At 41.0% G+C, this 72089-nt stretch overlaps 4 protein-coding genes across 4 annotated transcripts; 1 reads left to right on the forward strand and 3 right to left on the reverse strand.

The window, feature by feature from the left end:
* Positions 1 to 3843: 3843 nt before the first annotated feature.
* LOC133784190 (putative anthocyanidin reductase) lies at positions 3844 to 7445 on the reverse strand. The gene is made up of 6 exons (XM_062223649.1): positions 7161 to 7445; positions 5463 to 5633; positions 5124 to 5341; positions 4861 to 5020; positions 4181 to 4391; positions 3844 to 4102 (listed from the first exon to the last, which is right to left on the reverse strand). Exons 1-6 carry the CDS (start codon positions 7315 to 7317, stop codon positions 3925 to 3927), a joined length of 1095 nt encoding a protein of 364 aa, XP_062079633.1. The 5' UTR covers positions 7318 to 7445; the 3' UTR covers positions 3844 to 3924.
* Positions 7446 to 14217: 6772 nt separating this feature from the next.
* Positions 14218 to 15336, reverse strand: LOC133785444 (uncharacterized). Its single transcript, XM_062224676.1, has 2 exons — positions 14641 to 15336; positions 14218 to 14523 (listed from the first exon to the last, which is right to left on the reverse strand). Exons 1-2 carry the CDS (start codon positions 15334 to 15336, stop codon positions 14218 to 14220), a joined length of 1002 nt encoding a protein of 333 aa, XP_062080660.1.
* A 1152-nt stretch (positions 15337 to 16488) lies between these two features.
* Positions 16489 to 18652, reverse strand: LOC133785445 (uncharacterized). The gene is made up of 3 exons (XM_062224677.1): positions 17491 to 18652; positions 17068 to 17198; positions 16489 to 17007 (listed from the first exon to the last, which is right to left on the reverse strand). Exons 1-3 carry the CDS (start codon positions 18650 to 18652, stop codon positions 16489 to 16491), a joined length of 1812 nt encoding a protein of 603 aa, XP_062080661.1.
* Positions 18653 to 42218: 23566 nt separating this feature from the next.
* Positions 42219 to 45806, forward strand: LOC133784191 (uncharacterized). Its single transcript, XM_062223650.1, has 2 exons — positions 42219 to 42423; positions 44866 to 45806. The coding sequence occupies exon 2, from the start codon at positions 45101 to 45103 to the stop codon at positions 45770 to 45772; it is 672 nt and encodes a 223-aa protein (XP_062079634.1). The 5' UTR covers positions 42219 to 42423; positions 44866 to 45100; the 3' UTR covers positions 45773 to 45806.
* The last annotated feature ends 26283 nt before the right edge of the window (positions 45807 to 72089 follow it).

Consider the following 72089-nt stretch of genomic DNA (forward strand, 5'->3'; position numbering starts at 1 on the left):
TCTCGTGCTGAGTAACCCTAGCATAACCAAATAATAATAAAGCTCCACACACATATCACATATATGCCAAATATGCCCGAAATGGCCAAAATATGAAAATCCCCCAATTAATCAGAAATGGGTTCACATGCATATTATCACTTAATAACATAATAAATCAATGATGGCCCTCCCGGCCTCCTAATCAAGGTCCTAAACCTTATTAGGAAATTTGGGGCATTACACCTGTCCTCGCCCATTCGTGGGTCAATGTCATCATGTGGGACGACGCTGCTATCCTTTGCTTCTTGGGGTTCTTCCGTCCCACAAGTGTCTTCCACTTCCTGGGACTCCTCATCTCCGTCACTTATGGCCATAGCTTGGTGCCCAGGTTATGATTTTCCCTTCATAGAAATGTTATAGCATTCCTTGGCAGCGAGTTGATCGCCTCTAATGGTGCCTATCCCCGCAGCTGAGGGGAACTTGACTACTAGGTGGCAAATAGAGGTTATGGCTTCAAATGCCATCAATGCAGGTCGGCCTAGAATTGCATTATATGCAGTTGGACAGTCGATCACAATGAACTCGAGTAACTTGAAGGCAGTTCGGGAGCCTTCTCCCAATATTATCAGTAACTCGATCGTTCTGATGGCTGTTGATCCTTCGCTAGAAAATCCGTACAGAAACATTGAGTTCGCCTTCCGTTCTGTTACAGACAACCCTATTTTTTCCAAGGTGGATCTAAAAAGTAGATTCACAGAACTCTCGTTATCTACTAGTGTCCTCTGTACTCTCCGGTTGGCGAGCTGAACGGTTATCACCGAAGGATCGTTATGTGGGAACTGGATATGGCTAGAATCTTCTTCTGTAAAAATAATTGGTTGTTTTTCCAATCGTTGTTGTTTGGATAACCGTTGTTCCGGGACGAACTCCACTCCGTTATAGGATTTTAGTTCGTTAATGTACCTCTTCTGGGCACCTCTGCTCATGCCTGCCAGATGAGGTCCTCCCGAAATGGTGGCTATATCTCCCCCTATTATCAGATGAGGGTCGTTCTAATTCGCTTTAACTCGAGCTTGATTCATTGGGGCATCAAGAGCTGACAAAGGGTTTTGCCCAATAGGCTGACTAGGGACCATTCGGTTTCGGGCATATTGGGCCAAAGGTCCTGCCCTGATAAGGGTCTCGATCTCATCCTTCAACTGTCTACAATCATCAGTGTTATGACCGATATCATTGTGAAAGCACCAAACCGTTGATGCGGTTTTTCAGTGGTGCTGGCTTCTTCCATGGAAGGCGAGTAGAATTGGCTAGGAAGATGCGCTCTCTAGTATCCGTGAGGTTGGTATAGGTTACGTAAACAAGTTTGAATTTTTCCCCAGACTTATTTTTCTTTGTTTCACTCTGGTCGCCCTCACCATTTCCCTTCCTCTTGTTATTTCCCCCTTGGTTATTCTAGATAACGGTTTGAGCCGTAGCTGCAACATCCGTTACCATTCCAACGGGCTGGGCATGGATCTGGCTAGTTCCTGCGACAGAAGCTTGCGCCTCTTCCAGGTTAACCCATCTTTGAGCTCTTGCCAAGAACTCGTCCATATTATTAACTCCTTTTCTTTCTAATTCTTGCCACAGGTCGCCTACAACAAGGATTCCCATTCTCATTGCCATGAGCTTGGAGCTGTCGTCGGCATCTCTAGCTCGAGTAGCGACATTGACAAACCTACTTAGATATGCTTTCAATGGTTCACGATGCTGCTGCTTTACATTGGCTAATGAATCAACCTTGACTCGAGCTGTCTGGGAAGCCTTGAATGCTCTCTTAAATCAGCAGAAAACTTCTTCCACGAGCTAATAGAATGCCTCTTGTATTGTTTAAACCACTGTCTGGCTGGCCCAATCAGAGTTGAGGGGAATAAGATGCGCCTTAGATCGAGCCCGACGTTATGGGCCATCATTATGGTGTTAAACATCCCAAGGTGATCAGACGGATCCCCATCTTTGTCAAACTTTGACAAGTGTGGCATTCTGAAGCCCACCGGATATGTGGCCGCCGCAATATTTGGAGCGAAAAGCTCAAGTTCATCCTCTGAATCGCAATCATCTTTATCTTTTCCAGCTAGGAGCTTCTTCATTTACTCTTCCATCTGAGCTAGCCTCTCGAGGGTTTGGTCCCTGGTCCCTAGGTTATTTTGGGGCTGTTCAACAGCTCCAATCCTATCGTACGTGTTTGACGGGTTGTTGTCCCTCCAAGCTCGAGCTTGGTCTTGTGGGGTATTCCCATTATCACGTACTTCGGAATGACCTCCCTCTTGACGAGTATAACTAACACCCTTATCTTGAACTGAATTTCTTCTCTGTGAATTCAGGTGATCACGTAGATCAGGTTGTGGATCGTATCGAGGGCTTTGTGCCGAACTTAGATGATTTCTTAGATTGCCCCCGGACCTACCACTTCGATGACTTTCAGTCCAATAACTTCCATTTGCGAAGCTTACAGCTTGCGGTTGAGGCCGAGGATCTGGATTTTCGACACGTGTCCGCGGGACATAGGTATGGGCAGCGAGTGAGCACCATGATGAGATTTGACTGGGATTTTGATGAAAGCACTAATTTCCCTCTCAATGAAAGCACCAAACTGTTGACGCGGTTTTTCGCCAACAGTGTATTTAAGAAATAATAAGGTTGATTAGTGCTTAGTAATAATCCGTAACGAAAGATGAAATGAACTCACAAGAACACAAATCTTTTACGTGGTTCAGTGGTTAAAATCCACCTAGTCCACGAGCCTATATTATTGTTGTTTCTCTCTCTATTTTGGCAGAATTTCAGTATCACAGAATAACCGTCCTCTTCCCTGTCCAATATTTTCAGTATTTATGGAGAAATTCCATGGACAGGTTTGGGTAACCGCATGAGTCAATCACGGATTTACATATTTATTACATTTAATATAAACTATTCCCATTTATACCAGGATATGATTTGATCATAAAGTATATATTCTCCTAATATCTAGGACATTAAATACGACAAGCTGGTCATAAATAATTGTATAAAAATACCCGAGTCTTTAGGGATCCGCGGGTACGCAATATATCAGAGATACCACGAGCAGGATGATATTTCTCTAAGCTCGTACTTCGACAACTGTTTGAATATTACGAGCTCGTGCTTCACAACCTTGATGTCTGTAGGTCGGGTTAAACCCAGGACGCCTAACACCATGCGTGCCCATGTAAAACCGGAGTTGCTTACGTGGATAATAAACATATATCATTTCCTTGGTTATTTCTCCGTATATTAATTTTCCAGCTGTATTCGAACTGAGTGGATGACTCGAGCCAAAATTAGGGTACAACAGGTACTAATTTACAATTTTTTTTATTACATTATTTACTTTTGATGCTAATTCTTAAAAAAGGAAAAAAAACTTTTTAAGATTTTTCATTAATACATTCTACTAAATCAACAGTGGCAATAGAAACATAAATAGGAGGGAGTAGCTTACGCCCGTCCCGGCCCATTATAACGAGATAAGGTTGCGATACGTGGTAGCTTCAATTAATTTTTTATTTTTTTTGCTTTTATAAGTGACTCTAAAATTCTAAAATTTTATAATCTTTTTATCTACTCTGAAATAGTGAAATTACCGTCAGTTTGCAAGACGATCCCGTATTTTGACCAAAATAATTCGAGAAAAATCCGATCCAATCCGTCCGCATTCACTCACCACACCCAATTTTCTTTTTGACAACGAAACATTTCTACTTAAAACGACAATCCTACCCTTGACTTCACTCATATAAACCTGTCAAAGTGTGTAACAGCTTTCAATTTGATCTGAGACTTTATGGGATTGACTAACTTAACTTTGGTGATTGTTTTGAATTTTATTTACGGTTTTCACTTGACCACATGATCATATAAAAAAAAAGTTTCTTACATTTAGGTAGACATATTGTCTATTAATAAATTTCTAATTGGAGTTAAAAAGCCATAATTTAAACACGCAGTAACAGTCTGACTAATGATATCTTCGATACCATGCTTGTACTCAAAACCCAACTCTCTTAGCTTCTTTGAAGAAATTTCTGAAGGAACTTGCTCAACATCTCTCACAGATCTGCACACACCAAAACCAGTTGTAACTATATATAACAACAAAGAAGAAGAAAAGAAAGACTTGAGAAAGCGGAAGTACCTCTCCAAGTTTGAGCATGGATACCGTTGAGCCAGATGATTAAGCAACTTACACAATGGCCAACTTTGGGCACAACATATATACCTACCATCTGCTTTAGCATGCTCCATTAGGAATAGGTGAACTCTACATATATCTTCAATATGAACTAATGCAATTGACCCCATCCTTGCATTTACAGCTGATAAAATCCTAAACAGCTCAGAGTCACCTACAAAAAAATATCCCACATCTTAGATTTTATTTAGCAACTCTTTTTACTCTTCTTATATATAATATGAATAATCCTAACATATAATAGCTACCTACCACTATAGGTGCAGACTCCATAAAGAGAAATAATTAGTCGATAAAAAACATTGTTTAGTAAATATTAGTATTAAAAATAGTACTAATTCATTCGATATTTTTTTTAAATAACATTTGACTTAATTTGGTTAAATTTTAATAAAAAAATTAAATTGCTATAAAAAAATTAAATTCTATAACAATTCAGGCCCAAAATTATTATTATTTTACAATACTAAAATTTCAACAAAATTATATAATTTAGCATAAAACCTATTTTTAAGTAACGCTTAAACTTGCTAAAGAAATTAGTAAAACTTGAGGCTTTGAGTAACAATTAATATCCTGGATTTGCGTATCATCTTTACAAAAAACGATGACAGAAAATTCACCTGTTAGTGGTGACAAGACAACTTGAATGCTTGAAGGAACACTGGAAGTTAGGAATGGACCGGCAACGGTAGGTGTTATTACAGAGACAAGATCAACACCATTCTCACTTGCAAATCTAAATGCTGCTTCCTCTGTGAGAAGCTTTGGAAGTACATAAACCTGACTTATATATATAGAGAGAGAAACAAAATGAGTGACAATGAATTTATTTATAAAGAAAAAGAGAAGAAGAAATTAAAGAAAGGAAGTAAAACATTAGTACCCATCCACTTGCTTTTTTATTCCAAACATGGTCAATGGGAGTTTGACAAGATTCATCTACAACCCCTCTCCATTTCCCATCTCTGTCTTTAGCACTGAGAGTGCTAATGGAAGATGTGAAAACAACCCTTTTCACAGATTTGGATTTCAAGCAGGATCTCAGAATATTCAAGGTTCCACTGATAGCAGGGTCAATGATGTTTGACTGAACATAACTCTCTTATGAGGTCAAGAAAAGATGACACTATATATGTTAGAAAATTAGAATTTGTAGCAAAATAATAATCAAGCATATGTGTTTAATTATTTAGTATTGTTTCAGTAGCTAATTAGTAATTACCAATGTTTTCTTCTGTTACATTAACACTGAATTCCATTGAAGCTGCAACATGAAATACACCATCACATCCCTTCACAGCCTCATCAAAGCTCCCTTCTTCTTTCAAATCAGCTCGGAACAATTTCAACCGATCAGCCCCGCTCCACGTTGATAATAGGTGCAAGCACTTGGCTGAAATATTTTAGGATACAATTTAGCCAATTCTTTACAAAGAAAGAGATCAAGAGGAACACTTATTGGCCATTTTAGGTCAATTTTCTTCACAGAAAAGTAGCATGAAGAGAATTTAATTTTTTGGGTGCTTAATACAGTTGTTATTAGTGAACTGAAAAGATTTTACAGATTCTCTACATTCAATTCAACAATGTTGTTCCTAGGCAATGGTTTTTTAGCTGCCTAACCAGACCTGTGCTACTAAAACCAAACAATATATGGTCACATTTAAGCTATCATGTTATGATAATAGCAAATCTCATTGAAAATGACTATAGACAGAGCATGAATTATGACTCCTGTTTTGGAACCTCAATTCTAGGACTCTACAGCAGCTATTGGAAACCTATAAAAGTCAGCCCAAATTTGCTAGCCAGTCTCCAAATCTTTAAGTGGTTGTTGAAGAGTCTTCCTTCATTTATTTATCAAGGGCTAAATGCACCAAATATCCTTTTTCTTAATTTATTAGGAGATCTATAACCTTAGGGTACTTTAAGAAAAATTTATGAAAGTTGAGTCTTCACTCTTTGTATATAATTCTTTTGTGCATTAAGTCAAATGCCTAGGTCTTCACTCTAGGACCAGCAACATGTTTCACTTAGTGGGACACAAACTGGATGTACACTACAGTAAAACCACAAAGAATTAGCCATGCACATTTTCTCCATGGGACGGGCCCCGCCCCTAATGGGGCGGGGAATCTCCATCTTAATGGGAAACGGGGTGAAGACGAAGATAATTTTTAATCCCCGAATATTAAATAGGGCGGGGACGGAGATAGCCCTCCCCACCCCGACGGGCCCGTTTAAATTTTTATATATTTTTGTAATATTTTATATGTATTTTATATCATTCTTTATGTGTTTGTGTAGTATAGTAGTAACTTTTTTAATATTTCAAATTTTATTTAGGATAATGTTTAATATTTTAAATAATAAATATTATTTTAATTTACATATAATTTATTATTTTTATTTTAAAATTTTAATTTTTAAATAAATGGGTTCCCGTAGGAATTCTCCACCCCAATAGGGGATTCCTCACCCCGTCCTCGACGAGACGAGGAATAAGCAAAGATGGAACGAGGATGAGGATTAGAAATATAAATAGGGATGGAACGGGGAGCACTCCCCGCCCCGTGTGCATCACTACAAAGAATATGTGTACTGTTAACATCAATACGTATACACATGAATATAACTCCCATATGTGCTTGTAATTGAATATTTTGCTTTTATTTGTATTGTAATTGAGCTATCACCTAAGCTATGATGTTAGGCAATAGTGTTAGGAACCTAGTCTTTTCAGAAATTCTTTATTGATACACAATATACTATGTTGGTCAAATAAATTTAGGTAGGTGGAGCAAATTATTGGTATAAACTTTTGAAATAAAAAACTAGAATAAGATGGCTACATAAACACAAGACCAAAAAAAAAAAAAGAAAGGTAAATGAAAAAGAAGAGGGAGAGAGAGTTTCAAACCAGGATCACGAACTGTGGCATGAACTATGAAGCCTCTGTCGAGAAGAGTCTTTACTAACCAAGAAGCAACATAACCAGTTGCCCCAGTAACACAGTAAGTCTCTGAAGCTTCTCTTCTTTTGGGCTGCATCACTTTTATGTTGTTTGAATCCTCCATTTCCTTCTCTATCTACTCTACCAGTTACCCCTGATCTATACTTTTAAACAAAAAGATTCAGAATGTGAGTTGTGTTACTACTGCTTTTCTTATTATAATGTACTAAAATTTGGGAAATATTTTATGCGAATATATGTATAGTAGAGCAGTACAAAGTTTGAGAAACAGCCAGAAGAAAGAGGAGACAACGTGGTTGTAACCTGGTTAATTAGTAAAACACGTGGTCTGCTTGATGTGACACAACTAATGTTTTATATTATACAATCCACCATGGACGATGGGGAATTTATTTTTGCATAGTGCACATCGCCTAACTCTACCTTCATTTCATTCTATGGTGCAGATGAAAGATCAGAAATATTTTAACATTTCTTAAATCAAACAATTGATAACTATTTTGTCAGGAAAAAAATCACCTTTCCCAAATTCTTGTCCTCTTCCCTTTCCCTCCAAACACATTTGATAACTCAATTAAAATTACAACTACATATTTAACTTAACGGATATTTGAATTAGTTAGCTCTGTTTTTTTTATTTATATATATTTTTTAATTATGAAAAAATCACTACCGTCCATTTCTTTCTCTCATCTGAGTCAACTTTCTCTTTTTCTTTTCTTCCTTTTAGATTGACTAACAATATTCTTTGTTTCATGTGCGCCCTTCAACAATTAGTTTAAGGTGATTGAAATCTTTCTTTTCAATTATTATTGCATGAGAGTTTCTCATAGAAAGATAGATAAAAATTCCATTACAAATTAGATTACCGAAGAAACCAACTACAATTATAAAGGCAGCTTTTAATACCATCTTTTACAAATAATAACATATATTATCCATTAAAAGTAGGAGAAAATCCTAGTGAGAGCAAATCGACAGAGAAGACATTTCTCAAGAGTACTTGTTGAAAGATCAAGTTCACAATACTGTAGTGAACTTAGTTGCTATAGAGATTAAAGTACCGCAGTAACAACAATAATCAGAGACCAAAAAAAATGAAATACAGACCCATCTTCAGATTCTGTATATAGAAATCCACAACTTAGACATACTATAAGCAAACCAAGATATTAAAGAGGAAACAGTCTTATGAGTTTTAAACTTACCGATCTGAATGAAAAAATACGAATAAAAATTGAAGAAGATGAAGCATTGCCAATGAGATGGAGAAAAACAGTGAGTATCGAGATGAGAGAAATAGAGGGACGGAGGTGGTGATTTTTTTTATAATTAAAAAATAGGGTTTTTACCGACGAAAATACTCAATGTTTTCATATTGTTTCACTTATACACCCAATCTTTATTTTTCGCGGTAAATATACCTAAACCCACATGAACTGTGTCTCTGTCACTACTTAACCCCTAACAGCGTTAAAAACGCTTACGTGGCCAATTGCGTGTACAAAACTAGACACATATACTTTAAAATATTAACTGCAAATCAAAAAAAAGTTTTCCAACGGCTTGAACAGGGAATGCATTCTTTATACCCACATTTCATGTAGAAAAGGCAAACCCACATTTAGAGTTTTTTCTGAAACTAATTTCTTGAGACTACGAAGATCACAGAGGAGGACGACGAAAACTGAGGACGAAGAACCCCCTGCTTTTTACTATTTCGGATTGAGGACGACGACGAAGCAGGAGGAGGAACTGGAACAAAATGCCCATGCTTCAGACTGAGGACGAAGAACCCCCTGGATATGCTAAGCCCCTGACTGTGTTGTGCATGTACTTTTGTGGGATATTCTTTGTTTTGTTTGGGTAATGTGCTTTGTCGTATATCACATGAGTTTGTCCATTTTCCCACTAACTTTCTTTGTATTTTTTTATTATCTGATATGCTAGATCTGTGTGGGGGCCATTTTACTGTGGCAATGCACCATGGAGGAAATTTCTTCACTCCATTTGGCAACAAAAGGTATCATGGAGGTAAAGTTTCCTTTTTTGACTGGAATCACATTGATTACTTCAGTAGATATGAGTTGGATTGGATGGTGCAATGCTTAGGGTATAAATTGCCTGTGGGTTTTTTGTGGAAGCCTAAGGAGAAGCATTTGAATTTTGCTAAAATGGTAATTGGTGATAAACAAGTTATTGAAATGGTTGAAGATATGATGAGGAGAAATTATAGACAAGTGGATATTTTTGTGGCCCAACTACAAAGAACTTTGGAGTTGGAATGGAGTAAGGAGAAAGATGCAATTCCTTATATCCCAGAACTTTCTAAGAAGACGGTGTGCACTATAGAAGAGTTTCCTGATGATACAACTATCCCAGCAGATGTAGTGGTCAACCCATTATCAGATGATGAAGATCCTTGGTTTGATCACAATGAAATTAGATATGAGGATGGTCCTGAAGTTGTAGACATTGACTCTGTGAACTCTGAAGATGAGGACCCTTTTTTTGTTGTCAATATGCCAGAGGAATGGACACAATCTAGTTGTGTCATTGAAGACTTGCCTGATGATGCAGATGTATTTGTCGATGAGGTTGTCAATCCAAAACTCAATTGTGTTGCAGAAGAGGCCCAAGTTGGAGAAGAGGTCGAATATGAGTATGAGTATAATGATTTTGGCCCAAGTCAACATGATGAAGCTGATGTTGGTGAGAATATTCAGAGTGAAGGTGATGTTGGTGAAAGGGGTCTAGAGAGTCAGCATGATGAAGTTGTTGTTAATGAGAATGGGAAAAATGAAGGTGAAGGTAATGAAGAGTCTGAATTTGTTATGGAGGAGGAGGAGTACATGCAGAATGAGGGTGAGGTTGAAGAGATGTTTGCTAATGCTAATCCTGCAACATGGTGGCATTCAGTTACAGACGGTTGTAGCCAAGCTGATCCAAATGATGATGAAGGTGCTTATGTTAGTGAGGAAGACCTACAAAGTTTGTCTAGTTCAGATGAGGATGGTAATGCCAGGAGGAGAAAAAGATCCAACAACCAATTCAATCATGCAACAAACATGGATAACTTCATATTTAAATTAGGCATGCTTTTTGCTACCGTGGACCAATTTAGAACTGCATTGAAGGAGCATTTTATTAAGATTAACAGGGAGTATGTTTGGCTGGCCAATGACCAAAGGAGGGTAAGGGCAAAATGCAAGAGTGAAGGCTGCAATTGGGTCATTTATGCAAGAGTCCAACTGTCAGACAAGTGCTCATTCAGGGTAAATACATTGGTGGATAGGCACACATGTGGATTGGTTTTCAACAACAAACATGCAACCTCAAATTGGCTTGCAAAGCATTATCTTGAACAGTTCAGAATAAACCCAAACTTAACTTACACAGGTTTCATGCAGCTAACAACACGTACTCAGTTTTCAAGAACAACAAGGTCAACTTTCTACAGAGCAAAGAATTGTGCAAAAGTGATGTTAGAAGGGACTATAAGGGAACAATATGCCATACTGGAAGATTATTACAAGCAACTGTTAGAGACAAATCCTGGGAGCACATCAATATTGAAAACCAGAATGCAGGATGGAAAGAGGTTATTTGAAAGGGTGTATATATGTCTTAAAGCTTGTAAAGATGGATTCCTCAATGGTTGTAGGCCCCTTATCTGCTTGGATAGTTGTTTTTTAAAAGGATATTGCAAAGGAATGTTATTAGCTACAATTGGCATTGATGCAGCAAATGCCATGTTTCCAGTGACTTATGTTGTAGTGGAGAAGGAGTACACAGGCAGCTGGACATGGTTTTTAAATTTATTGAAGGAGGATTTGAAGATTGATGAACCAGAGAGAATAACAATGATTTCAGATAGGCAAAAGGGCTTAGAAAAGGCATTAAGTACTGTATTTCAAGGTTCGGAAGTGAGATTCTGTGTGAGACATATGCATGCCAATTTCAAGAAGCAATTCCCTGGACTCTTACTTAAGCAAATGATGTGGGCCGCTGCAAGGGCAACAACTAAAGTTGAATGGAAAAATAGGATGAATGAAATTAAGCAAGAGAATTTCAAGGCGTATGAATGGCTGATGAAAAAAACCCAGAAGAATGGACCAAGTCTCATTTCAGGGAGCATGTGAAATGTGACATTCTTATTAATAAACTTTGTGAAAGTTTCAACAATGCCATTCTTGATGCCAGAGATAAATCTATTATCACTCTGCTAGAAAATATTAGGCATTGGATGATGATTTTGTTCTGCAATAGAAGAATGAGTGTCTCTAAGTGGGTGCATCCTGTTTCCAAAAGAATTATGGACATCATTGAGAAAAACAAGAATGTTGCTAAGCACTGTTTCCCTATGCTTACTGGAGGTGGTAAATTCCAGGTAAATTTATTGCAAAGCATCAATGCTCAGTCATTAGTTGTGAACTTGGAAACGAAAACATGCACATGTAGGCTATTCCAATTGTCTGGCATACTGTGTGGGCATGCTTTAGCTGCTATCTGGTTTTCAAACCTAGATCCCGTGGGATTCATAGATGACTACTACAAGAGGCAAGCATATGAAGCAACTTATGAGACACCAATCGAACCAATGCCTAGCCCAGATAAGTGGCCTGACACTGGTCTGAATCCGATACATCCTCCAACAGAGACAATTTTACCTGGAAGGCCTAAAAAGTCTAGAAACAAAGAGGCAGATGAACCACCACCTACTACTGCAACAAAGGCTAGGAGAGTTGGCCAAGTTAATCACTGCAGCAATTGCAAGCAAACATGCCATTCAAGAGTAACATGCAAGAATGCAACTATGGAGGTAATCTTGGTACACGGTATGCCAGACTTGTATTCATTTGCAGTTAAAATGAATGTGATTTGCTTAAGTATGATGAGTTATGTTTTTGGTTTAATTACAGCCTGCAAGGCAAAAAAAGAGAGGAAGACCCACCATCTCAGAATCCTGCTACTGAAACTATTAAAAGGAAGGAGCGAGCTAAGAGACAGAAGCAAATGAATGGTGGTTCCACATCTCAGACCAACTAAGAAGCTGCTCTTTAATCTTAAACCCTTTTGATGTAGAAAACTTGTTTTCTTTTTGGTGTAGTCGCCATACAATATAGGCATTACCATACTTTTGACATGTACATATTCAGTCTGAATTTATCAATATTTTGGGACATCTTGGCCATTAGGAATACTTTTGACATGTAGACATTATGCTACTTAACAATATGTCATATGTTTGCTCTGTAAAGTTGAAAATATTAATCAATGACAAAATATCTGGTTTGGTGCATCATTCTATTATGCTTGAAAGCAACACTAAATAAATATATTTCTCTTACACTATTTCAATGAAGCCATGATTTTTTTTCAGGGAAGGGTCGAACACTAAATAAAATACATCATTTTTATTATGCTTGAAAGCAACACTAAATACAATAAACAGGGAAGTCGAACATTACATAATTTTTTTCAGCCAATACACAATTACAAAAAAAAAAAAAAAACATCATCTTCCTCACATTTCCCTTTACCAACCAGGAACTTGCATGAACTCTTCCATACAAACTTCCATTCATATAGCCACAATTTTGACATTGAAAAGGCTCCACACTAGGTTCAAAGCAAGACTCATATCTATCGTCATATTCATAATATCTGCCCAGATCACCATCAAACTCACGTACTCTTCTTAGCAAACCAGGTATCACCATCTTTGACCTTTCACACATAGGGGGGTCAATCCATTGGAAATAGTTACAACCCCCATTCCACTGTTCACAAATAGTTTTCTTGAATTAATTTATTTCCAAGCTAATAATATATAAAGGAAAAAGAAGACAAAAAATATAAACTGGCTCACTTTCATCCTATAGCAAGATTTGAACCGTCTCCCTAGATTATCATCGGTCCATGATGTCCTCTCCACTGTTTCTGCCCCACAATCACAATGCTTACGACAAGCTTGAAATACACCTTGTGCCCTAGATCTCGACGACCTCATTTTGGCTCCACCTTGGTTTATTGATTCGCCCCAAGACACACTTGGGTCTTCCCCTTTCATCTCTTCTCTCTTCTTCTTCTTCTTCTTCTACAATGGAGATCTCTCGTACATATGGTATTTAAGGATTTAAAGCTTTTTTTTTCAATCAATAATTAAAAACTTACTTGGGCTAAATGATGTGTCTGGTTTTGTACACGCAATTGGCCACGTAAGCGTTTTTAACGCTTTAGGGGTTAAGTAGTGACGGAGACACAGTTCATGTGGGTTTGGGTATATTCACCGCAAAAAATAAAGATTGGGTGTATAAGTGGAACAACATGAAAACATTGGGTATTTTCGCCGGTAAAAACCCTAAAAAATATACATAAATAAAAAAACAGATTTAGTTAATTCAAACATCCGTTAAATGTGTATCTGTAATTTTAATTGAGTTGTCAAAATGTGATTTGAGGGACAGAAAATGGGATAGTAATTTAGAAAATAAAAATAATAACAAATCTAACATTTTTTATAACTCAAAATTAAAAGTAATATTTTTGTTAAAAAAAATAAAATTAATATTACCATCAAGTTATGGGATTGTTTCCAAGTAAAAGAATATAATTAAATTTGGAAAATAAGTCTTTTTTTTTTTATCAAGAAAGATAGACTTTATTAATCACAAACCAAATACACCAAAATTCAGCCCAAAGGACCAAACACAGATACAAACAAACAAAAGGCAATCACCTTTCAGTAACTAAGCTCAATGCCTCTTAAGTTCTTATGGGAAAAACAACTAAGCCTAAACATGATGTCTTTTTTTATCAAATCTATTACAGCTTTGACACTAAGAGAATAGTGATGAATATAACATATGTTTCTGTTATGCCAAAGATAATAAACTGTGGCTGAGAAAACAGCTGCCACTAACGAGGCATGAACTCCCCCCCTCATGTCTTCAATCCAACCAGCCCAGGCAGAGAAACAAAGAGGCCAAGTGCATCTAACCTATTCCTGAATCAGCCGAACCACCTGCTGGGAAAACAAGCACTCAAAAAACAAGTGGTTGTGGCTTTCATCAACCAGCTCACAAACTGGGCACAAAACAGAGTCAAGAACCATAAAAACTCGAAGAAGATGATCTCTGGTTAAGAGCTTAGAGTTAACAGCTTGCCATGTGATGAATTTATGCTTGGGAACACTCATTCGGCTCCAAACAAATTGATGATATTTGGCAAGAGCTTGGTATATAAGCCTAGCATACAACAGTCCAATTTTAAACTTCCCATGACTACTAGCATTAACAATATCCTCCTGAACAAACAAGTTTCGTAATTGGCAGAGTTTTTTCTAGTACCAACTTGTGTCTGTCTTGAGCTGGTAGTGCCAGAAATTGTTACCTTTTAAGTACACAGCATGAATCCACTTAACCCATAAAGTCTCCTGTTGATGGTTTATTGCCCAAATAAATTTCCCAAGCATGGCCTTGTTCCATTTAGATCCTTCACCAAAGCCCAATACTCCAAGAGATTTCGGCAAACAAACTTTAGACCAGGAAGTGAGATGGAAGTTACTCCTGGACCCATTGTTGCCCCAAAGAAACCACATGCATAGTTTGTCAACTTCTTTTATAACACTGTGAGGCAATAAGAAAATATTCATCCAATAGTTACGCAGCCCTAGAAGAACTGAGGTAATAAGCTGAACCTTACCTGCATAAGATAAATGCCTACTAGACCAAGTGTGAAGACGAAGCTTAATTGTTTTCAAAATTTCACCACAGTCAGCCTCTTTCCATTTAGTAGGACGCATAGGAATCCCAAGATATTTGAGGGGAAAAGAGCCTTCCTCAAGATGGAGAACTTCCTGTAACTGAGCCTTATCTTGAGCAGATAAGCCACCAAAAAACACTTGAGACTTACTGAGATTAGCCTTCATACCCGAACTGTTGTAAAAATCATCAAACACCTGTTTTATAATTTGAACAGAGCCATAGTTAGCTTTGAAAAATATCACTAAATCATCAGCAAAGCATAAGTTGATGATTTTGAGACTTTTACACATTGGGTGGAACCGAAAAGCAGGTTGCATAGATCCAAGTTGAAGCAGCCGAGACAGGTATTCCATAACTAAAACAAACAGTAATGGCGATATAGGGTCCCCTTGACGAAGCCCCTTAACCCCTTGAAAACCCCCCTGCAGCCTCCCATTCATCATAAGAACATATGAGGTACCCCTGAGACAAACCATAACCCAGTTTATAAATTGGGTGGGGAACCGAAGGCTGATCAATAATCTTTCCAAGAAATCTCAGTCAACTGTATCGTAAGCCTTGCTAAGGTCGATCTTCAAAACACATATCGGGGAGGTGTTCTTCCTATTATAATTCTTAATCAAATCCTGAAAGATGAGGATATTGTGAGCTAATGATCTCCCTCTAATAAAAGCTCCATGATTAGAACTAATTAGATATAGAAGAACTTCTGAAAGTCTACTGCAGAGCATTTTGGAAATGCATTTATAGAGAGTGTTGCAGCAAGCTATGGGTCTATAATCTACCGCCCTGCTAGGAGCATCAGTTTTTGGGACCAAGGTTAACACTGTTTTATTAATCTCAGTAGGTATCCTTCCAGAATTGAAAAAATTTAACACAGCCACTGAGATTTCATCACCAATTTGCTTCCATAAAACTTTGTAAAAATCTGAGTTATACCCATCCAGACCTGGGCTCTTAGTACCCGGAATGCTGAATAGAGCTTTCTTCACATCAGCCTTAGTAAAATCTCTAATTAAACCCAGCTGCTGATCTATATCTAAACAAGGCCCCAATTCTATGCAATCTGTTTTAACAAATCCAGTAGCAAAACCAGTACTGCCCATAAAGCTTTTGAAGTGATCTAAAAAATGATGCACTACTGCATTATAGTCATCAATGATGTCCCCTTGGTCATTTAAAAAAGAAACTATCCGGTTCTCCTCTCTCCTTTTTTTAATGCAAGCATGAAAATAGGCATTATTTTCATCTCCTTTTTGCAGCCATGTTACCTTGCTACCCTGAATCAAGAAGCTCCTATATCTAGCATAGTGAGTTTTATAACAGATCGCTGCTTTCCTTTCTGCCTCCTGAGCAGTGACATCAAAGGGCAACTCTTGAGCTTTAGTTAAAGCTTCCTGATAAACACCTTTAGCTTGATGAAATTTTTTCTCAATATCTCTAATTTCCATCCTATTAAACTTCCTCAGAACATGTTTCAGACGTAACAACTTCTTAGTTACTCCCTATAAGCCTCTAGCTGTCATAGGCTTAATCCAATTTGCCATAACAGTTTCTTTAAATTTGCTGTGAGTAATCCAGCAATTAAAGAACCTGAAAGGTTGCACTCCTAAATTCCCAACCGTGAGAGTCTTAATGAGGAAAAAGCAATGATCTGAATAAACCTCCCAATGTAGCTCAGCAATGGAATTTAGCAGAGAGTCTATCCAACCTTCATTGATAAATGCATGATCTATTTTTGAATAGACCCGATCTCCCCCCTCCTGTTTATTAGACCAGGTAAAGTTTGAACCAACACATTTGAGTTTAGCAAGGTGAGAATGAGCTAGCCATGTAGTAGAATCAACAGTCTCATTTGCACTAATCTCCCTTCCTCCCACTCTATCATCAAAATTAAACACTGCGTTAAAATCTCCTACAACCAGCCATGGCATGTTCAGAATTGACAGGGAAGATAAACCCCTCCACATATCCAACCTCTCAGTCAACAAGTTAAACCCATAAACAAATGTAATAACCAATTCCTGTTGTAAACTAGAAAATTTAACTAGACAATGTATGAATTGCTGGTGTTCCAGCAATACCTGAACATTGACAAAGGATCTCCTCCACAGAACCAGTATCCTACCTTCAGTTGCCGTACTACTATAGTAATCCCAGCCAACCATCACTTTAGAAATCATATCTTGAACCTTATCACCCTTTAATTTATTCTCTAACAGAGCACATATACCAACTTTATACAACTTTAAGAGATGTAAAATAGCATGTTGTTTGTCTCTCTTATTCAAACCCCTTACATTTCAACTAAGTATGTTTGTGCAATCCATCAGGATAAGAATCAATCGGTACCCCACTCATTTCCCCTGTTAACTGTTCTTGAAGCACTTTAAACACATTTTTATCCCTGTCCAGATGTGAACTCACAGTCTTACCCTTGCTTTTAGAGGTCCCAATTTTCCTTGGAACTTCTCAGTTCTCTTTGTTTGCTGGAGACCGAGTCAGACCTTGAATCGGAGCCCTGTCCTGAATAGCAGCCTCATGTGTAACTGTTTCAGTTGTATTATTCTTTGTATCCACAACTTTAGGCTCCTCTTGAACCTCAGATGTCTCTCCTGCTTTGGCCTTAGTAACCACAATATCTGGAGCAAGATTGGTCGAATCTTGTTCTAGTTTGCTCTTAGTAACCCAAGCTTTTGTTTCAGTTTTCTTGCATTCTGCTGCATTATGGCCATAACCTTTGCAGGTCGAACACTTAATGGGAAGCCATTCATATTCCACAAATTGCTCCTGAATTTGTCCACGTTCATTGACAAAATGGATGATGAAAGGAGGGTCATCTGTAATCTCCATCTCAACCAGAACTCTAGCAAACCTTATCATAGATCTATCCTTTGTAAACTTATCCACCATAATAGGTTTCTCAATTGTACTAACCAAGACACTTAAGCAATTTTTCCCCCAATACTGCAGACCAAGATTTGGCAACCGAATCCATAATGGAACAGATCGCACTAGTCTGATCGAATCAAGATCTTGAGTCCAAGGTCTCACAATAACCGGCTTCCTATCAAACTGCACAATTCCATTCTCCAAAACAAAATCTCTTGCAGCCTCATCATTGAACTTGACAATGGTGAGATCCATGTGCATCCTCACTACCCGTTCAACACCCAAATGACACCAAATTCTTTTAACAAAACCTTCAAACACAGCAAATGGGGGATTAGCACCCAAAACCATACATATCATAGCTGAATTCCAATTCTGAGCCTGTTCAGATACCTCATCCAAATCAATTTGGGCTACTTTCTTTCCATTTTTCAACATGGGTTCCTCATAATGAAGTTTTGACGTTTCATTAAGCTGAAGCTTATCTCTGAGATTCACCCAATGAGATTGGGCAGAGGCTTGAAAGTCATCCTTCCCGACATTTGAATCCATGTCCTTAACCAACTCATCATCCACCAGGTGAAGTTGATTACCCTCTGTACTCGGCCCCTGCGAATTCAATCCCTGCTTTCCTTCCAACACAGGCAAAGAAACATCTACCTCAGTCTGTAAATTAGTCTGAATCTGAATGGAGGTTTCAGGAAGTATCGATGTTGTAATAGTCTCCTCAGTCCGAGCTCTAGATGCAGGCTTTCGAGTCACTTTCTTCTTCTTCATCGTGGAGAGAAGAGAGAAACTTCACACACCTATTCTTATGTTTGAAATTAATAACTTATGATAGTTTTCTAAAAAAAAATACCAATTAGCATTACAATAAATTCAGCCAGATCTTGATTTTTTTTTTTAAACTCCATTACCACATTAAACATATAACACAAGGTAACCAAATCTATTAAATCTTTTACTAAAAGGTAATTGATAATTTATCGAAAAAAAGTAATTGATAAAAAAAACTAACTAACTAATATAACTAAATACTAAAAGACATAAAAATGTATATATAAATACTAAAACATAAAAAATAATCAAAACATTTAAATGTAATCCAAAAAATGTATATATAAATAACTTAATAGTAACAATCTATTATAACAACAAAAACCAAATAATATCATATAACCCTTGAAATTGAAAAATGTAAGGGATATTTACACGAAAAACTATTTTAGGAAAAAAAAATCATATGTACGGATCACGAAATTATTGACATTTATACCATCTAAGCTTTTAACTTTCATTTTTATGGTGTTCTTTATGAAAATAGTCCACCAAGGAGCTTCGAAGCTTTTGTTCATTGACAACCTTGAACATCATTCCATTACCAACTGTGACCAATAGTCACTGCACATCCTTAGCTTATAAAAAATAATAATTTTGTAGACATTAAATTTTTTTAGTGTGTTAATATTTATTTAATTTAAAAATATATATATATATATTTCTTCTTAGGTTTATAAAATTATTAGAAAATAATAATTATATAAATATAAAACTTATTTATAAAAATATCTAAAATTTAATTTTAGGTATTTAAAATTACTTATCTTTTTTAATATTTTAAAATTCATTTTTTATTCAAATAAACATAAAATATTTACAAAAATATTATTTTATTTTTTAATAAAACTCTATTTTAAAAGCGTATATAAATTTGATTAAAAAAATAAATTTTTATTAAATAATTTATTTCAATTATGTTGATATGTAATAAAAATATGATTATTTTATTAAAATGAATTTGAATTAAAATTGAGCTCAGCTAATTTAAAAAAAAAAGAGTATTTTCAATTGATTGATTAAATATATAAGTGTGTTTAAACATTCATGAAATATTGAGAGTTTATTATTAATAATAATTAATTCTTTAAGATTAATATTTTGTAAGATTATTAAATTATTGTTATCATATAAACAATGGAGATGAAAAGGTCAAAGTGAAGAAAAGATATAAGCAAATAAATATATGATTGATTATGCATGCATGATAGAAATAAAGAAAGCAAAAACGAGAAAGACAAAAACAAAAAAGAAAATGTTTATGTACAATTCTACAAATAAGACAAAGAATAAATAAATAAATAAATAAGCAAGTGAAAGAAGGACATTCAGCTGCTTATATACATAGCACCCCGTTTATATTAGGAAAATTTATGTTATATGTAAGATACAATTTTTAATATGTCAACATAAATTATTATTTTAAATATATAATAATTTCAATTTTTTTAAACAAAAATACGTCTAATATTCAAACACTTATTTTTCTCTTAGTCCGAACTATCTCTCTCTCTCTGAAGTCTTTCATTGCATCACTCTCTCATTCTAATCCTGTAAATCTCAAAAAAAATATTAAAATTAAAAAAACAATCATCTCAAACAGACATTTAAGTGAAAAAATATAAACCTTCAAAGTTTTCGTCAAATTTCAGTGCAGAGCATCGAAATTACATCGAAATTGCATAAAAAAAAACATCGTTTTGGTCAAAAATCAAGTTTTTATGATTGCATCGCAACACTATCGATTTTGCATTGAAACATCATCGATTTTGCATCGAAAAAGCATCGTTTTGGCCAAAAAATAAGTTTTCATGATTGCATCGCAAGAGCATCGAAAAAACATCGAAATAGCATCGTTTTGGCCAAAAATCAAGTTTCATGATTGCATCGCAAGAGCATCGAAAAAACATCGTTTTGGCCAAAAATCAAGTTTTCATGATTGCATCGCAACAACATCGAAATACCATCGATTTTGCACCAAAACACCAACGATTTTGCATCGAAATTGCATCGATTTTGCATAAAAAAAGCAGCGTTTTTGCCAAAAAACAAGTTTTCATGAATGCATCGCAAGAGCATCGAAACACCATCGATTTTGCATCGAAATTGTATCGAAAAAGTATTGTTTTGAAAAAAAAAAACCAAGTTTTCATGATTGCATCGCAAGAGCATCGATGGTGTTTTGATGCTCTTGCGATGCAATCATGAAAACTTGATTTTTGGGGCAAAACGATACAGTTTCGATGCAATTTCGATGCTCTTGCGATGCAATCATGAAACTTGATTTTTGGCCCACATGATGCTATTTTCGATGCAATATCGATGATGTTTCGATGCAAAACCAATGGTGTTTCGATGCGCTTGCGATGCAATCATGAAACTTGTTTTTGGCCAAAACAATGTTTTTTTTTAATGCAAAATCGATGTAATTTCGATGCAAAATCAATGGTGTTTCGATGCAAAATCGATGATATTTCAATGTTGTTGCGATGCAGTCATGAAAACTTGATTTTTGGCTAAAACGATGCTTTTTTAATGCAATTTCGATGGTTCATATTTTTTCACTCAAATATCTGTTTCAGATGATTTTTTTTTTAATTTTGGTATTTTTTTGAGATCTACAAGATTAGAATAAGAGAGAGAGAGAGAGAGTGAGAGAGTGAGAGAATGAGAGATGTTAGAGAGAGAAAGAGTTCGGACTGAGAAAGAAAAGTGGTGTTTAAATATTAGGGGTATTTTTATCCAAAAATTAAAATTATTATATATTTGGGATAATAACTTATGTTGGCATATTAAAAAATTTCACGTTTTTATGTATATAACATGAAATTTCTAAAATTATTATTTTATAGCAAAAAAGTTATTAAAAGAAAATATATTTAATATAGTTGTACGCCTTAATTATCCACGGGCTATTAGCGAGCTGAGAAATTGCATAATTATATATCAGCCATGTGGATGACATGTACCCGGAGCTGCTGTTACCAGGTTCCACCTCTTTAGCTCGAGGTAACCAAAGGCTTACTAAGGTTACTAAGGAGTCGGGTCAGAAGTATGGACATTGCGGGCTAAGAAGATATCCAGCTCGAGGTACAAGCTTGAGTTGGCAGCTGTGACCCCTTATAAAGTCAACCACGCAATGTAAACGTGCATATATTAGACATCACGTGTCTGATATATCTCTGAATTCTCGGACACGCAGCATAAACGTGCGTGTTCAGGCACCTACGACTGAGTTGGGCCGTGCGACCCATTATCCTCCTTACCTATTGATTAGACCACACTTCATTTGTCAGGTTTTAGGAATTAATCATGAATGTAACAGAAGTGACATGATGGGTAAGAAGGTCACGGGATGACCCCCCTTGCCAACCCCCAGGTGCCCTCTCCTATAAATATGGAGACCCTGAGAGTTGCAAGGGGTTGGATTCTATTATGTAAAGAAATACCCTGAAAAGAATACCAGAAAGATAGCAATAATATTGGCTGGTGGAGTAGAAGGATTTTAACCTTCGAACCACCTAAAAAGATATTCGTGTCACCATTTTATTTTAATATCATTCGTCTGTTACGGTTCATTACTTAGCACTAATCCCACTCTCTTATTCTATTAATTATCTGTTGGCGAAGAACTGCGTCAACAGTTTGGTGCTTTCATTGAGAGCCTGTTAGATTGGTGCTATCGCAAATACCCAACCATGGTGGTCACTCGCTCAAGACATGGTAATGAGGCGGACCAACATGATGGGAAGGAGGCCCATCATGCCGCCATCTCCGATGATCAGAACCCTGAGGTTCAACAGCGGTCGGGCAAGCAGCCAATAGGCCAAGATGACACTGGAAGTTCGGCTCCCCGGCCACCAAATCCAAACCCAGATTTCTACACGGCGGTGGAAATGGAGAATGCACAACTGAGGAGCCAGCTGGCGAAAGCTAACCAGCAGATTCAAGAGGTGTTGGCCCGACTACCCCCTCTCACAACCGACGCTAACGTCGGAAAGAGGCAAGGCGAGACTCATAAGTCCTGCCAGGGTAATCGGTCCAGGCCTAGCCGGTCGGTCAGACCCCCGACATCAAACTCTATCCCTACATCGCACCACCGGGAGACCACTTTTGACGGTCTGAACTTCAACTCCTAGCTCACTTCCGCCCTCGAATGCGCCCAGGAGGGCTCGAGGGAATTCGCGAAGGAGATCCGGGGAGGGCTCACAGCGACAGCCCGTCCCGGCCAGCCGTCCTGCACCCCGTTCAGACCGCCGAGCGCAAGACCCGGAGGTTGGTAGAGCTGAGCGGCCTCGACCTAACCTAATCCTCTCTGATGGGACCAGGATTGCATCTTCGGTCAGGCATCCTCCTTCACCCATAAGATATCCGTCTCCTCCTCGGCCAGTCCGAGATATTCCAGCTTATGGGAGCAGTAGGAGAAATCCTCCTTCCGTCGGACCATCCCATCATAGCCGGGCGCCCAGAGAAGTCTCGGATCCTCATCCCCAAAGGAGGGCTCCAAGCTTCTCAAATGGGAGCTATTGGACCGGAAGCCGTCGAAGTGACCTTTCTGGCGGAAACCTGCGCCAACGCTTGAGCTCGGCGCAAAGTCCTCAAGCCACCCCGAGGGACGACCTCCGAGATCGTCTGAACTCTCAAAGAGGTAACCCGGCGGGAAACGACAGCCGTGCTCGCCCAAGGGAAGACCTGTCCGAGGTACGCAACAGCGGGAACATCCCATATAACCTATCTCAAGATAGGAGGGACAATAACCCGCCAAACGCGTACAACGGAAGGAAGTCAGGACAAAACCCTTGATCGCTTGGCTCAGATGGAGGAACTAATGAGGAAGCTCCTATCAGAAAAAGAAAAAGACGAATATGATTCAGGGGACGAACTTGAGCTCTTCGCCCCCAGCATAGCAGCAACCTCGTATCCACCTGGATTCCGTATGCCGCACTTGTCCAAATTCAACTGAGACGGGGATTCGTCAGATCATCTGGGTATGTTCAATACCTTGATGATGGCCCACAACATTGGCCCCGAGATGAAGTGTTTAATATTTCCCTCCACCTTGACTGGGCCGGCCAAATAGTGGTTCAAACAGAGTAAAAAACAGTCAATCAGCTCGTGGAAAACTTTCTCTACTGACTTCAAGAGAGCATTCCGAGCTTCCCGGGCTGCCCGCGTCAAGGCCGACACCCTGGCAAACGTAAGGCAGCAACTCGACGAGCCTCTGAAGGCCTACCTGAGCAGATTCACGAATGTCGCTGGTCGGGCCAGAGACACAGATGACAGCTCCAAGCTCATGGCTTTGAGGACTGGATTCCTCGTCGGAGGGGGACTCTGGAAAGAAATACAAAGGAAGGGAGTCAGCACCGTAAATGAATTCCTAAATAGGGCCCAGGGATGAATCAACTTGGAGGAGGCGCAAGCCTCAGCTGCAGGGACCAGCCAGGTCCCTGAACAGTCCGCTGGAGTGGGAACGGAGGTCGTGACAGCAACCCAGATCGTTACGCAGCATAACCAGTTTGGTGGAGGCAAGAGAAAGGGGAGCAGCGAGGGCAACCAGCACAACCCAAAGAAGAACAAGTCCGTAGAAAAATTCAAGCCGGTCTATGCATATTATACGGAGCTCACCCACTCTAGGGAGAACATCTTCCTAGCAAATTCTGCTCGCCTCCCTTGGAAGAAGCCGGAGCCGTTAAAGCACCAGAAGGGAAAGCGAGACCCTTCCAGGTTCTGTCGGTTCCACAACGACATTGGCCATAATACCGATGATTGTAGGCACCTAAAGGATGAGATTAAAACTCTCATCAGAGCCGGACCTTTGGCTCAGTATGCACGGAATAGAGTTCCCGCAGGCAATCCAGCTCCGGAAGTCCCGGTCAGTCAGCCTGGGTCTCGGGTAGATCAAGATGTCCCTCTTCCCATGATAGGAGGAAAGATCTCCACGATCTCTAGAGGTCCTCATTTGGCTGGCACGAGCAGAGGTGCCCAAAAGAGATATGTCAACGAACTTAAAGCTCACAACGGAGTGGAGTTTGTCCCCGAGTGGCATATACCAAAGCAGCAGCAGTTGGAGAGGCAACCAATCATATTTACTGAAGAAGATGCCAGCCACGTCCAGTTCCCTCATAACGAGCCTCTGGTCGTAATAGTTTAGCTCGCTAATCGGAGGGTTAGGAGAGTGTTGGTCGATAATGGGAGCTCGGTAAACCTACTGTTCCGGTCCACGCTGGAGAAGATGGGTTTGTCTGTCACCGAGCTAAAAGCAACCTCCATGATGCTATATGGATTCTCTGGAGAAGGATCGACGGCAATAGGAACGATCGAGCTGGTGATCACCTTGGGAGAGGGACCTCGGACAGTCTCGAAACTCCTCGAGTTTGTGGTCATCGATTGTCTCGCCGCATACAATTCCATTTTGGGTCGACCTACGCTTATAGCGTTTGAAGCTGTTACCTCCATCTGCCACCTCGCGCTGAAATTCCCCTCTTCCACGGGGATATGCACGGTCCGTGGTGATCAACTTGCTGCCAGGGAATGCTACAAAATTTCCATGAAGGGAAAAGTAAGACCCGGGCAGTTAACGATGACCGTCCAGAGTGGAAGCGAGGAATCTCAGGAACCTTTGCCTAATCCTGAGATTGAAAAACCTCAGAGTGCCGAAGGGGAAAATATCGTCTTAAGTGATGATATTGACCCAGAGTAGGCGAGGATAAGTCCGAGCTCCAAGCTATTGAAGAGCTCGAGGAGGTAAGTACTGATCCACAGAATCCCTTGCGGATGGTTAAGCTCGGAAAAATCCTCTGTGGCCAGAGGAAGGCAGAGCTGATCAAGTTCCTGCAGGAGAACCTGGACGTGTTCGCATGGTCTCACGAGGACATGGTGGGAATCAGCCCGAGTGTCATCATGCACACCCTCCATTTGTATAAGAGCGTGCCAGCGAAATCCCAAAAATAAAGGCGCTTAGAAACAACCCGAGTTGAAGCCCTAGAAGAGGAAGTAGCCTGGCTCAAAAAGTGCAGCTTTATCCGCGAAGCTAAGTACCCGGTCTGGGTCTGTAACGACCCAAACTCCAGGGACTGTTACGATGTGCCTTGTAAACAGTGCTAAACTCGCTAATCGAGTCATTTGGCCAAAATCGTGAACTAAGTATGATTAGCGGTTTAAGGATTAAGAACTTTGATTAAGATGTAACGTTTCACTAGAACGTTTAATATATACATTGGGATCCCGAAAATATAATTTCAGAGTCTATTACAGAAAATATTTACAATAGGCCGTTCTAAGCGGCAAAACGGGGTTTAACCCTAGTTCCACTTTAAACCTCGGCCGTGGCGGACGAGCAGCTGTATATGTACACGTCATCACCTAAGCTCTCCAACTCAAGGGTGGTCCAGCTTCCTCTTGCCTTTACCTGCATCACGTAGCACCCGTGAGCCAAAGCCCAGCAAGAAAACACAATAAAGCATGATATAATATCAACAATGATCATAATAACCATTCAGGACTATCAGTCCAAGCAAATAGGTGACAATAGCCAAAAGTCACAATAATGAGCATAGCTCCCTCTAGTCACGTGACGATAGGGTTACCAGGGCTTAACTGATAAGTGATTCTTTCATAAGTTTGATTAGGACAGGTGCATGGTGAATGGTCACCAACATAACCCTCCTCCCGACTCTAGAGTCGTGCTATGGACAGCGTCCCCTAGCCATGTGACAAACAGTCACCGGGGTCAAATACCTTGGCTATAAACATCTGGTCATAGACCAGGCAAGCACTTATAAGTTCTTCGACCTTAGGGTCGGTCCCGCATTAATGCCATGGAGCTATTCAATGCGTGATCATCGACCTTAGGGTCGGTCTAGCATTAATGCCATAGAGCCATTCAATGCGTGATCATCGACCTTAGGGTCGGTCTAGCATTAATGCCATAGAGCCATTCAATGCGTGATTCTCGACTTTAGAGCCGGTCCCTGACTAGTCAGTGTCATACACAAGTAAGTCATGCCACCAATCATATATCACATGTTCCATATCCATAAACAAGGTATTCAGCATGCTTACTGAACAGGTATTAGTACAATTAGGACCATGCATAAACACAGAGGCTCAAACTCTGAACAGTATCATACCCAGTATACAAGCATGTCCTAATCACATGTTTCTCATGCATCATACGCAGTATATCCAACAATCCAACATGCACCAATAGCAGCCATGCATGTCACGTTTAATAATCAACCAACATGCATCAAGAATAACCATGCATGTCATACTTAATGATCAACCGACATGCATCAATAACAGCCATGCATGTCAAACATAATAATCAACCGACATGCATCAATAATATCCCTGCATGTCATACATAATAATCAACTGACATGCATCAATAATAACCATGCATGTCATACATAATAATCAATCGACATGCATCAATAACAACCATGCATGTCTCATATACACAGGGTGCCGTTTTCTTACCTCAAAGTCGAGCTAGAACGATTAAAAGAACGACCCTTGAGAACGATCAACTTTTAGTCCTTTAACGGTCACCTAGTCATAACCAAATATAGGATACCATCAATAAAAATGATCAACACAAGTTCCCAAACCAATATCTAGCCTCCGGGACATCAATCCCCACTTAACTAAGTAGTAGGATCAACCCCGAGGCCTATGGTAAGCATCCCCAAGCTAAAAACACAATTTTGGTCAAATCTGTCCTGATGGGCCGCGGCTCACCATAGCCATGCCGCAGCTCATCTCCCTGACAGAGGCATATTTGCCTCAGAAGCCACCTTAGGCCGCGGCACATAAAAGCCAGGCCGCGGCTCATTACCCAGATCAGCCAAAAATCAGCAGCGCACCAACTCGACCCCCCTGCGTTTTCCCTTAGAACCAAGCCTTCAAACCAGCTCCAAACCTTCTCCAAACACCCAATTAAACCTCTAAACATCACCCATAACTCCCCCTCATCAAAACCCAACCAAACATACACAAAAACTCCCCCTTGATTCCCACTTTCTACATCAAAAACCTTAAGTTGAAAACCAAAAGGAAAAACAGAGCATAACCTAAATTCAATGGCTAGAACTCACCTTAAAAACGATTTTGAGTCCCCTTAAATGTCTGAATCAAGTTCCCTAACTCCCACCTTTGATCTCCTAGCTCAACTCCTCAAAATGGCTTTCAAAATTCAAAGAAAGGATGAAGGAAGAAGCTTGTACGGGAGAGAAAGGGAGAGATGAGGATAGGCTCTATTTTATTATCATTCCACAGCCTTCTAAAATTCCCAAGGCTGATATAAATCCTTAAGGTCAAAAGACCATAATGCCCTTAAGCCAAATAAATCCCTCTAAAAGCTTCCGAGGGTAAAACCGTCCTTTCCCGCCTATCTCGTTAATTATAATTAACGCTCTCCAATTCCCGCTATTCTCAATATTCCCAAATACCAATAAATCATATCCCATTACCCTTTAATTCCCGGTAATGCTCTAATCATTAAATTCACCCTGAGACTCACCCTGAGCCCCGAACTTAAACCCGTTATGACTAGACCGAACACTTACATCTCATGATCGTCTCATGTCGAATAGCTCGAACCAATCCACCTTATAATGTGGCTATATTAGTTAATCACAATCACGCACCCAAAATATACAATTACGCCCACAGTGGCCAAATTACCAAAATACCCTTATAATAGTAAATACTCCCATATGCATGCATCCACCCTCATATAATAATATAATTCACTTAAACATGCATTTAATCATTAAATACTATAATAAATCAATTATGGCCCTCCCGGCCTCTTAATCAAGGTCCTAAACCTCATTAGGAAATTTGGGGCATTACAGGGTCGCTAATCCTGTGTTGATCCCGAAGCCCAACGGGAAATGGCGGACCTGCATCGACTTCTCCGATCTGAACAAAGCTTGCCCCAAAGACTGTTTTCCCTTGCCAAGGATCGACCAATTGGTGGACGCCACGGCGGGGCACGAGCTCATGTCCTTTATGGATGCGTACTCGGGCTATAATCAGAACGTCATGAATCTAGCGGACCAGGAGCACACTAGCTTCATGACCACAACTAACGTCTATTGTTACAAAGTCATGCCGTTCGGGCTGAAGAACGCCGGAGCTACATACCAGAGATTGGTGAATAGGATGTTTGCCAACCAGATCGGGAAGAACATGGAAGTGTACGTTGAAGACATGCTGGTCAAGTCAAAAACTGCCAGTAACCATTTTTCCAACCTGGGAGAATGCTTCAAGATACTAAGAGAATACGACATGAGGCTTAACTCGTAGAAGTGCACTTTCGGGGTCACATCTGGAAAATTCCTGGGTTTCATTGTTAACACCAGAGGAATCGAGGCAAACCGCGATAAGATCAAGTCGTTGCTCGAGCTGTCCTCACCTCGGTCGCGAAAGGACGTTCAAGGCCTAACAGGAAGGGTGGCGGCCCTCAATCGGTTTATTTCTAAATCCACCGAAAAGTGCCTGCCATTCTACAACCTGCTCCGGGGGAATAAGAAGTTCGAATGGACAGAGGAGTGTGAACGTGCCTTCCTTGACCTGAAAGCACATCTAGCCGAGTTGCCTGTATTGTCCAAACCAACGGCAGGAGAGCCTCTTTTCCTTTACCTAGCTGTCACAGAAGATGCGGCTAGTGCCGTGTTGGTCCGAGAAGAAGACCGGGTTCAAAAACCAGTCTATTACATCAGCAAGAGGCTTCTCGGAGCTGAGTCCCGATATTCGATGATGGAAAAGATGGCTTTCTGTCTCATCACGGCCTCTCGAAAGCTCAAGCCGTATTTCCAATCCCACTCAATACACGTCATAACCGATCAACCTTTAAGGCAGGTTTTGCAAAAACCTGAAGCATCGGGACGTGTGTTGAAGTGGGCTATTGAGCTCATCCAGTTCAAAATTTTGTACACTCCGCGAACTGTAATAAAAAGCCAGGCCCTAGCTAATTTTGTGGCAGAATGCACAGGATTCCGAGAAGATCCTGTGGAAGATTCACCCCAGGCCACCTCGGCCCAGGCGTCATGGAAGGTCTTCGTAGATGGCTCGTCTAATGAGAACGCCTCTGGGGTTGGAATCATTTTGGTATCCCCGGAAGGACATAGATTCCACTCGGTGTTGAGATTCGGATTCAAGGCATCCAACAACGAGGCCGAATACGAAGCGTTACTGGCTGGGCTAAGGGTGGCCCAGGAGCTGAAGGCCAGCTCCGTTCAGTGTTTCAGCGATTCCCAGCTCGTGGTAAACTAGGTGCTAGGTGAATACCAAGCACGGGGAACCAAGATGGTCGCTTACCTGGCCAAGGTAAAAGTTGAGCTGTCTGCATTTGAACGGGGCTCAATCGAGCAGATACCTCGGGAGTAGAATGCCCACGCAGATGCCCTCGCAAAGCTCGCTACCTCCGGGGAGACGGACACTTTGGGGTTAGTACCGGTAGAGTTCTTGGAGAAACCAAGCATAGAAGTCGGGGCGGAGGTCGAGATGATCGACGCCAGATCGACCTGGATGACCCCCATCTTCGAATATCTCACCAAAGGAAAGTTACCTGAAGAGCGTAATGACGCACGACAGGTACTTTACCAAGCCCCAAGGTATACGGTGGTAGATGGGATGCTATACTGGCGTGGGCACTCTCTACCCCTCCTACGATGTGTTCTGTCAGGCGAAGCAAAGACCATTTTACAAGAAGTGCATGAGGGTTTTTACGGAGATCACACCGGGGGGCAAAGCTTGGCCCTGAAGGTCTTAAGGCAAGGATATTACTGGCCCATTCTGTCGAAGGACTCGATCTCTTATGTCAAGAAATGTGACAAGTGCCAGCGATTTTCCACAGTTGCCCGAGCTCCACCAGTCGAGCTGAAGATGATCTCGTCCCTGTGGCCATTCACGGTCTGGGGAATCGACTTGGTTGGCGCCCTCCCTACTGGAAAGGGAGGGGTCCGTTACGCAGTGGTAGCTATCGACTACTTCACCAAGTGGGCAGAGGCAGAACCCTTGGCAACAATCACTTCAAAGAGAGTCCTCGACTTCATGGTCAAAAGCATTATCTGCCGGTTCGGGCTACCAAAGAAGATCGTATCAGACAATGGAACGCAGTTTGATAGCGACCTCTTCACTGAATTCTGTGAGAGGCACGACATTGTAAAGAGCTTCTCCTCCGTGGCCTATCCCCAGGCGAATGGGCATGTCGAGGCCGTCAATAAGAAGCTAAAGGAGAGCCTTAAGAAGAGACTGGACGAAGCCAAGGGGGTCTGGCCAGAACAGCTCCCCCAGGTACTGTGGGTATACCGGACCTCGCATCGAACTCCGACAGGTCATACTCCTTTCTCCCTAGCTTTCGAGAGTGAGGCGGCCCTTCCTGTCGAAGTAAAGGTAGCCTCGCATAGAGTCCAGGCGTATGACCATGACCGCAATCACGAACTGCTCTGCGCGTCCCTCGACCTGATTGATAAAAGATGAGAAGATTCACAGCTCCAGCTTGCGCATTACCAGCAAAAGATCACTCGTTATTTCAACTCAAAGGTCAGAAAACGTGCCTTTGGCATTGGCGACCTGGTCCTCAGGAGAGTCTTCTTAGCCAGTAAAGATCCCAAAGATGGAGTATTGGGACTGAACTGGGAAGGGCCATACCAAATAATCGAGGTCATAAAGGAAGGAACCTACAAGTTAGCTCGGCTTAATGGAGGGGCAGTCCCACGAGCTTGGAACGCAATCCATTTGAAGAAATATTATTAGTGATACCCTTGTAAGGCTTAATCAAAAAGGCCATCTTTTGTTTATTAAGCAATGGGAATTAAATCTTTTTCCATTATTGTGTATATTTGTGGATGTAATCTCAAGTAACCACGAAAGACCCTTTCCTAATTACTTGGGGGGCATACAGTGCCTGGATACAACTAGGTCATCTTAAAGACTTAGAAGTTAATTCAAATCGATTGATCGATGTTTTTCTTAAAAAGCACGAGATATTGATAAATGATTAACGCAAACTAAGTCGCATCCTGGATATAACCGGGTCATCCTAAAAAACTTAGAAGTTAATTCAAAATCGATTGATCATTGTTTTTTCTTAAAAAGCATGAGATATCAATAAAGGATTAACGCGGACTAAGTTTTCAAATTAACGTCTTGGATATAACCAGGTCCTAAAACTTAGAAGTTAATCCAAATTGATTGATCGGTGTTCTTAAAAAGCACGAGATATTAATAAAGGATTAACGCGAACTAAGTTTTCAAATTAACATCCTGGATATAACCAAGTCCTAAAACTTAGAAGTTAATCCAAATTGATTGATCGGTGTTCTTAAAAAGCACGAGATATTAATAAAGGATTAATGCGAACTAAGTTTTCAAATTAACGTCCTGGATATAACCAGGTCCTAAAACTTAGAAGTTAATCCAAATTGATTGATCGGTGTTCTTAAACAGTACAAGATATTAATCAAAGATTAACACGAACTAAGTTTTCAAATTAACGTCCTGGATGTAACTAGGTCCGAAAACTTAGGTTAATTCAAATTGATTGATCGTTGTTTTTTCTTAAAAATCATGAGATATTGATAAAGTATTAATGCGAACTAAGTTTTCAAATTAACGTCCTGGATAAAACTAGGATTTAACTCTTAGAAATTGGTTCAAGTTGATTAGCATGTTTTTCCCTAGAAAAGCATAAGGTGCCAATCACAACACCAACAAAAACTAAGACTATTACCAAAATGGATAAAAGAGAAATGAGATAGAGGCAAAAGGATGTAAATCAATTAAGAATAAAGTTGATAGAACCAATTGTCTCGAGGTCAGAAAACCTCATAATACAAAGTTACAAAAAAAAATGTTCGAATGGTAAAAAGAAAAGAGAAGTCCTAGGCCCCGCCAGGCTGCTCCGATGAGGTCACCACCTCGCCCTCCTGCTCGGTGGCTATGGAAGTCTCCCTGGTCTCGGAGGGCGCCTCTTGCTGAAGGCGAGCTTTGAACTTCTCCAGGAAACTGTCCCATGCGTCCGCCCCAAGAAAGGAGAAGTCACCATCTGGGTTGAAGACCCAGCAGTGGTACAGCATAGCCTCCATGGAGGAGCTGGAGGCTGCCCTCTCCGTCGCCAGGGCGGCCTTGGCCTCCTCGGCCTCGGCTTTCACGGCGTCCTGTAACGTCCTGGATAGCCAAGACCGCTACACTATGTATTTATAAAGGTGTGAGACTTGCTAATCAAGTCGTTTAATCAAAACGTGTCATTAGCTAAGGTGTTCTAGGGCTAAAAGACATTTTGGCCTCAAAAGATACATTTTATAAGTTATAAACAGTTTACAGAAGGGATCCCCAAAACTTGACAATGTTTAAAAGCCGGTTTACAAAATTTAGCTGTTAAGAGTAAACATTCGCCATACTAAGGAAAAATACAAGGTTCTGGTCCTCTTGTCCCTGTAATCTCCTCAACCGTGGTGGTTAAGCGGCCTGACATGTACATTCACCCTGCAGAGCTCTCCAATCAAGGTTGATCGATAGTGCCCTTGCCTTTACTTGCACCACGCAGCACTCGTGAGCCAAGGCCCAGCAAGAAAACAACATACACAACATAAACAATATTATCAAACAGACATTCCAATAAGCATGTTCAGATATTCAATCCACAGCATATAAGCACACTTCAAGGCACAAGTAACCTCATCTATACTCAGAATATTCAACAATCTCATTAATCACATTCATAGCCAAACATAATAATCAATTAACAAAAATACTAGGGTCGACACCTTAGGTCACACCCTCTGTTTAACCCACTGACTCTGGCCCGCTTAAAACGAGCTCAGTGCATAATAAGCTGTCCTCGGATACCAGTGTCTGAGCCGTGCCAATTGCACAAGTTAACTGTGGCACGCTTAGGCTGTTGGTTTACAATTTACATGGCATAATATCATTCTTCAGTCATATATATAAGGGAGCCCTTAGTCCCGTTCAAATATTCAACCGAGTGTAGTTTTCTTACCTTTAGCTTCTAGATGAATTAGCTATGGGCAATACTCCTTGAGCGCGATCTGATCCCCGAGCCCTAGCTTAGCACCTAGTCACAACCATGATGAAAGATACCATTAACAATCTTAAATGAGTTTCCAAACCAAGTTCTAGTCCCCGGATCATTGAACTTCACCAAATATGGTAAAAGATTCAATCCCGAGCACCCTAGGTTAAATTCCCAAGCCTAAAATCTCAAAATCCCAAAATCCCTTAAGCGCCCCAGCATAGGCCACCCATGCCGCGGCATGGCCCCCAAACAGAACCATCTAAGGCACAAAAACAAGTAAGGGCTGCGACATTGCTTGGACCATGCCGCGGCCCGCCCTCCTTCCTCAACATGCAACAGCCTCGAAGGGCCGCGGCTCACCAAGAACCATGCCGCGGCCCGACCCTTCGAACCCAGAAAAATCCACCATTTTCAATCTCTAAACCTCACCTTAAGCCATCCCAAAGCCCCCAACCCAAAACCAATTAATAACAACATCATTAGAATGATTTAAAGAACACAATCAAACCAAAAAACCAGCCTAACACTCACCAAAATCCCAATTCCAATTTATGAGATTTCAAACCCACAGAACTCAAAACCAGCCATGAAAACTCTCAAATTCAACCATCAAACTTTAAATTAAACCTTACCTCAGCTATAGAATCGTTTCTCCAAGGATCCCCTGGCCTATCTTCAGAGTTTTATGCCTCAACCCCACCTTGAATGCCAAAACCACAACTATTAAAAACTCAGCCATTTCTCCTTAAATTTCTAACCTTAGAAACGAAAATTAATGCTTACCTTGGCTCTAATTCAACCCTTGATTAGTTCCTTGAGCTAATCCTCTAGTTCAGCCCTTCAATTCCCCCAAGTTTCAGTCAATTTCCCCCTTGAAAATCAGGGTTTTGCCTTTGCTAAGAGAGAGAAGGAGAGAAAGGTCGATTTAAACTTGTGTCTACTGTTTTCTAACATATTCCTTAAGTCTATCCTTAAGTTATCAGACTAATCCCAAAGCTCGGGGTACCGGAAACATCCCCGAGGGCAAAACGGTAAAATCCCCCAATAATCCCGCCTAGACATCCTAACCTCAAATATACCTCAAATTATTTATTTCCATCACCCGATAGTCTAAATCACTACCTGATACCAAAAAAACTCCTTGACTTATCCAAAGTCAATTATAATGCCCCGTTGTGACTTTTCCCGCTATCTAGCCCTATGATCGCCTCAAGTCGCCGGCTGTAGAATTATCCACATAATAATGTGGTTATCACATATCTAACATATCTATTTCATATTATCACATAATATCATCAATTATCATATAATATCATTTAAGCACTATTAATCACATAATATCTCATTCAAATAAATACTATTCACTCAAATCCCATTTATGCCCTCCCGTCACACTAATCAAGGCCCTTAAGCCTTATTAGCGAATTTGGGTCGTTACAACTATCCCCTCCTAATGAGAATTTCGTCCTCGAAATTTACCTGAATAGCTCGGGATACTGATCCCGCATTGCTGTCTCTAACTCCCAGGTCGCTTCCTCAACCTTGCTATTCCTCACAATACTTTCACCAACGGAATTGTCTTATTCCGTAAGACTTTGTCCTTCCGATCCAAAATTTGAACTGGTCGCTCCTCATAGGACAAATATGTCTGTAAGTCTAAGTCCTCGTACCTCAGTACATGTGTCGTATCAGAAACATACTTCCGCAACATGGAGACATGGAACACATTATGAACTTCTGATAGTGACTGTGGCAAGGCTAGCCTATAAGCCACCTGTCCAATCCTCTCCAGGATCTCAAAAGGTCCAACAAACTGAGGGCTCAACTTGCCCTTCACTCCAAACCTCCTCACCCCTCTCAGTGGTGAAACTCGCAGAAACACGTGGTCCCCAACCTGGAACTCCACGTTCCTACGCTTAGGATCAGCGTAGCTTTTCTGTCCACTCTGCGAGGTAAGCATTCTAGCCCGAATCTTCTCTATGGCCTCGTTAGTCCTTTGAACCATATATGGCCCCAAATAATTTCTCTCACCCATCTCATCCCAGTGAATGGGCGATCTACACTTTCTTCCATATAACATCTCGTAAGGAGCCACTCCAATCATGGACTGATTGCTGTTGTTATATGAAAACTCAATCAATGGGAGGTACTTACTCCATGAATCCTCAAAGTCAATCACACATGCCCTAAGCATGTCCTCCAATACCTGAATCATCCTCTCAGACTGTCCATCAGTCTGAGGATGAAAGGCTGTGCTAAACTTCAGCTGAGGATGCATACGAGCAATGGATACAAATGGCAAGGCCAACTTTCCGTGAGAGCCATCCCCAGCGAAGACTCCATAACATTCCCCGGGCTCCTTGTCTCGATCGCCCGCAGGTCCCTCTCGGCGGCATTGTAATAATGGTCCACGGTGTAGCTCGCCGTCTCGTAGACCGTTCCTCGAAAGACATCGGGGATCTTCTCCAAAGCCCAAGGATTCACCGGAATGCGCACCTCGGGGGTTGTGGTCTACAAGGTCCCGAGGGGCACCTCCGTTTCCCGAACAGAGTCGGGAGCTCGCGGGGGAGGCGGAGTCATCTTCATTGCAGGAGGGGGTGGAGGCACTTTCTCCTGAGCTGTCGAAGTTTGGTTTTTCCCCTTCGCAGGGGACTTGGAGGTAGTCCCGATGGCTTTCTTCGCCAGCCGGAGCTTTTTTACCATGGGCCCGTAGCCCCCAGAGGAGGGGTTCCCTCCAGGGAACATAACTCGCAAATCGTTGCTCCCGGGCTGAGACATCTCCTCTATAGAAGAAAAGAAAGCATTAATATACATGTAGAAATATTTATGCAAAACAACAAAAATAAAAGGGAAAAACAAAGCTCAAGTATGTATTGAAAGGGATCCTACCCTTCGAGCTAGAGGAGGAATCTATAGTCACAACCACCGGCCCCAGAGCTGTAGCAGGGGAGTCTAAGATAACGACTTCGCGGGCTGGAAGAGGCTCTGGGTCCGAATCTGGCTCGGGACTAGACTCTTCTACGTACTGCCTAAGACCCGGAGCTACCACACCCTCCCGGAGGGAGGGCCACGACCGAAGGTTGGTCCCGTACTCCTCAAAAAAGGCCAACCTAAAAGCTAGGGTATTATCTACGACTACAGTACCCCTAGGGCGGCTCATGTCATACCCCAGCACGAGCTGGTTGACGCATTGGAGTAAGGTTATGTCACGGTCCTGGTCATTTCGATGGCGATGAACGGGCTGGCTGGGATTGAACCTAGCTAGCTGAAGGTCTGCAGTGGCCCTATCTAAATCCCTAAACATATAAGGATTACCTTACCCGGAGGGGCCGGCTGCTGCTCCGGATCGAGCCCTCTCCACGTCTGTTTCTTGGGCGACCTCCAGCGCCCGCTTTCACCGCACGAGGGGCACCTCGTCCTCCTCGTCCTCTTTTTCTCCCGCGGCCTCCTCCTCGGGGATGGACGCCATCTCGCGAGCTGGAGGGAGGCTCCGCGGTCTCCTCAAGGCTAGAGTCTGGCCTGGGGAGATTAGCTTGCACGCCAGCATCGTCTTGTCGGACACGAGCTGGCGATAGTCCTTTTCGCTGGGGGGCAGCCCCGCCAATGTCTCGTATTGACCCCCGAGGGTCACGGACTTCGCCGTCCTCGCGAAAAATGGCTGCATGATGGTTTCTAGATCAGGAGCTAATAAAAGAAGCTAGTTAGTAATCAACTTACGAGCTAAGAGTAGAAGATACTTACGAGGGCGGTTGAAATAGTGGTGTTCGCAGTTGCGAAACCTCTTGGACATAAAGAACTGGTCTTTAAAGTCATTGGGGTGGCTGGGCAGCTTGATGACCGCAGCCGTGTTTGGAAAACGGGTCAGATAGTAGAACCCGTCGCCTCACCCCCACTACTCCGGGCTGGCCTTGAGGCAAAAGAAGTGAGGATGTCCGCCGGTGTGGGGACCACCCATTCCTGCTTCAGGAATAGGTATTTCAGCCCCGCTAACAAGTGATATGAGTTAGGGGGAGCTGGAAAGGAGCCAACTTCACGTAATTGAGAAAATTCGCGAAGTACTGGTCCAGCGGAAGGAAGGCCCCAGCCTTGAGATGCTCGTCGCTCCAAGCGGCATACTCCTCGTCGAGCAGCGCGCAGCTCCGCACACCTTCAAGGGGAGGTCGAGTGTTTAGGGTGCCCCTCCCAATCTCGATGTTGTGGGAAAGGAATATCTTATTCACTTTCCCCTGGGAGTTGACATTCGAGACGATCCTCTCGGCCTCGAAGAAAGCGTCGGGCCCCACCTCGAGCTTCTACTCCACGGTTGGACCGAAAACGGGGACTGGAGAGTCTGTGACCACCTCCTTTCCTTTGGCTTGCTGAGAAGATGAGTTGCCAACAGTCTTCTTGGGGGCGTGCTTCTTTGGTCCCATCTGGTCGCCTAACGAACAAAAGAAGAAAATTTAGAAAGGGCGACCTAAGCATAAGAAAGAATTTGACGCGAAGTGTTTCCTTTACAGGGGCTGAGGTAATTTCAGCCCGTGGAGAGTGAGACCACGCGGTTCTATGAACACGCGCCTGTGCTCCCAACGGATCCCCGATTACTCGAAATCCGTGTGTCAGGAGGGTCAGGGTAAAAGTTTGCCTTGGAAGGAAAGTTTCAGTAGGAAAACAGTGCAAAACTGCCTGTGAAGCGTGTCCCCTAAGCTACCCGGTTTTGCACCCTAAAAGCTGGTTATTTCAAACAGGCACACAAAAATTCTACCCAGAAAATTTCCCCAGAAAGTGTACCCTTTGAGTCGTACTCCTAAATGGTTTTTTCTATGGTTGATGCCCTAGAATAAAAACCTACGCATATCATACCCACAAAAAACAAGCAAAATACTGCATGCGGCTACAGAAACAATTTACCTAAGCAACAATGAAGAAGAAATTTAAAGCATGCACAAGCGGAGAACTTACAGAATGTTTTGCTGTGATGAGGCTGAAAGGGTCGTCTGGGTTGGAGTCCTGCTGAAATTGCTGGTGCCAAAGCCTCAAAGGAGCTCTCGTGCTTGAACTTCTGGAACGCTGGGAACAGTAATTGGAAGGAAGAGAGGGTTTTTTGAGACTGAGAAGATGAAGAAATGAGAAAACTTTCAAATAAACGGGTGGCCCATGCGAAAGGTGGCCACCCCTTTTATATACGTAAGAGGCCAAATGAGGAGGGGCGTTGGATTGCATTGATGTAGGATACGAGGATCATTACTCGAAAGGCGAAACAACGGCCGGGTATAGGCTAGGCCATTTAATACGGTTCTCGGAAGACGTACCGTCACTAACCACGATGCTCCACTTATTCGATGCTTGCGTAATGGGCGGGATGTGAAGAGTCCACAAAGAAGCCTAAAATCCCCCACTGTGGCCCCAGGTGACGTCATGTGGCACGAGCAGAGGCTTGGGGGGCAAATGTACGCCCTAATTATCCACGGGCTATTAGCGAGCTGAGAAATGGCATAATTATATATCAGCCACGTGGATGACATGTACCCGGAGCTGCTGTTACCTGGTCCCACCTCTTTAGCTCGAGGTAACCAAAGGCTTACTAAGGTTACTAAGGAGTCGGGTCAGAAGTATGGACACCGCGGGCTAAGAAGACATCCAGCTCGAGGTGCGAGCTTGAGTTGGCAGCTGTGACCCCTTATAAAGTCAACCACGCAATGTAAACGTGCATATATCAGACATCATGTGTTTGATATATCCATGAATTCTCGGACACGCAGCATAAACGTGCGTGTTCAGGCACCCACGACTGGGTTGGGCCGTGCGGCCCATTATCCCCCTTACCTATTGATTAGACCACACTTCATTTGTCAGGTTTTAGGAATTAATCATGAATGTAACAGAAGTGACATGATGGGTAAGAAGGTCACGGGATGACCCCCCTTGCCAACCCCCAGGTGTCCTCTCCTATAAATATGGAGACCTTGAGAGTTGCAAGGGGTTGGATTCTATTGTGTAAAGAAATACCCTGAAAAGAATACCAGAAAGATAGAAATAATATTGGCTGGTGGAGTAGAAGGATTTTAACCTTCGAACCACCTAAAAAGATATTCGTGTCACAATTTTATTTTAAGATCATTCGTCTGTTACGGTTCATTACTTAACACTAATCTCACTTTCTTATTCTATTAATTATCTGTTGGCGAAGAACTGCGTCAACAATAGTATTTATATTAGTAAAATATTTTATAAAGATTACCATATATGTTAAGAAAAGAAAAGAAAAGAAAGACAAATTTATATATAGCGGTTTGTGTCCTGAAATAACTATATGTATATGAAAAAACACATGGTTCCGTTCTTACCCATTAATTGAAATTTTAATATAAACTTCTGGTAGTTTATTTAGCGGATACAATGTGAATTATTTGTGGTTTGTTAAATTTTATTTATATTTTAATATTTATTTATAAATAAATAAGACACGACAAAAGGAAGCTTAACATGTGATTTGTTAAATTTTGATTTAAGGTACACGTGGCTAGTGATCATTCTGGGTCAAATTCATAGATAAGAAATTAGAGCTATAAACGTGGGCCGCCCGGGCTCATATTTTCGTGCCTCTGGTAAATTTGGGTCGGGCCAGAACCGGCCCATATATAATTTGTGCCGGCCCGGGCCGACCCATTTTTGAAAGAGTAGGCCCAGCACGGCCCATGTCGTGCCGTGTCGGGCCGGCCCACTTTCCTTATTTGGGCCCACTTTATTTTTGCCAAAAAATGTAAGGATGGAGAATTGAACCCTCTACCTCTTCCTTAACCATCAATGAACTTATCACCAAACCAAATACATTTGTTTGTTTAAATTATAATTTTAGATATTTTTATATACTTTTTAATAATATTTTACACAAAATTATATCAAAGATAATTATTAGAATTTTAATATCTACTAATAAATGCTAAATTTAACTCACAAATCTTAAAATAAATTAATATAATTGTAAAAATATAAACATTGAGAAAAATAAGACTTCTATTATCATTTTAATTTATTAATAATTGACAAATAAAAATTTATTATGATTATTAATATCAAAATATCAGGTTTTTTATCGTGTCGTGCTTTCGGGCTAGTTTGTTTGTGCTTTCGTGTCGTGCCTTCGGGCTTGTCGTGCCGTGCCGTGCTCAGGCCCATGTCGTGCCGTGCTGTGCCAAATTTCAATTCGTGTCGTGCCTGGCCCATGCCCATATTTTTTCGTGCCGTGTCGTGCTTGTGCCTCTCGGGCTCGTGCCGTTCTAGAAAGTCCGGCCCGTATTTACAGCTCTAATAAGATGAATGAAATAAGTAAAAGAAAGAGAGAGAAAGGAAGCTCACAAGGGGTATTAGGAAAATACAAAAAGAAAAAGACAAACAAGAGGGACGACGTTTAATTAATTAACCAAGCTTCGAGGCAAAGCTTCTACGTGCATTATTACAAGGACCTCATCATATGTAGAAGCCACATGCTTCTCAAGATCAAAGCTCCAAATGAAATAAGGAATATTGGCCATGTGGAGTAAGTGAGGGACATAATAAGCTCTGGGTAGGGGACACGTGGTAAATAAAAAAAATTAGACCTGTCAATCAATGACATTAGAGGCTTTATTTGTAACTTAACAGCTTATTGGTGTTTTTGTAAGGGAAATTTGATTTTTAATGCAATAAGTCACAATCTGTTTGAAAAATACCCTATCCCTATAAGTCTCTCGTTTTGGTCCTACTAATGCCGTTACTACCCAAAATACCCCTGGCATAATTTTCTCAAACTCTCCGTATTCTCTCCCAAAATACCCGAACCAAGCAAACTTTGAAATCGATAGGCCTCGATTGAATCCGTAGAACCCAACCTTCATTGTCTTCCACGAACACGAACAAGGGCTCCCAAAGGTCGGACTTGACGATCGGAGAAGGGGAAGGAGAAAACGTCGAGCAAGGCAACCAAATTTTTAGGAAACAACCTCAAAGAAAGTGAAGGTGAGAGATTTTGTTTTTAATCTGCAATATGTGTATGTGCCTGGTTTTTTTTTTGGTTGATTTTTGTTCATAGGATAGATTGGGGCTGGCAATAAAGAAATCTGGGTTTTTTTTTTTATATTTTCATGAAACTCGATAGAAATCGATAGGAATCGATAGGACTCGATAGTATAGGATGAGGAATGGATTAGATTGTGCTCGATAGGCCTCGATAGGACTCGATGATACAGGCTTTGGGAATTTTTAGAACCTACATCGATAGGACTCGATGATACACGACTTTGGGAATTTTTAGAACCTACCTCGATAGGAATCTATAGGACTCGATAGGGACTCGATGAAACACGGCTTTGGGAATTTTTAGAACCTACCTTGATAGAAATCGATAGGACTCGATGATACAAGGCTTTGTGAATTTTAGAACATAACTCGATATGAATCAATAGGACTCGATAAGACCGATGATACACGACTTTGGGATTTTTAGGACCCACCTAGATAGGAATCGATAGGCCTCGATAGGGACTCGATGATACACGGCTTTGGGAATTTTTAGAACCTACCTCGATAGGACTCGATGATACAAGGCTTTGTGAATTTTAGAACATAACTCGATATGAATCGATAGGACTCGATAAGACTCGATGATACACTGCTTTGGGATTTTTAGGACCCTTCTCGATAGGTGTAACGCCCTACTTCCTTAGAGCCGTTACTAAGTGATTTTTAAGACAAAACAGTGTGCAATGAACTCGCTAACCGAGGTTTTGAGACAAAAGTGTGACTAATTAAAATTTAAGGCTGTAATCTTAGAAAATGCGTCGTTTCATTTAAAACTGCTAGTATTAAACATTTGGGATCCCAAAATAAGGTTTGAAAACTATTTACATCTTGAAATAAGTTTACAGTTGATAAATCTAAAATCATGGATTATTACAGCCATTTTCAAATAAACCCCCAACCAAAGCAGTCGGGCAGGCCAAACATGTACGCATCGCTTCACACTCTCCGTACTCATGGTTGGTTGACTCAGCCATTGCCCTTACCTGCAACACAGAGCACCCGTGAGCCGAAGCCCAGCAAGAAAACTCATGCAGAACATAACATATGCAGATAATAATATCACTGGCATAATTCACTGATAAATAGGAAAACCATCATAATAAACAAGTATGGCCGTGCCGCCCTCGAGGCCTTACCAAAGCCTGGGGTTTCGGTTCTCACCGCGAGGATAACTCATGTATCCCTTGGGTCCCATCCTGAATATAAGCATCCCATGTGCTGTGTGTTACTTTCGGCCCCACGGCCGCACCCGGCCTACGCCGCACTCGGCCCTTGCCGTTCATTTCATCATAATCACACATAGCATAAATCAAGCAACCTTCAAACAAATGCTAATTCAATTAAATCTGCACCCTAACATGTAATGCAGTATAGGGCCACGCCCGGAAATCATCTCATCATGCAACATGCAATATAGGGCCGTGCCCCGCAATCACACTATGGGCCCACGCCCCATCCTACGGGTGTTATAGTTTTCTTACCTGACAATTCGATAGTTAAAATCACGTGACTCCTTGAGCACGATCCCACTCGAGCCTTAGCGTACACCTAGGCACAAGCATAGGTCAAAGTCAACACCGAACCCCAAGTCCGAAAACCTAGCCTCGGGACCAATCCAGAGCCCCCCGGAAGTCCTAGATCCACAAAACAAGGTGGCAGAGTCGAACCCCGAACCCTAGGTCAAAATCCCTCCCAAAAAGCCCAAAAACCCCATTCTGGGTGCAGGGTAGCGCTACAGCGCTCAAAAGAGAGCGCTGTAGCGCTACAAGCAGAATCAGCACCTCCCCAGAAAGAAGGCCTAGCACTACAGCGCCCAAAGACTAGCGCTGTAGCGCTAGTTGCAGGCAGCCAAAACCAAAAATCGCCTCTTGCGATTTTCTTCTCCCATTTCAACTCCAAACTTGTCCAAGTCTTTCCCAAGCCCAAAAACAAACTTATACACACCTCACACTCATCCCAAGCATCCCAAGAACTCAATCCCAAGCTCAAGCAACCCAACAACTCAAAATCTACCATGAACAACCCTAAACCAGAAATTCATGTAAACCACAAAGATAGAGTCTTAGAAATCATACCATTAATGCAATTTCGACCTTGATTCAACCCTAGGCCTCTTTAGCTTGTTCATCATCAAAGCTTGACCTGCTTTTCCCCAAAAGTCCCATCCATTTAGCTCAAAAACACAGCTCAAACCAGTAAAGCCCTAAAACTGAAATCCTCAAGAACTTACCTCAAGTTTCAGATGTTCTTGCTAATCCTTGCCAAGTCTTCAAGTGTAACCTTAAGATTCTTGATGCTCAGCCTATCCTAGCTCTCCACTAAGCTTTGCCCCAAGAAATTTGAAGAGAAGAGGTGCTAGAACCCCCAAACCGATCCCTTAGAAAACCCATCAGTTTTCTCTCTTTTCTTTCTTTCCTTTTTCCTTTCTTTTTCAGCCCCTTTACTCTATTCTACAAAATCCACTAAGTGTATAAAGCCTCATTTATTCTATCTTCAAAAGCCAATTGACCAAAATGCCCTCCCTATTAATTCTAAACCCTTTTACCCAAGTAGGGCCATTTTAGTCATTTACCCAATTCCCGCTAATCCTCAAGTGTCTCTAATATTTTCCCGTTGCTTCCCAATACCTGATAAATCACCAAATAATTATCCCCCATCATCAAAATAAATCTCAATCTATTTCTCTGAATTCCTGTTCATTCCTCCAGGCTCGCCCCGAGCCGGGTGTAAATTCCCGCTAAGACTTTCCGCTAGCCTGCTCACTGGGATCGCCTCGAGTCACAAATCACTGATACACCCACATACCACTGTGGTCTCAACAATCATCACATATCAATGCAGTTATGCCCAACATGGCCAAAATTACAATTATGCCCTTCTAACACGATCCGGGCCTACATGCATACTAACATACATAGTCATGCATCTCAGATACACAAATGGTCATATAACATGCTTTAAATCATAACAAATCATTAAAATCACACATAAATCCCATCATGCCCTCCTGGCACACTAATCAAGGCCCTCAAGCCTTATTAGCGGATTTGGGTCGTTACAATAGGAATCGATAGGCCTCGATAGGACTCGATATGACTAGACTTTGGTTTTTTTGCCTTACCTCGATAGGCCTCGATAAGACTTGATAGTAACCTGATTATATTATTCTTTGTGATTTTGGAACCCACCTCGATAGGCATCGATAAGACTCGATAGAACTCGATTGTTTCTGCCTCGATAGTAACTGCCTTACCAGATTGTTTTACATTTTTAACATTTTTTTTGTTTTTTTTTTCCAGATGCCTGAACTTATTGTGCCGTTGGAGAAACACTTTCCTGGCCGTGTCACTTATAGGGGTAGTGCCTACTTGGATACCCTTATAGAGCAGTTTAAGAGGCATGGTCTTATTGAAAGGGCACAGGCATGCCCATTGGGACAGTTCTTTAAGGAAAAACTGTTTAGTTTTTCTGGGGTTCTGCTGCATCAGCTAATGTTGCGTAAGGTAGAAAGTAAGAAGCCTGAAGAGGGTCAGTTCTTCCTGGGCAACACTCCGTGTAGATTTGGTATTGTAGAGTTTTCCCTAGTTACCGAGCTAAATTTTGGGAAATCACCGTCCCTAGATGAATTGAAAGAGCATCTTTCAAGTGATCAGATCATCCAGGAATATTTTAATGGTGATTCGAAGGTTAGTTTTGGTCAGTTGGAAGATGCATTGAAGGCCTCCATAAGCCCAGAAGATGCATTTAAGCTGGGTTTGTGCTATTTGATAGAGGGGGTACTGAATGCCCCAGAGAAGACAACAACGATATGGGGAGATTCCCTGAGGATGGTTGAGGATAATGATTACTTTTTCAAGTATCCTTGGGGGAAGTTGTCATTTAAGAAGGTTAGCAAAGGCCTTCAAAAGGACATGAAGAGGCAATTGAAACACTATGAGGAGAAGAAGAAAGAGGGGTCAAGCAAAAAATAGAAGGAGGCGAAGTATAGTTTCACTTGCTATGCAACCGCGCTTCTTTACTGGGCTTTTGAGGCCATGCCTTCTCTCGGGAGTAAGTTCGATGAGAACAGTGGGAATCAGATTCCCAGGATGCTCAGCTGGGCTACGAAGACTGATATCACTATTTCGACAGCTCTGTTGGCTCCTATATTCGCCAATCGTCGAGTAAATTCCATTTTATCTTGTTAAATGTCACAAATTAATTGATTAACGATTTATTTTATTAAAGTTTTTCTGACACATGTTATTCAACTATGCAGTTAGTGGTATTTTCCATGCTGAAGCCACGTCCCGGTAAGGTAGTCTACTACAATAGCCTCCCAGAAGTTGATTCCAGGTTATTCACTGAGTTGGAGGCTGGGACTGCAGTGGATGAAGTAGTGGTACCTGAGAAGGAGGCAGAGAAGCTAGCAGAAGTTGCAAAGGAAGCCTCCATTTTTTATGAGGATGTCCCGAGGGTTGATGAGGGCACTTCACAGGCCTGTGTAGCTTCATCTAGTCAAGTTGCCCAGCCTGATTATGAGCAACTTCTGTAGAGGCTCAAGAGGGTTGAGGAGGGCCAGGCAACCTTACTACAGAATCAGACCACGATCATGGCTCAGTTGGCGCAGGTGCTTTCACTGGTCTCAGGTCGATCCACCGACATAAAATCAGATACAGAGTCTGATATCTTGCCTGCAGACTACGAGCGCGGTGATCAATCCTCCACTCCACAGGCCCAGACATCTGTAGCTCCCAGTGATGCTGACAGTCCCAGTGTACGAGTACTGCAGCCCGAGGAGGCAGCTGGTCTTGAAGTTGTCAGGAAGAAACGCAAGCCCAAGCATTTTGATGACTTCACCGACCCAACAAAGAAGGCCAGACTAGATAAACAGGGGCTAGTTGCTGAACCACTGAGGAAGTGTGACCCACAGCAGGAGAAGAGCTTCCATAGGTGGATCGTCGGGAAGATCAACAAGAAGAGAGACCGCAACGTGTATACTGGGACGCACGGTGTGGCATGGTTCTTACAGTTGCACACAGTCCAGACTTGGCTTTGGGATTCGGTATGTAAATTACATTCATGTTTTCAATTCAATCTTAAAATATATTGATGGTACTAATGAATTTTTATGTTTTTTTTAGCATATTGATGCCACTTTGCACATGCTACGTCGCCGACGCCACTTTTACCATGCTGCATTTCGGTAGGATGCTGCGATCATGAACACCACCTTCCCCCAGGTGTGCCATATAGTTACATTTTTGTCTTACACATCTTGTATAGTATACCATATAGTTAGTTTTGTATATTATTTTTTTCCAAACAATATTTTTTGAAAAAGTTATTAAATAAAAAAATATTAAATTCACATAATGTGTCTGCCTCGACATCCAAACACAAAAAGTATTAGACGAAGTATTCCATATGATAAATGCAGCAAAATCAATTAAATAATTACATAACACAATATTTTAAATCCTAGCCTTACATGACTTCCTATTGTGTCCACTACCACCACATATGCTACACTTACGTGGCTTGACAATCTTTTCCCCGCGTGAAGCATAGTGATTTGTCTTTCGCCTACCCACTTTCTGTTTCTTGGGCCTTCCTACAGGGGTTTTCTCAGCGGGGACGCCGACAACCGTACCTCTGATGTGATCAGGGATCAACCATTCATCCTCGTTCCCAACAGGGTAAATAGTATCTTTATAAGTGTCCTTCAATGCCTCGATTCTATAGTAAGGGGAACACAATGAGTAAATGTTTATGCTTCTTTTTCTGGCTGCAGCAAAAGCATGTACACAGGGTATCCCAATGGTTTGGAACATGCCACAAGAGCATGATTTTGTGGCCAAGTTCACCTCACCATCACCATTACCATCGACCACAAGAAATTCGTGATGACCAAGGACTTGGACATCTAAAAAGATTGCTTTATCACCTATTTGCTTCAAATCCTTTTCCATCTCAGGTGATAACATTGTTGTTGCTTTTGCAGCTCTTTCACGTCTATCTGCAAACCAAGACTGAAGAGTGAATCTTATGAATTCAAGAAACGTGGCGACTGGAAAGCTCCTTGCCTCCTTGGTCTTATTGTTAAAGCTTTCTGCGTAGTTACTCGTCATGATATTGTATCGGTTACCAGGAAAATAAGCACTACTCCACCTTTCAAAGCCAATTCCCTCTAGATATTGAGCAATGGGCGGATCAATTACCTTAATCTTGTCAAAGAACTTGTGAAATTCCGTTCTTCGAAATGCGTACGTTGCACACCCCATGATGTCTTGTACGTGGTCAGTTTTGAATTTTGCCACAACATTCATACAGATATGATGGTAACATGCACCGTGATACGCATCTGGGAACACAAGCTCCAAAGCATGATTAATGCTTTTATGCCTGTCCGATACAAAAGCAAGGTTCTCAACGTCCCCTATGGCTTCCTTCAATTTTCTCATGAAATAAGTCCAAGAGTTATGGTTCTCACTGTCCACCAATGCAAACACAATTGGAAACAACTGGTTGTTTGCATCCAACGCAACAGCACAGAGCATGTGGCCACCATAATTATTCTTCAAGAATGTGCCATCCACACAAATTACAGGACGACAGTACTGGAAACCACACCTAGAAACACCTAGGGAAAAGAAGCAATACAAGAAATAACCATCTTCTGCTACAAAATCAGTAATTGTACCTGGGTTCTTATGCTCCAACTGACACAGGTATCCAGGTAACTTGGAGTATGATTCCTCAGGTGTTCCTCTGACATACATAAGAGCCTTTTCTCTGCATCTCCACGCCTTCTCATAGCTCATTTCAACCCCAAAATGGTGCTTCATGTCCTCCCTTATGTTGTTTGCCATGTACTGAGTACCATCGGTAGCAAATTTTCTCTTGATTAGGTGCCCAACAACCCATGGTGATGCTTCACGGTGGTCCTTATCTCGAATTTCTTGTGAGCAAGTGTGTACTTCATTGTATACAGTAATCTCAAACATTTCAGATCGCATTTTTTTCTTACCCCTCAATCTCCAACCACAATCAGGATCCTTGCAAGTAATGTACCACACATCAGTCCCAGATTTCTTCACCATAAACTCAAAATTATTCTTCATCGCAAATATGGATGCTTTGGTTTTCAATTCAAGCTTGTTCTGAAAGAACTTCCCAAGGTACAATTCTCCTGAAGCTTTGCTGGTTGAGGAATGATGTTGATGTGAGGCCTCTATATCCTCTTTGGTGAACATGGGAGCACTCCATGTTCTATGATCTTCACCTAAGTCCAATGGAGAACTCCATCTAAAACTATCATCGGTTCTACTTGGACCTGGACGACTACTGCTGGTCCCAGGTGTTTGCCGATCTTCTATTCTGCGCTCCTCATCTACCATAACATCTGAACTTTGTGTTGGAAAATCTTCCCTAACATCTGGCCCACCAAGATCTGTTGCATCAGCAACAGGATCGTCGTTGACATAAGGTTCGTAGCCATAGGGATCGTACTCCGCCATGTCATGCACATATGAAGGATCTCTAACCGGGATATCATCATGGACTATGACATCTGGATTTGTCTCAGGAACACATGTTCCAACATCACCTTGAGTTCCTTTGAAACCATGACATGGAGGAGAAATGTTCTCTTCAAATTGAACTTCTTTATTAACGCTGGCAAAAGCCGACCCATTTTTTACACCTCCCTTCTTAATCATTGTGACACATAAAGGAGTGAGTTTCTCTACAGATTTCGATGCTAACCCAATGAATGCACGCACATGCCTATCATTTTTTATAATGGTAGGTTTGACGGATTGTGATAGACATGTGTACGGGACCTCAATTTTCAAGTCATGCACACATTTATCCACTTCAAGCTCATCGTACAGAATGTCAAGCAGTTGCTCATATGTCACACCCTTCTCCATGAGCAAAACTTGATTTTCAGCATCTCTGAAAATCCAATCCCTATTTTCGAGTTCCCAAACACCATTGAATGCAACAAATACGGAAATAGTCGAATCTGCAAAAAAAAAAAAACAAAAAAAAAAAGGTCAAAAAGTTAAACTACAACATAAAACAGAAAATATCGATTTCTATCGATATAAGTCGAGTCCTATCGAGGTCACACATATCGAGTTTTATCGAGTACAGTCGAGGACTATCGAGGCAAGCAATCCAATTAAACTCTTATACACCTATCGAGTTTTATCGAGTACAATCGAGGCAAACAATCCAATTAAACTCTTATACACCTATCGAGTTTTATCGAGTACAATCGAGTTATTAAATCCAATTAAACTCTTATACACCTATCAAGTTTTATCGAGTACAATCGAGTACCATCGATTTATTAAATCCAATTAAACTCTTATACACCTATCGAGTTTTATCAGGTACAATCGAGTACCATCGAGTTATTAATTCCAATTAAATTCTTATACTACACGTATCGAGTGTTATCGAGTACAATCGAGTACCATCGAGGACCATCGAGCCAGCATGCATGCAACACATCGAGACCTATCGAGTTTCATCAAAACTCATCGAGGCAGGAAAAAAATCCAGAAAAAAATGCACGAAGTATCCAAAATTCATTCCATGAAAAATTGCAATAAAACATGAAGGCATACACAGATCTGTTCGAAATAAGACAAGTAATGTAACCATACAAGTTTCCTTACTACATATAACAAATATATACTTACCCATACGATTTTTTCTCCTAGATTCGAAATCCAAAATGAAGTTTCTTGACTTGAAAGGACTCACAACTTGCCCCTAGATCCGAAATGCAAATTAATGGTGGCTAGCTTTTTTTGTGTGTACAATAGTTTGAGAGATAGAGAGGGAAATAAGAGATAGAGAGTGAAGACTATGAGAAAAAGAGAGGGAAAATTATGCCAGGGGTATTTTGGGTAGTAACGGCATTAGTAGGACCAAAACGAGAGACTTATAGGGATAAGGTATTTTTCAAACGGAGTGTGACTTATTGCATTAAAAATCAAATTTCCCTTTTGTAATTCAATACCCTTACGCCAAAATTATTTTATTTGACAACAAAGAAAAACACTCAGGTTTAGTTTTGTCATTAAAATATGTTTGGTATATTTTTAGTTTATTTGAGATATAATATACATATTAATTTTTTTTGGTTAATTTTTAGTAATTTTTTTTAAATTTATTTTGAGTTGATGCCTCATTTTTTTTAGGTATATTTGGGATTCATGTCTAGTTAATTTTTAATTGAATACATTTTTTGTTAATGTAACTTGAGTTTCTTTAAAGCATTTCTTTTATAATCTTTGGGTATATTATTAGTTTATAATAAGTATGTTGTGTTGATTATTTTTCTAAGTTTAATTAAATTTTGTTGTTTTTGTGTGATTAGTTCATTATTGATTTTTTAGTTTATTTTAGGTATATGTATAGTTGTTTTGAGGTATATTTTAGGTTGATTTGTAGTTGAGAATATTTTTGATTTAATTGTAGTTTATTTTAGGTATACCTTGTATTTATATATACATTTACACTTAATCTTTGTGTGTGTTAATGGTAATGTTTTTCAAGTTGTATTTTAGTTATTTTGGGTATACGTTTAGTTATTTTAAGATATAATTTGATTTTTTTTTTATACATTTTAAAATATAGTGATAGCTTTTTTGAGGTGAGTTTTTTTAGTTATTTTGGGTATTGTTGTCCGTATTTTCGCCACTCGACACGTGGCAATTAGGATTAATTAGCGACAAGTCATGAAGTTCTTAGAGTGTGAGCTCCTCCAGGAAGTCCAGTCCGGCTAAGACGTAGGTGTCATCAAGTGAGGCTACGCCCCGAGGTCTGTCTTCGAGGAGAGGATGTCTCCGAGCGAGGTCACGTTCCGAGATCTATTTTCAAGACGGAGATTTCTCTGCATTAGACTACGTCCCGATAAGTTCTCCTTACTCACCCACTTTCTATGTTTATGACTCTACTCCTCGGCCCCAGAGTGGCTGCCAGGTGTCAGTCACTACGTGCATGGACTGCCAAAAGATCATCTGAAAACTTTTGGTGGGCCTCGATTAGTGGTGTCGAGTTTGTACACTCGACAATCGACATTTCCCACAATGCCGCCTGACATGGGTAAACGTGCGCCGTAGAATCCGCGTGGGCCATAGTATTTGTTTTAGTGTAGCCCTTTTTGTATTAACTCAACATTAATACCCCCGGATGGGGGGATCTTTTATTAATGACACATGATTAGCATTAATAACCACATCCTCTATAAATAGGGCTAGGGTATCTCCCTGTAGGGGGATTGGATTTTTAGAGAGAGAAACTCTATAACTCAGTTCAATATATACGTTGTCTGAGAACTACAATTAAAGCTTGCAAAAACAAGCTTCAAGCTCACTAAATATCAGACTTGTGGACTAGGGCTCTTTTATAGCCTCAACCACGTAAAAACCCTGTGTTCTCTTATATTGTTTTCTTTACTCTCAGATTTAGTTGATAGCGAAAAAGATAGTCTACATGTATATATTTAGTTGTTTTGAGATATATTTTGACTTTATTTTTAACATATTTTAAAATGCAGAGACAAATTTTCAAGGTTATTTTTTTGTTGTTTTTTAGTTTATTTATTGATTTGCAATTGCCTTTTTAACACTGTATTTGTTGAGTGGTTACTGTTTAGTTGATTTAAGTTGTTTTTTCAACATTGTATTGATATGGGTTAATGTCTAGTTGAGATCGTATTTTTATAATTATGAAACTTTAAAATCGTATTTTTGAAAACTTGAGTTAGTAAAATTGGAAAAAAAAAACAGGAGTCATTAAAATAACATAAATAAATATGTATTTATAAAAAAAAAACCCAAAACATTATCTAAAAAAAATACTAGATTGGGCTATTGTAAATACCCCTTTGTCAACAGTTCTCTTAACAACTCATGCACACTAATTAGACTATTATCACTCTAACCACCGTGCCCTTATGGTTGATGTCTTACCAATCACTCTTGTCCCTTCTGAGCCACCTAAAATAAGTCATGATTCCGTTTAGAATCACTTTGGCACTCCAACAAGTACAACACAATATTGAGTTTGCTCTAAATCACTTCGAGACTTACATCATTCTAAATTAAGCCATTTCAAGAAGAATATAGCTGCAGCACAAAAAAAAAGTCTCATTCAAGGGATCAAAATTGCCAATCTATTGCATGCTTTTGATAACTGAAAAGCAATGAAGCTATTCTTGATTAGGGATGGAAAAAAACCCAGTGGATCGGGGCAGGTTGGAGCCCCGACCCGATGGGGCGACTCTTGATCCAGATATAAGCAAGACAAAAATAGGGCGAGTCGAGATCCGACCCGACCCGCTAGTAATTGAAGCGGGTCGGATCACGACCCGACCCGATTGTTGTTGTTGTTGTTGTTTTTTTTTTGTAATAAATAAATTTTTAAAAAAATAATTACTACCACTATTTAGGGTGATTCACAATACAAATATATATATATGTTTACTGAGTTTTTCGGAAACTAGAATTATGAAAGATAAGAGAGCTAAAAGAAAGGATTCAAAGAAAATCACACAAGGGTTTTTACGTGGTTGGGGTGTTAAAAAGCATTGTGTGATTTTCTTTAAATCCTTTCTTTTAGCTCTCTTATCTTTCATAATTCTAGTTTCTGAAAAAATCAGTAAACATTTTGGTGCTTTCGTTGAGAGGCGAAGAAAGCTTGAAAGAAATCTTGAATATCTACAACAATGGTGAACACCAGGCACACTATGTTTGATACTGCTCACCAACAGCAGCAAGACAATGGGGAGCCATTGCCAAATCAACCATTCCCTCAGGACCAACCCGAGGATACACCCTATCAAATGCCTCAGCCTGATGATTCCCATAATTTTGAGGACGGGGCAGACTACGATGAGAATTACTATGAGGAAGACGAAGAAAATGAAGCGGGATACCAAAATCACGAGACAGAGGATCATGCAATCCATGAAGAAGAGATGAATCCCGAACAGGAGGATCCAGAGGTGGTCAAACTGAAACAACAAGTCTTGGATCAAGAAGTCAGGATAGCTGAACAGAAGGAGGCCACCCGCCAGATGCAAGAATCCCTCCTGGCCTTTCAGGCCTTCATTGCTGCCCAAGGATTGGCAGCCAATCCTCCAACCATTCCATTTCCAGGAACACAACCACCGGCCCCACTAGTTAGGACCGGCGCGCCTGAAAACACAAGACCGATCCCACATCCCAGAGACGAACCATCAAACCCGGCTCAAGAAAAAGGGAAAACCAAGTTGAGTGACCCTGTGGGAAAAGCAAACCCCCAGAGGAATACTCGACCTGTTCCGAAAACTGGGGCCAACCCAGGGCAGCTCCCTAGGAAAGAGCAGATATGTTCCATCCCAGGACGGGATCATCCAATCGATCCGCAAGGGAGGCACTCGTAGGGTGCATGGCCCCGAACTGTTCCTAGACAGACCGGACGGGAACAACGTCTCCATCCCAGTGCCTCTGTGAACAAAGATCACAGAGGGTGCCAGCGCGCGGAAGGGGCAGAGGCCATCAATTTAGGGGACGACACGTCCCTGATAGACTTGTGTGATGGTTTGAATGCCCGAAAAGAACAGGCCTGCAAGGAAAAGATCTGCCCCTGAGGGGGAGATCTGAGGAATAACCTCAACAATAGGAGGAACAAAAGGGCCCCCCTGGACGACGGAATGGCCAGACAATTCATGGAACAGTTGGCTGCATTAAAGAAAGTCACAGACCGTCTGGTCTGGAAATAAGAGGGAGGGGGTTCTGATTCCAAGGAGGAGGAAAAAGAACCACGCACCAAACACATCTTGGATGTGGTGCTACCAAAGGGGTTCAAAATGTCAAACCTACCTGCCTACACTGGGAACACAGACCCCATGGACCACTTGTCTTGCTACAATCGATTGATGATTGTGGCCCACGTCTGTGAAAACAGCAAGTGCTTGTGCTTCTCAATCACTCTAGACAGACATGCGAAGGAGTGGTGGAAGAGACTCAAGCCAGGATCAATCCAATACTAGTCTGGATGAAAATTGACGTTTCGCAAACAGTTCGTGGCTGCCATGAGGATGGATATGTAGATCAATGCCCTTGCCAATATCAAGCAGCTCCCTACGGAGACCCTAAGGGCCTACATTCAGCACTTCACAGAGGAAGCCTCAAAAACCAAGGTGGATGATGGAGAGTGCCTAGTGGTTCTCTAGTCCGGGATCCGAGTCGGGTCCCCTCTCTGGGATGACATGCAACGCATCAAGGCGATCACCCTCGAAGAATTCATAAGGAGGGCACAAGGCTTTATCAACTGGGAGGAGGCCTGGATCCAAGCATTCGGATGGTAGCTGCCCCCCAGCCAAGTGCCCAGACCTTTCTCGGATATGGGATGCAATATCCTGCAAACCATTACCCGACACCCCCGGTGGCGCCAAGATCAAATGGCACTCACGGAATGACCTTTGCAACCTCGACGGTCTACAGTCCCACTTCCTCGGGATATGCGCCAGCACAATCCGCCCCATTCTCTGGATACGGTATGGCGCTGGTCGGATACAGCGCCGCTCCCGGTGAAGCCCAACTGTCTCTAATGGGGGGAACAGAGGCAAGCGTGAACCCCTCCCGGGGAAAGAGATCGCGGAAAGGACAAAACTGATCCGAGCCCTCCAAAAAGGGCAAGAGGGGCTACGAGCCCCAATACACATAATACACCAACCTAGTGGACATCAGGGAGAACACCTGGCCACGGGAAGTACGATCCATCACCGGAAACTCACCCCCATGTACAAAGGGGGAAAGAACTCAAGGAACACCAGCAAAAGGTGTGCCTACCACAAAAATGTGGGTCATACGACCGAGGAGTTTCGTCAGGTGAAGGACGAAATCAAAAATCTGATCAAGCTGGGACATCTCCACCAATGGGTCAGGATGCCAGTGGGAGTTCCGGGACTTCTAGCAGCTCCTGGACAACCCACGGTCCCTGGTGCATCTGGATCATACCAACCTCCCCAGGGAGGGTACGCTGCAGGGCCGGGAGCACCGGCCCCTCAGGGGGCCCCAATTATGCAGGCACCCAAACCCGGAATGTCATTTCCATCCGGAACTGCACCTCCGCGGATAGATGGTCACGTGGCCACCATATCAGGAGGGCCACATCTGTGGGGACCGTCCCAGAATGATCAGAAATGGTACCCCAGTGAACTCGACCACGACCACGAGGTATGCGCCTTGGTCCAGACCCCGGCTCAATGCCCAAAGCTGATGAATTTGTTATATTATTGATAATATAATATAATGTAATATTATATTATTTTATAATATAATGTTTTCGATTAAATAAATGTGGCAAAGAGTGTCACATTATTTAGATATATGTGAAATATCAAAATATGTAACATATTTGGTGTTACAAATTCAATCACAAATTTGTAACTTCCAAATACTACCCATTATTGTGTAGATTTGTTGTTACACAATATTGAGATGAATTTCTTAAAGCCATATGTGAAATGGTTGTTAGAGAAGTGATTTTAACTCCCATAATGTGTATGGAAGTTCCAAAATCAAGTGGGAATGAATTTGGAACGTTTTGGCAAATTTGGAAAATTGGTTGTTGAAAAAACATCTTGGGTCGCGGCCAGTGTTTTTCAAGCCGTGGCCCAAGAGGCAGAATACATCGTAGGCCGCGGCCAGAGCGGATGGCAGCATTTTCCAAACTTCAGTTTTATCAAATTTTGAACGTTTCCAATAGCCAAGTAACTCCCAAATCTCTATTTTAATTCCATAAGCATCCAATTAATCATTGGTAATAGCCATGGGGGTTGGTGGAATTTGAAATTCAAAGGGTGTCTCAAAACTCTATAAATAGGAGCCTATTGCTCACTTGAAAGACACAACTTTTCTATCCATTAGAGCACTTGGCTAGAAAACACCTAGAGGCTTGATTATTCCAGAAAGCATTTCCAAAATCTGTGAGAGATCTCTTAGTGCTTGAGTTAGGGGGAAATACACTTTTGGACAAAGGTTTCAAACCTTGTTCAAGTTGGTGATCCCCAACACTCTTCACTTTGGTTGTGTGAGTGAGAGTTCTTTGTTCTTTGTTCATTGTTCTTGTTCTTATTCTTTTATTCTATTGCTTTTCATTTCTTATATTATTCTCTATTTACTCTTTTATTTGTATCTTTTGTTTTAGAGTAGTAATCTCATCTATATCTTTCATTCTACTACTTCTGGTTTATTTGTATCTTTTTGTCTTAGAGTTGTATTTTCTACTTCTATCATCTTCTACCTCTTTCTCTATATTTACATGTATTTTTTTTTTGTCATAGAGTTGTAGCAATTTTTAATAAATAATTATTTATTTGTAATATTTTGTCTAGAGTTGTATTTTTCTTGCTAATTTCCATTGAGGCAAATTACATTTTCCTAACATTCAAAAGCTTACCCCTTTTTGTTTCAATGGAAGGTGAGACCATCAAGATCATGAACAAGACCTAGTGAGGTTGGATAGGTTTGATGGATCCAATTTCATTAGGTGGCAAGACATGGTGAAATTTCTTTTGACAACACTCAAGATAGCCTACATCCTTGAGTCATCCTTGGCACCTCTAGCCAAGCCATCCGACAAAGACACTCCCGAGGAGGTGGAGAAAAGAAGGAAGAGAGAAGAGGACAACCTTCTTTGTAGGGGTCATATCCTTTATGCCCTATCTGATAGGCTATATGACCTCTATACCAATACCAAATCTGTGAAGGAGATTTGGGATGCCTTGGAGAGTAAGTACAAGGTCGAGGAAGAAGGTACAAGAAAGTTCTTAATTTCTCAATATTTTGAATTTTCTTTCATTGATGGGAAAACTCTTTTACCTCAAATTCATGAGTTACAAGTAATTGTGAACAAGTTGAAAGTTCTCAAGATTGAGCTTCTCGAGGCCTTTCAAGTTGGTGCAATAGTGACAAAATTACCACCAACTTGGAGGAGCTATAGGAAAAGAATCCTCCATAAGAATGAGCATTACACTTTGGAAGAGATCCAAAAACACATTAAAATTGAAGAGGAATCGAGAATAAGAGACAAGGGTGTGAATGAGTCTAAAGATGAGACTTACAAGGCCAATGAAGTTTCACACAAGCATCCCAAGGGCAACAACAACAAAAAGGGTAGTGGGAACCCTTTTGTTGACTGCGTTTTTAGCCAACGACGTGAGAACGTCAAATACGACGAACCTTCAAGAGAATGTAAACGACAACAGACGGTATAAACAAGAAAAGTAAATAACACAGAATTTTTATAGTGGTTCAGCCCCGATTGTCGGTAATAGCCTAATCCACTTAGAGTTGTGATTTATAAATCTATACTCAAGATCAGATGGACTATGCCAACTGAGTTTCTTCAGTATAAATTGTGAAAATACAAGAATTCTCTCTAATTTCAGCACTTTCTCTCTCTAGAATAGACAGACCCAATTTTATCTCTCTAGAAAGAATAAGCAGAAGGGGTCCTCTTCTCATCCCATCAGCTCTCTATTTATAGAGATGGGATCCTCAACTGATATCCCCTTATAATAGGGATATTTTACTATATTTATTATATTTATATTACAAATAAACATTCAACATTCAAAATGTAACAAACTCCCTATTTGTGGGAAGAATGAGAGATTCCCGCGCATGTTGTTGAAGTTGTATCTGACTTAGTCTCCTCTAGCTAGTTGGTCCACCTCCTACTCACTACCCATGCAAGTGCTGGTTAAACATGCATGGTGGTAGGATATGCATGGTGGTAGGACATGCTTTGGGTGGGCTGAACGTGCATGGTTCTCCTCGAACATGTACTCTCCTCCAGCATGCCATGTCCCTCCTTGAACCAATCTCCTTAGCTTCTCCTCGGACCAAGGTGGTCCGAGGCAACTTCCTTGGCACCTCACCTTGAACAACATTGAGGGAACCTCACCTTGGACAATATTGAGGGAACCTCACCTTGGACAATATTGAGGGAACCTCACCTTGGACAATATTGAGGGAACCTCACCTTGGACAATATTGAGGGAACCTCACCTTGGACAATATTGAGGGAACCTCACCTTGGACAATATTGAGGGAACCTCACCTTGGACAATATTGAGGGAACCTCACCTTGGACAACATTGAGGCAACCTTCTTTAGCATCTCCCAAACATGTCCGATCGAACAGTGTATAGACTTTCCTTATGAAAGTCTAAGTCTCCATTCTCTTGCATGAGACTCCTCCTCCTTAGCTATTTACCTTGGGCACGTTCGAGCCAACACTTAGAAAACCTTGGGAGGCTTACCTCCTACACACCCTTGGGGTCTCCTAGGACCACCCTCTTAGCCCTCCTAGGAGGCACTCTCCTGGATGCATTCTCCTTAGCCTCCTAGGATGCATTCTCCAATTTTTGGGTATAACACCTTTAGGTCCAAAAAGAGATCATGGACAATTCAAAGACGTGAGAGGTCATTGTTTTGTTTATGGAAAATCCGGGCACTATGCTAGAGTATGTAGGTACCGAAAGGACCCACATGAGAATGAGGTAAACACTATAGAAAAGTAAGAAGAGATCCTAGCATGATTACCATATCTATGTGCCTTGTTGGGAAATTGTTATTTTGCAATAAAGCTTGTACTCTTGAAAGCTATCAATAAAATTAAAGTATTATTCTATAATAATTATTTATTTTGCTATGAGACATTTGTGTGAGATATTAACAAAGTTTCAAAATAAACTTGTTAAAATAATAGGTAAGAGTGTAGACCTATTATTTCATAATGTGATTATTTGTTTGAGAAATTCTCACAAAACATTTGTGTTCACATTTTTATCTTGTGAAGTACATAAAAGAAAGAAACTAAGTAAAAGTTTCTTTGAAAGAAGTTTGCAAGTAAATAAATCAAGATAAACATTGAGGTTTTATCTTGAGAGTTTATCATGTGGCTCAGAGGACTCATGATGAACTTTGAGAATCATAAGTCTAGATTTATCTTGGAGGATAAATGACTTAATAAAAATGAAAAAAAATTCTTCTTAAAAGTGATTATCACTATGAGAGAAATGTGGGGGTGATGCTCCAAAAGTTAATCAATTTATTTTGTTGATAATAATTGATTAATTCGGTCATCCTATCAAATAGGTGATTTGGAATTCCACATTCTAAATCACATTGGCTATATGTGTATAGAATGAACAAATCTAGACATGCTTGGTGTCTAAAGTTATTGTTTGTAATATTTTGATTCAAGAAGGAATCAATTTAAAACATAAAGGAGAATTATAGAAACAAAGCGGTTTCTAGAATTAATATTCAAACGTTTATCTTGGATATTGAACTATAAAATAGTGGGGGTGTTGACTATGGTCAAAATCACTATTTTAAGGAGGTGACTATTTTAATCAAACTATAGGTAGCAACAAAGTTTGAATAAAAATAATGAGAGTGTCTAAGTATGCATACATGAGAAAAGAAATGATTCAGATGGAATCATTTCTACATCTCAAGGGATGGGACTTAGACTCCCTAAAGAGATTCACGGTTGATGGTAACCTATCTTAATACTAGTAACCAAACTAGTATTAGGTTCAATAGGTAATAACAAATCAATCAAGTGAATAGTAGTAGTACTCAAATTTGGTCCCATTTGAGATATGAGTACTAGTGTGTTACCAAAATTAGGGTTAAAACCGAAAGGTTTTTTAATAGAACTCAGTCTTGAAAATAAAAGTATTTTAGGGTAACAAAATATTGTAAGAGTTCTACCTATAAAGACCTAGGGTTGGTGCTGCCCCTCATGAGAATTGGGAGTCATTATGAAGAAAGGTCTATGAATGGAATGTGCACATGGCCATTAACGGTGCAAAAGTGAGACATTGAGGTCTTAAGTGAGCATAGCAAAGGTGTGTGTGTTATCACCGGTTTGTTATCAAGGGATAGTGGTTCAATGTTTCGGCAACCAAAATTTCAACAATCTTTGTGATAATTACACTAAGGTAAAATTCAAGTCGAAAGAAATTTTACTTTATGCATCAATGCAAATGTTTCTATAGAGAGTGATTATTTAATCAAATGGGGGAATATTATATTTTATATAATGTCTGATTGATTAAATAAGTGTTACAATAGATAAACTATTTAATCTAGTGGGGAATGGTATATTATTTATAATATAATGTAATTGTAACGTCCCAAAAATCACTAATAAGGCTTAAGGTCCTTGATTAGTGTACTGGGAGGGCATAATTGGCTTATGTGTTATTTAAATGACTTAATGCATGATTATATGATAAGCATGCTTATATGACTATATGGATATATGAAATGCATGTTTATGGGTATTAGTATGCATGTAGGCCCTGTTTAGCTTAAGTGGGCATATTTGTAATTTTGGCCCATTGAGGGCATAAATGTGATTATATGTTATAATTGTGGAGACCACATTATTTTGTGGATATATTTGCAGCGTTCGGCTCGAGGCAATCCTAGGGAGCCAGTTAGCGGGAAAGTCACAACGGGACTTAATACCTGACTCGGGGCGAGTCAAGGGGTATCTTGGGTATTAGATATTTATTTGGGTTATTGGGTTATGAAAATAAATAATTTGAGATATATTTGAAGTTAGGAAGTTTAGGAGGGAATAAATAATTTGGATATATGAAATGCTTGTTTATCGGTATTAGTATGCATGTAGGCCCTGTTTAGCTTAAAGGGGCATATTTGTAATTTTGGCCCATTGAGGGCATAAATGTGATTATATGTTATAATTGTGGAGACCACATTATTTTGTGGATATATTTGCAGCTTTCGGCTCGAGGCAATCCTAGGGAGCCAGTTAGCGGGGAAGTCACAACGGGACTTAATACCTAACTCGAGGCGAGTCAAGGGGTATCTTGGGTATTAGATATTTATTTGGGTTATTGGGTTATGAAAATAAATAATTTGAGATATATTTTAAGTTAGGAAGTTTAGGAGGGAATAAATAATTTGGATATATGAAATGCATGTTTATGGGTATTAGTATGCATGTAGGCCCTGTTTAGCTTAAAGGGGCATATTTGTAATTTTGGCCCATTGAGGGCATAAATGTGATTATATGTTATAATTGTGGAGACCACATTATTTTGTGGATATATTTGCAGCGTTCGGCTCGAGGCAGTCCTAGGGAGCCAGTTAGCGGGAAAGTCACAATGGGACTTAATACCTGACTCGGGGCGAGTCAAGGGGTATCTTGGGTATTAGATATTTATTTGGGTTATTGGGTTATGAAAATAAATAATTTGAGATATATTTGAAGTTAGGAAGTTTAGAAGGGAATATTGAGGAAATTTACCATTTTGCCCTCGGGGACGTTTTTGGTACCCCGAACCTTGGGATTAACTTAAGTAACTTAAGTTAGAAACAAAAGACAAAAAGAAACAGATAGAAGCTGCCTAAACCGACCTTTTTGTTTCTCTCTCTCACTCTTTTTTCCACTAGATTTTTCCAAGAAAACCTTTGAAGTTAAGGAGGAATTTTGGGTTAGGAATCACTTGAATTGAAGCGAAGGACTTGGGAATTAGCTCAGTAACTACTTGGTGGGTTTATTCTTCAGTGGAGGTAAGTATTTAATTATGGCTTAGCATTTGAATTCTGGAAATTGCTGGCTGTTTTAAGGTGTTTATGAGCTTTTGAGATTCAAAGATTGAATTGGAGTTTTGAGTGTAGTTTTCTGTTGGGTTTTATTGCTGGGAACATATTAGAACTATTGTGATAGTTAAATGATGTCATTGGGATGATTTTGGGTTAATTTGGTTGAGGTTTAGTTGTTGAAAATGGGGATTTTTCTGGGTTCGAAGGAGTCGGGCCGCGACTCTGTTCTTGGTGAGCCGCGGCCCTCTAGAATAGATGGGAGCCAGGAAGAAGGGTGGGCCGCGATATGGGGGGCTTAGGGCTGCGGCGCATGTCTATTATTTCGGGAGGCTGGGCTCTAGTTGGAGGCGGGCCACGACTCTTAGGGGAATTTTGGCCTTTGAGAAGGTTTTAGGTGCGGGAACTTAACCTAGGGTGCTTGGGATCGACCACTACAATGTTTGGTGGAATTTGATGTTTCGAAGTCTAGAACTTGGTCAGGAAACCTTTATTCACTTATTATTGATGGAATCCTTTATCATGGTTGTGACTAGGTGCACACTAGGGATCGGGAAGGGATCGTGCTCGAAGTCGTTTTCTTAACCAAAGCGCTCAAAATTAAAGGTAAGAAAACTGCACCCAGTTATGTGGTTATGTTGGGACTAAGAGTTCCCTGTACTTGTATGTAATGTCATATGATGGTATTATGCCATGGGGACATGAGATATACGGCCTAAGAGTGCCGGAATTAATATTGGCGCACAAGGACGCGGTTCGGCCACTAGTAGCTGAGGTTAATTATATAATCACTGAGCTTGGCCTAGGTGAGCCAGAGTCAGTGGGTTAAATAGACTGTGTGGCCTAAGGGTGTCGACCCTAGATATTGTATGATATGTTTATTGATGTTAGTTTGATGAATGCGTCATGTTTATTATCTGGATGATTAATTATTGGTTTGCAGATTGCTATCTCTCATTATGTGAACAATGCGATTTGCTGAGTGTCTGATTGGTGATTTGTGAATTATTTGACTATTGATTATTGAATATGCTCTGTTATATGGTTTTCTTGCTGGGCCTTGGCTCACGGGTGCTACGTGGTGTAGGTAAAGGCAAGGGTAAGCTGAATCAACCCTGGTTTGGAGTGCTCTAGAGGCGGAATGTACATAGCCAGGTGTAACGCCCTCCTAATAAGGACCGTTACACTGTGTAGTTTAAATAGTGCTTAACTCGCTAAACGAGTCATCTGAGTTTAAATCGTGTAATTAAACTAACTATAGGTTTAGGTACTAAAATCTTCGATCAAAGTAAACGATTTATTAAAAATGTTTAACTTCCATGCATGGAATTTCATTGAAATTAAAAATGGTTGCAAACCCAGAAAAAAAATACAACAGCTGACCTACACGGCAAAATCAAGGTTCAATTCTAGTTCCAACTGACAACCTCGGCTGTGGCGGCCGAGCAGGCTGCATATGTACACTCCACCCCTGAAGCTCTCCAACTCATGGCTGATCTAACCTTTCCTTTTCTTTACCTGCACCAACTAGCACTCGTGAGCCAAGGCTCAGCAAGAAAACATAATCATACTTATAAGCAATACATTATCACATCATAGATTTACAACTAACATGCCTAGTATCAATAATCCTACTATCACATGCAATTAACTTAGCTGAGTGGCTACAGAGCCACACTAGAGCCCATCTCCATCTTTTGTACAGTCGGCCCTAAAGCTGGCCAAGAAGGTGAGATGTTAACATTTCTGGCGACCATAGAAGCATTCAAGCGTGTGTCTCGCTTCTGGATTGGCTTAACCCTATCGGTCAACGCATGGCACGTTACCGCCACCCTCAACTCCAGGGTTGAGCCTTTAAACTCTCGACTAATAAGCTGAGTGCATCAGCCCTTTGACTAGTAAGTCAATTCCTTTAGAGTTCAACTGGTAAGCTGAGTCCTTTAACTTTCAACTGATAAGTCGAGTGCTTTACCTTTGACTAATAAGTCAAGTCTTTGTTTTTCGATTGGTAAGTCACATTTCTAACCTCAGACTGATGAGTCAGATCCATAATCTTCGACTGATAAGTCAAGTCCTTAAACCTTCGACTGATAAGTCGAACCCTTTCGTCCTTTGACTGATAAGTCAAGTCTTTCAATCTTCGACTGATAAGTGGAATCCTTTATCCTTTGACTGATAATTTGAATCTGTAGAGCATGTTATAATCCTTACTATTAAGCCAGGCCTTTTATCAGATAAAACAGACAAATCTTCAGCTTATAAGCTGAACTTTCCCAACCAGGTACACAGATTAACAGCCACAGGATTACACAAGTGCGTATCGCACTCCTCCTTATTTGTATGGCATCCGAGCAAGTCAATTGCATGTTGCACTCCCAGGGTGGCCCAGCCATGGTGGCCCACACTCCACGTGCATAATGCCAATCTCAGCTCATAAGCCCAGTCTTACTGATCCTCAACTCATAAGTCGAGCCTTACAAGTCTTCGACTTATAAGTTTAAGCTTTAGGACCCTCGACTTATAAGTCGAGTCTCTCAAAATCCAACGTAACCTCGACTAATAAGTCAATCCCAACTAACATCCTAACAATCCCCTGGTTTATAAACCGAGTTCACTAATCACAATGGACGATCACCTATTTCATTTATCATACATAGATACAAATACAAGGTATTATAATACACTCAACAACATACACAGGCATAATCATAATCATGCGCACTTTAGTGTGCTTAACTAGACATTCACCAACATAATTATAATCATGCCCATTAACAGGGCCAAAGCCTTAATCATGCCTATTTTTAACCATTGGGCTAAGCCCTAATCACACAATCACATATTGGGTGCAGTTTTCTTACCTTCGATCCAAATGCAAGTTACTAGCGACGCTCTTTGAGTACGATTCTAGATCCGAGCCCTTAGCGATGACCTAGTCACAACCATAATAAATAATTCCATCAACATCGAGTGATTAAAGGCTTTCAGACTAAGTCCTAGCCTCCGGGACATCAAATTCCACCCAACACAGAAGTAGAATCGATCCCGAGCCTGAAAGGTTAAGTTCTCGACCTAAAAACACTCCTAGGGCCAAAAATCCCCTTAAGGGTCGCGGCGCTAAGGACCCATGCCGCGGCTTGCCTCTAAATTAGAGGCTCGGCCTCCCTGGAAAACCACACACGTGCCGCAGCGCTCCCCTGAGGCACCGTGGCGCGTCTCTGCCTCCGAGCCCTCGTGGCTCCTTCTTGCTCCATAGGGCCGCGACACACCAAGAACAAGGCTGCGGCCCAGCCCTTCGATCCCAGATTTTCTTGGTTTTTCTTTAGCCGAACCCAACCAGAAACAGCCTAATTTTACCCCAAATCTTCCAACTCAATTCCCATAATTAACACAACCCTTTCTAGCAACAAAACCCAACTAATTACCAGATTAAAACTCATCAATAATCCCAAAACCCATCCTCCCAACTATCAAGCAAGCAAAACACCATAACTCTCAATGAATTAACAGAACCAACATAAGAACTTCAATTTAGAACTCTTACCTCAACTGTATGACCCAAGTTTTAAAATAGCTCTAAAAAATTCCCTGGTTTCAAGCCTCCCTTCAAAGCCAATTCTCTATCAATTGATTCAACCCACCAAAGCTCTAAGAGGTTAAGTGTAGAACGTGAGAGAGAAGGAGAAGCTGCTGAGTTTCTTTTCTTTTCCTTAAGTTTCCTAAGCCATCTAAGGGGTTCCCAGCCAACCAAGTCCTACACTTGGACAGAGATGACCAAATTGACCCTTTGCCCTTAGCCTATTCATCAAATGTTCTCAAGGGAAATTTTGTCATTTGTCTCATACCCCACTATTCACAATTTACGTCCTATAATTCCCGTTACCTCCAATATTCTCACATGATTACCAAATAATTTCCCATTACCCACTAGTTCCCGGTAATGTACTAAATTACTAAAATACCCCCAAGCTCACCCTGAGCCGGGTGTAGAACCCCGTTGTGACTTTTTTGCTAATTTGCTCATCAGGATCGCCTCGCGTCAAGTAACCCAAATATATCCACATAATAATGTGGTCTCAATCACACAAGCACATATTTGCATCTATACCCTGAACGGGTCAAATTACTAAAATACCCTTCTTATAAGAAACAGGCCCACACACATATTTAATATTTATAACATGCAATCTTAATTATATTATAATATAATTCACATAATAACACAGTTATTGCCTCCTGGCCCCCTAATCCAGGCACTAAGCCACATTAGGAAATTTGGGATGTTACACCAGCTACTCGGCCGCCACGGTCGAGGGGACAGAAGAACCTTAAATGTCTATTTTTCCCTTAGAGTGGCTTGTAGTTGTATATAACCGTGAAATTTTGTAAACTGTCCTTTAAACTTTATTTCTTTTGGGATCCCATGTATGAAATGTTTATTAAAATGAAATGTATATTTTATGACCAAAATCTTTTAACCCTAGTTCAATAATGGTTTTAGTAACACATTTTCAACTAAATGACTTGATTAGCAAGTCTTGCACCTTTATAAACACACAATGTAATGGTCTTGGCTACCCAGGGCGTTACAACTTGGTATCAGAGCGGTCTAGGTTTAAGGGTTCCTGAAGACTAGCTGGACATGTACATTCGCCACTAAAGACAAGCTCGACTGAGGGTTTGGTAATTTTGTATACATGTTTATATGCTTAAGTGACTAGAAAGAATTATGAATGTTGATATATGTTTGATTAATAGGGAGCACGAGATACTGATAGGGCCTGGCCCTTGACTGCTGTATGATGATATTGAGGCGTGCTTATTAGCATCATTGTTGCATGTGGATGAATATTTGGATGAATTGTTATATCTTGACTACTTGTGATTGGTTGTGTTCCAATGGTGATGCATGGAAAGATTGTTACCTTGTCATCATAGCCTGACCGCCGAGTTGTTGATTGTAGATTAACTTGGATAACTATGCATCCAAGATGATCTGTAGGACTAACCGGCACTAGGTCTGAGGCAAGGGATGATGACCAGGGCCAGACCCCTCCGCCAGTCCCTGAGAACTGGCAGCAGATTATGGCAGATATGCAAACCCGGCTTCAAAGCCAAGATGAGCAGATCCGTCTTCTGAGACAATAGGCTCCGCCAGGGAGTACTGCATCCATTGTGCCACCTATAGTGGCACCAGTTGTTCAGCCATTGGAAGTTGGGAATAGGTGGGAGTCGTTGTATGAGCAGTTTAGGAGACATCACCCTCCAACCTTTGAGGGAGGACCTAATCCATTAAAGGCCTAATAGTGGGTGAGTATGATTACTGCTATTCTAGACTTTATGAGGGTAGAAGGTCATGACAGGGTGGCATGTGCCGCATATATGCTGAGAGAGGATGCCGCATTTGGTGGGAAGTGGCATCACAGACCAGGGATGTTACTACCCTGGGTTGGGATGGATTCAAGGATTTGTTCAGTCAGAAGTATTACAATGTTGCCATCAGGGTAGCGAAGGTTAATGAATTTGTGGGATTGGTTCAGGACAATATGACAGTTATAGAATATGCCCTGAAGTTCGATAGACTTGCGAAGTTCGATCTTGTGCCTACTGATGCAGCTAGGCAGGATAGATTTATCAGAGGGCTTAATGCTATGATAGCCCAAGATGTGAGGATTAAAGCAGTACCTGGGGGAACAACTTATGCCCAGGTTGTTGAGAAGGCTCTTACCGCTGAGCAAATGGAGAATAAGATTTGGAGGGAGAGTGCTGCAAGACGGGAGGGTCACATAGCAGTGCCTCCATATTTTGGGTCTGGTAGGGGCGGAGGCCCCAGTGATCTGAAGAGGAAGACCCCTGATACTTCGACCGCTCCTGGTCCTGATAGGAGAGGTCGGGGTACTCAGGGTGGCCACCAGGGAGGCGATGATACATGGAGGAGCTATTCGGAGTGCACGAGGTGTAGAAGACGCCATCCGGGCGAATGTCGGGCTAAGGCCTATTATGTGTGTGGGGTGGTGGGACATCTCAAGAAGGACTGCCCAACAGTGAAGAAAGGGGAAGCAGGGAAGGTGGACAACTTGACTCCAACTCGAGTGTTCACCTTGACGCAGGTAGAGGCTGAGGCTAGTCCCCCAGTGGTGACAGGTCAGCTTTCTAGTGTTGGCTCTCCTTTTACTGTATCGATTGACTCTGGTGCTACACATTCATTTGTTTCTAGTAAGGTGATTGATAGATTGTGTAGACCTAGTGAGTATCGTACTGCGGGGTTTGGGACTATATTGCCTATAAGGGAACTGGTGGTTTCTAGGAGGTGGATTAGAGCACTGCCAGTGATGGTTGATGGTAGGGAGTTATCAGTAGACTTGATTGAGTTAGGTATGGAGGATTTTGACATGATTTTGGGGATGGATTGGCTGGCTAGATACGAAGCTACTATTGATTGTAGGAAGAAGATGGTGACCTTTGAGCCTGAGGGCGAGGATCCCTTTGTCTTCGTGGGAGCTGTATGTGGACCTCGCATACCCGTGATATCAGTGCTGAGAGCTAGGGACTTATTGCAGGGTGGATGTATGTGTTTTCTGGCTAGTGTGGTGGATACCACTAAGGTTTTGCCAATAGGGCCGGGGGAGACTAGATTGGTTTGTGAGTTCTTGGATGTATTCCCTGAGGATTTACCAGGGTTGCCGCCGCACAGGGAGATTCAGTTTGTTTTTGAGTTGGCATCAGGGACAGAGCCAATGTCGAGGGCATCATATAGAATAGCACCGACAGAACTGAAGGAATTGAAGATACATCTGCAGGAACTTCTGGATATAGGGTTTATCAGGCCTAGCTACTCGCCATGGGGTGCTCCAGTTTTGTTTGGGAAGAAGAAGGACGGGACTCTAAGTATGTGTATAGACTACAGAGAGTTGAACAAGTTGACCATCAAGAATAAGCATCCTCTACCAAGGATTGATGACTTGTTCGACCAGCTGTAGGGAAAGACGGTATTCTCAAAGATTGATCTTCAATCTGGTTATCACCAGCTGAGGATCAAGGATGAGGATATACCGAAGACGACCTTCCGAACGAGGTATGGGCACTATGAGTTTCTGGTCATGTCGTTTGGTTTGACCAATGCCTCGACAACCTTCATGGACATAATGAATAGGGTGTTCAAGGACTTCTTGGATCAGTTCGTCATTATCTTCATCAATGACATTTTAGTATACTCCAGTTTAGAGGCAGAGCATGAGCAACATCTTCGATAGGTCTTGCAGAGGTTAAGAGAACATCGGTTATATGCCAAGTTTATGAAGTGTGAGTTTTGGCTACTAGAGGTGACCTTTCTTTGACACATAGTTGGAGAAGATGGGATTAAGGTGGATCCATCTAAGGTGGAAGCAGTGAGAGATTGGCCGAGGCCAAGGAACTCCTCGGAGGTTCGGAGCTTCCTCGGGTTAGCGAGTTACTACTGACGGTTTGTGGAAGGGTTCTCAAAGATTGCTGAACCGATGACAGAATTGACACAGAAGAATTTGAAGTTCATCTGGTCAAACAAGTGTGAGAACAATTTCCAAGAATTGAAGCGACGACTTATTACTGCACCTGTGCTGAGTCTTCCTTCGGCGGAAGGAAAGTTCGTAGTATATTGTGATGCATCGAGGTTGGGTTTGGATTGTGTGTTGATGCAAAATGAGTAGGTTATAACTTATGCATCACGACAAATGAAAGAGTGTGAGCAGCAGTATCCTACCCATGATTTGGAGTTGGCAGTGGTGGTATTTGCACTGAAGGTTTGGTAGCATTATCTGTATGGGGAGAAGTGCGATATATACACCGATCATAAGATTTTGAAGTACTTCTTCACCCAGAAGGACCTGAACATGAGACAGAGGCGTTGGTTGGAGTTGTTAAAGGACTATGACTGTGACATTCTTTACCACCTAGGGAAAGCCAATGTAGTGGCAGATGCATTGAGCCAGAGAGGCTCGAGGCAGTTATTTAGTTCTACTCAAATTTCTAGAGAGTTGGTTGATGAGATGACCAGAGCGAGGATATAACTGGTGGTGGGCCGATTGGCCCACATTACCTTGCAGTCGACCCTACTAGAGCGGATCAAGGAGGGGAAATTGTTAGATGAACAGTTACAGGAGATTAGAGAGAATGTCTTAGCGAGGGTAGCTAAGGACTATTCTATTTCTGAGGTTGGTCTGCTACAGTATCAAGGTCGGATTTGTGTTCCGATTGTTGTGGGGATTAGACGAGAAATACTGGATGAATCTCATACTACGCCGTACTCACTTCATCCGGGTACTACGAAGATGTATCAGGATCTACGGATGTTGTATTGGTGGCCTGATACGAACCACGCCAACGAATGTGATGAAACCCAAACCAAATTTGGACAAACAACCCAAGAACACTCAAAATTGGAATGGAAAAACTGTGACCCAATGCTTAGCAAAGCACTGACCTTGGTATGGTGAAAGACGCCACAAACGGGGATGGATTATCCATTTGATAAGTCAGGTTTGAACGCCACAAGGAAACCCTTGATAAGTTCGAAAGTTTCTTCAAGAACTCAAGAAGAAAACTCACAATATTTCTCATTAACCAAAACTATCTGAATTCCAAGTTGTCAATATAGCCAAAAAATACAAAGAGGGTTTTTAGACAAATAAAAATCCTAAAATACCCATAATGAAAAAGCCCAAAACGACATGTCTTTTTGACTCCAACAAAGACTCTAATAAAACATGAAAATATAGTTCAAACTAAAAACAAATAATTAAAGGAATCAAGCTCCTAAACTGAATCAACTTTGATGAGCAACACAAGCTTTTGTTCACCCTCAGTAGTGAACTCGACCTCTTCCTGTTGTAGAATTCTTCGGACTAAGTTGTTAAGTTCTTCTTTGAATATCCTAGCTCACGCCCTCGTCACCGGGCCAACTGGAACTTGAATTGGGTCGTTAGTCTTGATGTCCTCATCATTCCCCCCCTCTTGAGAAGGATTTGTCCTCAAATCGTCACCTATGTCAAAAGGACTCAGATCAGTAACATTGAAAGTAGCACTAACATTGTACTTACCTGGTAAATCTAGTGAGTAGGAATTGTCATTGATCTGTTCTAGCACTTGAAACGGACCAGCTCCTCGAGGTAGCAACTTGGAACGTCTTTGTGCTGGAAATATTTCTTTCCTCATGTGCAACCACACCCAATCATCGGGCTCAAAAACCTGCTTGTGACGTCCCTTGTTAGCTTGCTTGATGTATTGCTCTGTCCTCCTCTCTATGTTGAGGCGTGCCCTCTCATGGAATTGCTTCACAAATTCTGCCTTCTTCTTGCCATCTAAATTCACATGCTCAGAAACAGGTAAAGGTGATAAATCTAAAGGAGTTAAAGGGTTAAAACTATAAACAATTTCAAACGGTGAAAACTTAGTAGAAGAATGCATGGAACGATTATAAGCAAACTCAACATGTGGTAAACAATCCTCCCAAGTCTTAATGTTCTTACTAATGATAGCCCTCAACAAAGTGGATAAAGTTCTATTAACTACTTCTGTTTGACCATCAGTTTGAGGATGACAAGTAGTAGAAAACAACAGTTTCGTTCCAAGTTTACCCCACAACGTCTTCCAAAAGTAACTCAAGAACTTA

Source organism: Humulus lupulus, chromosome 6 (assembly GCF_963169125.1).
Source record: "Humulus lupulus chromosome 6, drHumLupu1.1, whole genome shotgun sequence".
In the NCBI taxonomy this organism is placed as follows: domain Eukaryota; kingdom Viridiplantae; phylum Streptophyta; class Magnoliopsida; order Rosales; family Cannabaceae; genus Humulus; species Humulus lupulus.

Excerpts from the sequence above, each read along its gene's own strand:
- LOC133785445 (XM_062224677.1), bottom strand. The coding sequence starts at position 18,652 with ATGAAGAAGAAGAAAGTGACTCGAAAGCCTGCATCTAGAGCTCGGACT. Across the intron at positions 17,199-17,490 it reads GGACAGGGCTCCGATTCAAG|AGAATAAATTAAAGGGTGAT; the intron begins GTCTGACTCGGT and ends GTGCTCTGTTAG. Across the intron at positions 17,008-17,067 it reads GATCCTTTGTCAATGTTCAG|GAATTGGTTATTACATTTGT; the intron begins GTATTGCTGGAA and ends AGTTTACAACAG.
- LOC133784191 (XM_062223650.1), top strand. The coding sequence starts at position 45,101 with ATGCCTGAACTTATTGTGCCGTTGGAGAAACACTTTCCTGGCCGTGTC.
- LOC133784190 (XM_062223649.1), bottom strand. The coding sequence starts at position 7,317 with ATGGAGGATTCAAACAACATAAAAGTGATGCAGCCCAAAAGAAGAGAA. Across the intron at positions 5,634-7,160 it reads TGCCACAGTTCGTGATCCTG|CCAAGTGCTTGCACCTATTA; the intron begins GTTTGAAACTCT and ends AAAATATTTCAG. Across the intron at positions 4,103-4,180 it reads CCATGCTCAAACTTGGAGAG|ATCTGTGAGAGATGTTGAGC; the intron begins GTACTTCCGCTT and ends TGGTGTGTGCAG.
- LOC133785444 (XM_062224676.1), bottom strand. The coding sequence starts at position 15,336 with ATGGAATACCTGTCTCGGCTGCTTCAACTTGGATCTATGCAACCTGCT. Across the intron at positions 14,524-14,640 it reads ATCAACAGGAGACTTTATGG|GAGGATATTGTTAATGCTAG; the intron begins GTTAAGTGGATT and ends TTGTTTGTTCAG.